The sequence below is a fragment of the Mus caroli genome, unplaced genomic scaffold (genome assembly GCF_978045245.1).
Source record: "Mus caroli unplaced genomic scaffold, Mus_caroli_1 scaffold_4, whole genome shotgun sequence".
NCBI lineage: Eukaryota > Metazoa > Chordata > Mammalia > Rodentia > Muridae > Mus > Mus caroli.
This window is the reverse complement of record NW_028227259.1, coordinates 123,463,270-123,535,358: the sequence shown is the minus strand read 5'-3', so window position 1 is coordinate 123,535,358 and position 72,089 is coordinate 123,463,270. Positions and strand designations below refer to the sequence as shown.

General features: G+C 46.6%; 2 long non-coding RNA genes across 2 annotated transcripts; both read left to right on the top strand.

The window, feature by feature from the left end:
• The first annotated feature begins 11,464 nt into the window (after positions 1–11,464).
• On the top strand, positions 11,465–26,880 carry LOC147005346 (uncharacterized). Its single transcript, XR_015046856.1, has 5 exons — positions 11,465–11,925; positions 12,383–12,554; positions 17,201–17,274; positions 20,562–20,602; positions 26,520–26,880. It is a non-coding gene; the product is annotated as an uncharacterized LOC147005346 (long non-coding RNA).
• Positions 26,881–45,016: 18,136 nt separating this feature from the next.
• LOC115031083 (uncharacterized) lies at positions 45,017–68,644 on the top strand. Its single transcript, XR_003836651.1, has 3 exons — positions 45,017–45,193; positions 67,961–68,044; positions 68,391–68,644. It is a non-coding gene; the product is annotated as an uncharacterized LOC115031083 (long non-coding RNA).
• The last annotated feature ends 3,445 nt before the right edge of the window (positions 68,645–72,089 follow it).

Below are 72,089 nucleotides of genomic sequence, written 5' to 3'. Positions count from 1 at the left end.
CATACACAGAACTGGCATTTTTCCCCCTCTAAGAGAAAAAAAAAAAAAAAAAAAACCAATCCTCAAATTCTTAACTAGCCCGTGAATATTTTTAAGAGAATGGTTTCAATGTTTGTACAAAAGCAAAAGAACCTTGTCTGAAATAATGTAAATTAAAAAACAAAAACAAAAACAAAATGAGCAGAACCTTTGCCCTCAACACAACTGTCCACTTCAGCTGACAACTTGAACCATCGTGAACTCCTTTGATGTAAAACGCATCAGGTTCCCACACATCAGACCGGAACTTCCATGGTTCTTGATTGACATGTGGTAGCAGACATTCAGGTTATGCCCCGAGCCCCAAGAAGTGCAGATGCCCGCCAGGGAGGGGCTTCACATACAAACTGAACACTGTAAGAGTTGAAATCAGTTCATCCATGGAAAGCCTGGGAGGGAATAAAGGGTGGAGAGAGGGAGAGGGAAGAACATGTGTTTCCTGGACAGGTAGGACCTCATCTGGAGCCGGGTCCTCCTAACTATATACTCTGAGTCAAAGCAAAGTCTCCTTCAAAACCTTCGCTCCTCTATTTAAAGTGAAACTGAAAGTACAAGTCTAGAAGGGCTTGTGTGAGCTACAGAACAGCAATGAGGTGGCCAGCTTACAGTAGGTCCTCACCAATGTTTCCGTCTTCATTGGTCAACTTTTAAAGATGTACTTATTTTTTAATAATGTGTGTTGGGTGGTGGCAGTGTATGCACACACAAGCCCAGGTAGCTAAAGAGGCCAGAAGAAGGTGTTAGATCCCCTGTAGCTGAGTTACATTAGTGTCCGGAGAACTCTGCTAGCTGGCTGATTCTATGTCAACTTGACACAAGCTGAAGTTGCTGGAGAAGAGGGAGCCTCAACTGAGAAAATGCCTCCATAAGGTCAGGCTGTAGGCAAGATTGTAGAGCATTTTCTTAATTAGTGATTGATATGGGAGGGCCCATTGTGGGTGGTGCAATCCCTGGGCTGGTGGTCCTGGGAAAGCAGGCTGAGCAAGCCATGGGAAGCAAGCCAATAAGCAGCACCCCTCCATGGCTTCTGCATCAGCTCCTGCATCAGCTCCTGCCCTGCTGGAGCTCCTGTCCTGACTTCCTTCAGTCATAAACAGTGATGTGGAAGTGGAAGTCGCCCTTTCCTCCCAAGTCGCTTTGGCTATGGTGGTTTCACCACAGCAGGAGTAACCCTAAGACAGGAACCATACTCAAGGTCTCCAAAAGAGCAGAAGGAACCTCTGAGCCATCTCTCCAACTTCTATTATTTTTTTTTGTTAAATATTAACCTCAGTTAATTTAAAGAGAAAGACACGTGACACTGGTTTCTCTGCACATACACGTAATGAGATCCAGTATACAGTTGCCCTTGTTCAAAAACAAAGGAGAAAGCAAAACCAAGAAAATCAAAATAGAAAGGGAACAACTGCAACAAAATGAATACACACATACATACATATACACATATATACAGACCTATACACATATACACACACATAACACATATACACACACAAACACACAAATATAAATATACACATATACATACATACACACATATATACACATATACATACACAAACACACATATATACATATACATACAAACATATACACATACATATATACACATATACATACTCATGCACACACACATACACACATATACAAACACATAAAAACAGATACATACACATACAAACATATACACACATACATATACATACATGCATACATACACATACACACATACATATATATGCACACACATACACATATATACATATTCACACATACACACATATATACATATGCACACACACATACACATATACATACACATAGAACCCAACAAAATCAGCTGCAATCCTGCATGCAAGTGCCCAAACCAGAACTGGTGATAGACAGGCAATTCACACACATTCCACCTGCTTACTCCCGGCTGTCATTGCTTGCAGAACGCCACCATAAAGTCACTAAGAATTTGAAGATGACAGTACTAGATTTTCACTTGGAGGAAGAAGCCCTCTGGGTACAGGCACTGTTCTTACAACACAGCTAAGGCTGAGCTGAGCTGAGGCAGGAGGGTTCCTTTGACCGTCTGTAGCTTTATTGCTGTCTCAGAAACCCACCTCTGGTTTCTAAGATACAAATAAAGTTGTCTTTGATTTCCAAGCCCCTCCAGGCTGCCTGCCAGCCTCCTATATTCCTTTAACCCTCCTATTCTCCTTAAAAATGTAGTCATCACCCACAACATAAAGAAAGGGAGACAGGCAGAAAGAACAAATGACAGACAGACTCTGTCTCAAATCCAGCAGAATGTAACATTCATGCTGACCCCAAGGATCGAGGACAACCTGTACATTCTGGTGCACATGCAAACACACACCCAGTGTCTACATCTCCAACTTCATATGAACCATAGGGACCCACATATGGTACCCAGCCCTCTCCTGCCACGTAAATCCACACTCAGTACCTACACCTCTAACCCACCTCTTCTGACCTTTTCAGATAGAAGCCTCGAGAGCCACACATTCACGACTCCCGAAATATAACAGGTGTTTGTGGACTGTTGTGTGATTGACAGAGCGTATCGGCTGGTTCCGTTTTAAGTGATGCAGAGAGGAATCGTTAACTCTGATCAAATTCATTTCAAATATGTTTGCCTCTTTCCTGATCCCTGTGGAGAGGGCTGTATGGATGGGTGGGGACGGGGTGGGGGAGGGAGGCAGACAGCACGATTTAATTTTTCAAGTAACACCGTTCAAATAAAAATACGTTTGTTCCAATGAGATTGTCCTGAAACAGCGTTTGCATTGATGGCTCCAGGGGTAATTATATTAGCTGGAGCCTATTTTTCATCGGGAGTCGGGGGTGGTGGTGGGAGGACAGGGTGAGAGAGTGGAGCGGACAGAAAGCTGGATGCAACCTTCTATAGCAACATGCACCAGACACTTTAACCCATTTCATCTCGGTTTTTGTTCCTATAGTTGTTAAGTAATCTCCTGCCTGCCACTGGGCTGAGGGGGAACTGCATGGGCTCCAGGGCCCAGTGAGGCAGGAAGACCACATGTCCACTGGTGCCGGGAAGGCTGGAAATCATACAGGGCCTAAGGCATGGATTCCTGCTGTGTTCCCCAAGAGCAACTGCTGAGTGAAGAACAAATGTGTACATGCTCGTGCAAACACAGAACACACACACACATATACCAGGGTGCCTGGAACATCCCAACATGGCTGCTTGTGCAATCACAGAACACAAACACATACACACACATGCCTGGCACATCCCAACATAGCTGCTCATTCAGTCATAGAACACACACACACACACACACACACACACACACACACACACACACAGGTGCCTGGCACATCCCAAGATGGATGCTTGTGCAACCTCAGAATACACACACACACACACACACACACACACACACACACACACACACACCATGGGTGCCTGGCACATTCCAACATGGCAGAATGTGTGTGGCACACAGTGGCGAGTTCTGAGAAATACACTGTTGGGCAGTTTTGTCACGGGCGTTAGTGAGGGATCTTGTGTTGACATCGAAAGTACAGCCTGCTGAAAAGAGGAGGCAGACTCCCAGAGCCCCGCTCCTAACCGAGAATCAACATGCAGTTTGGAAATGGAAAGTCATTTTATGCCAACAGGGCAAAAACAGAGCAAGCCCTGCTCTCAGGAGTCACTGGTCAACACAAAACGGACTGCAGGGTTTGTTTTGTGGTAGAATTTTTGATGTTTTATTTTACTTTGGCATTTTTGGCATGTTTTTTATTTGGCATTTTTGTCTTAATTGGTATTTTGTTTGTTTTGTTTTTTGCTTTTAGTTTGGGGGAATTTTGAGAGGGGAGGGAGAGGATCTGGAAGGAGCTGGGGAATGAGCAAAGACATAATTAAATTATTCTGTATGAAAATATATTTTTATATTACAAGGAAAGATTGGCCTGCTACATGCCAAGGTCCTGTGGGACCACCCTGGCATAGATAGTCCATTCTTTAAATATCAGTATAGAATTGGTACCATGGCTGCCCTGTTGGACATGGTAGTTCCCAGCACTTGGTAGACTGATGCAGGAAGATTGCCACATGCCACAAGTTCAAGGCCAGCCAATGTTTTAAATTTTTTCTTCATGAGCTAATATATGTGTGAACAACAACTCCCACTCATATACATATAAACAAGCACGCATATATGATAGACATACTGTATACATACCTGTCTCAACTCACATAATTTGATCACCATGTATATAAGCACTTGTATTCAACATATACATGAATACATAGAATGCATATTTCAGCTTTAGACAACTTTCAAATGACCAAACCCTTGGAGCTTGAGATAGAACGATCACTGTGAGTTTAAGGTTAGCCAAAGTTACCTAGTGAGCTCTAGTCAACCCTGGGCCGTAGCATGCAATTCTATCTCAAACATGCAAATACATCAAAGACATTCAAACAGCCACTGTGTCCTGTTACACATGAGCTGCCTACAGCCCCACACTTGACCCTGGCTCCATTTCACAGACAAGGAAGTAGAGACAGCTCAGGTTAGTAATTGCCAAGTGCTGACTGGCCTGGTTGGAATCTAAGATGTGGTTCTTATAGGTTTTGGATCTCATAAGGTCCTCAGAGAGGCGACAACCTCCTGTGTTCTCTGTCCCCTTCTGTTGTGTGAATTGGAAGCTGGCCAGTCCTCCCTGGAGTTGGGCTGGGGACAGGGACACTTTCTCTGCCCAGGGTAGTCTTGTTCCCTCCATTTATAGCTGGCAGTTCCCTGATGTCACTTTTCCCTGAAGCCCTCACAGCTCCTAACGCATCTTGGATACTTCAGCCCAGCCTGAATCTGGGGTCCCACTTGAGCAGAGTTGGGAAGAATGGTCCAAGGTTTAGCAGGAAGCATGGGAGACTCAGAAAACCCTCAATGGAGATTCCTTCACCTCTCCCCCTTGCCCTAGCTCTGTGCAGTGTCGGGGTTGTTTTGTTAAATAGACACGAGCCTGGAGGTTAACCACGAGTGAGTCTGCAGGAGTGCAGCTACTCTTGTGTTAGCCATGCTGGGGTAGGACTCTGGTGACAGAGATGCCCTAGAATCACCCACAGCCCTGTCTGTATCCCCAGTAAACTTGCTGGTCCACCATCTTGACTCAGACAAAATTTTTTCTTAGTCTGCTGGGTGGAGACTTTTATTAGTGTGTGAGACTGCATGTGGGTGATTTTGGGTGAATATTCGTGTGGAGACCAGAAGACAACATTGGGTGCCGTTTCTCAGACACTGCCCCCATCATTTTTGAGACGGGGTGTTCCACTGGAACCTGAGGTTCACTGATTAGTCTAGGCTGGCTGACCAGAGAACCAGGGGAAGCTCCCTATTTCTACCTCTTCCGTCCTGGGATGACACATTTGGGCCACCAACATGTTCGGAGCTTTTATATGGAAGCTAAAAATCTAAAATCAGGTCCTCATGCTTGCAAGAAAAGCACTGTATATACTGAGCCGTCTTCCTAGTCACACCATGACTAACATTTTTATCTCCAGCCCAATAAAACAGGAAACTGACCTCCATCTCCTGGGCAGGCTGTCTGGCGTGCTCTTGACTTGTTTGCAATTGTCACAGTCCCGTTTTTACATCTGGTCCCACAAGGGATTTTCTCCAGTTGTCTCCCAAGTGAAGCTTGAGTGACTCAGGCTCTCGTGGTAGAACAGCAATGAGCCCAAGACATCTGGACCAGAAGCCAGAGCCTCTAGGTGACATGAGATACACCCGGAGGTAGTAATAGCTTTTTTGAGATGTGTCTAGAGAAGGGACCACCAGGAATGACAGAAGTGAGCCAGGTGAATGAGTTTTCATGGAAGGCTTTTTGTCCAGGAATCATTAGAAGCTCTGCAGGCCAGGCTATGTTGAAACTCCTCCATCCAGGAGTGTTTTGTGTTGGCATCTCCCTGTTGAACTGTGAACCAAGTACTATAGAAGCATTGGTACCAGAAGGTTCTGAGGGAGGGAGCGAGCTGTCTTTCTGAAGTCCTACTATGTGCCTGCTGAAGAGTTCCTAAATCTACGGAGTCAAAGCCCTGTGGACATGTGGAAGCCATCAGAGATTAGATCAAGATGTGTGATGCCCGAGCCACTCCACTAGCCTGGGGAGTCTGGACAGAAACATGTTCCGGAACCTTCCAGATTGGTTTTTCCAAGGTCAATGTTATTTTCAACCCATCCATTAGAGATGATGCAACGCAGGCTCAGAGTGGCCAAGAAGCCTGGCCAAGGCCACACAGCTAGTACGTGGCAGAGCCAGGCTGCATGCCTGGGACATCTCAATCCAAATTGGTTTCTTTCTGCTGCCAAGGTAGCCAGGACAAGCTGGCCACATCCCAGTGTCTCTCAGTCACGTACACCTGGTAACGATCAAGGCCACCAGAGTCCAGGTGGCCTCCATCCAGAGATTTGTCCCGGAGGGATGGACTCTGAGGGTCCTGCACTGCACGCTCATGGAAGACTGCTAAACGTAGAAATGGGTCTGGCGATGCAGCTCAGCCAACAGAGCACCTGTCTAGCACACATGGAGCCCTGAGTTCTGGTCCCAGCAACCTCTAAATTCTAGTCCCTTCTGTGATAGAGAGAGGAGGATAGGGCATTCAAAGTCATCTCAGCTACATCGCAAGTTGAAGGCCAACTTGCACTGAAACCTCTGTGTTGATGATAAAATAAAACAAAACAAGAGAATCTTGAACTAGAGATGTAGGTACGGTTAGGTCACAATGCCACATGCACCCATTATCTGGTATTGACCCTGTCTTCTTTTTGCTTCCATAGCTTAGTAGGACTTTCCCCCCAAGATCTTATGGAGATTTGTTTCCAGGAGACAGGAAGTGTGTGGGTTACTTGAGGAGTTTGGGCTTCCAGTGGGGGAAAGGGACCCCTTGAACTGCCTGACTCTTATGGCTTTACTTGGCTGTTGACAGGTGACCTGCAGACATACTTCCGACCTTGGCCAGCAAACATAGCCTGTTGAACAAGGGTCAACCAGATGGCCAGTGTTGCTTGCTATCCATCAGGCTGACCCAGGCTCACTTTCAACCTGTGATGACTGAGACATCTGCCCCCTCCCCCTGGGTAAAGTGTTGATGTTGTGTGGAGCATGGCAGGTGGCTGGGGCTGAGGTGACAGTGTCGAGGTCATTGGGCGGCCAACTTCAAACCAGAAGCCTGGGGTGGCAAACAACTGGGGGGTTGGTTGTGGTGTCCACCGTCCAAGTTAAACAAACTTCAGAGAAACGCGAGGTAGGTGGACAGGTGACAGGTCAGGATGGGAGAAGGCCTTGGGACAGCCTGTGGGTGTGAGGTGAGGGTTAACCCTGTCTACACTGTTGGCTCCTGGGTGCAGAGAAATTTCCCAAGTGATCACACATGGAAAAACAAGAACAAAGCTGTATGTTTGGCGGCAATCAAAACACCAGAATACACTAGTCACAGGCCCACCAAAGTGACCTCTGGACATATTAACAATGGTAATCTGGCCCAGACAAAGGAGACAACATTGATTCTCCAGAGTTTTGACTGGCAATTAATCATGTGTCATCTTTTGTTCCAGTTTCAGGGGATGGGGTACTATTGTTAAAAAATAAAACAAATATATTCTTAAAAATCGCCATGTTCTCACTGAGTTTTCAAAGTAATAGAAACTGATTTCATGGAAATAATGGGGAGAATGCATAGTGGTACACAAACGTATGATGAAGAAAATGGAAAACGAGATTTAGAACTGAGTGTTTTGTTGTGTGTGTGCACATGTGTGTACATGTGTGTATGTGTGTGTATGTGTGCAGATATGTATATGTGCACATGTGCATAAATGTGTGCATGTGTGTGCATATGTATGTATATGTGTGTCTCTGTGTGTAAATGCAATTTCTTCTCTGTGCACATGCTGCATGCACATATGGAAGCCAACAGGTCAACATTCATGTCTTCCTCAATCACTTTCCACCTTCTGTCTTAAGACAGGCTTTCTCAGGGAACCTGGGACTTAGTTTCAGCTAGACTGACTGTATGTCTCCTGTCCCCAGAACTGGGGTTACAGCTGTCATCTCTACTGCTCCCGTTTCATATATGGGTCCTGGGGTTCTAACTTGTGAGGTAAGCCCTTCACCCACTGAACCATCTTCTCAGCCCCAGTGATTTAGGATTTAAGTGTTATCAGAAAAAAAGTCTTTGAGAAAATGATGGTTTAGCAAAGTCTAGAAGTGGGTGAGATGGGATGTGATGGCAGAGAGGGAAAGAGGAGGCAGAGAGACAGACAGACACAGACAGAGACAGAGACACAGAGAAAGTCACAGGGAGAGACAGTAGGAGACACACACAGAGAGACAGAGACAGACAGAGAAAGTCAGAGAGGGAGAGAGCAGAAGAAACACACAGAGACAGAGAGACAGTAAAAGAGGCACACAGAGAGAGGTAGACACACACGGAGAGACAGAGAAACAGAGAGAGATAGAAAGACAGTTAGAGACAGAGACAGACAGACAGAGAGATAGAGATAAGGACCCAATCTCTCTGTCTCTGTGAGGGAGGGAGGATGAGTGTGAGAGACAGACATAGACACAGAGACACAGGCACAGAGACAGACCTACATGATGTTTAATTTACTATGAGACCACACACACACACACACACACACACACACACACACACACACCTACTGCATGGTGCTTGGTTGATTGATACAAGAAGGAGAGAAAGAAAAAAAGAAAGAGGAAATTAAGGTACCAAGCAAGGAAGGAAGGAAGGAAGAAAGGAAGGAAGGAAGAAAGGAAGAAAGGAAGGAATTGTAACTCATATACTGGAAAGCAAAAAGTCTGTGTGTAGCCATCTTGCAGAATAGGAGCAGAGACTGGGCTGGGAGCAGCCACAGATAGTACAGGAAGTGTTTGTGGCTGATCTCTGGGTATACGGGAGCCACAGGAGGTGTTCCAATGAGAGGATTACCACTCAGCTGATATCAGAGTAATTCCTCTGGCTGCACAGCAGAGGAAACACTATGGCACAGGGCTGTTTTGGTTAATGGCCAGGACTTATCTATGGGTGACAGTGGGGTAGGGCTGTTCCCAGCATCAAGCCAGACTGTGAAGAGGAGGGATGTGTGACAGCAACGGTATTCTGAGAGGGCATCTAAAGCAAGGTGTGACACAGCTGTCCGGCTGACCCTACCGCCTGATTCCACCTGGCCCTCCACGTTGGCCACATGGGCTGCACTTAGCCATAGCTCACAACTTTACTCCAGCACCTAGGGCTAAATCCAAATGTGTATTTCAGTCTGGAAGAATGAATTTGGACAAATGGATGGATGGGGAGGGGAGCAGACGCTGTTCTTGCCAGCAGGATAAACCATCCACGCACAAACCAAGTGACAAGCCAAGGCTGATTCAAGCCAAGCATCCACTGGCCTTCTGGTCCGAGATATCTCCAATCTCTGAGATAAAGGGTTGATAAGGTTTCCCTTCAAGGACCAGAGAGTGAGTGGTGGAGCCTTGCTGGCTGACAGTTCTCCACAGTAACTACTCACTTGTGTGGGTGTTAGTGAAAGTAGTCGCAGAATGTTTCAATCGACTCCGGTGACAAAAGAGAGCAGCAGGACAGTTTTCTGCCTGGTGTCGATTTCTGCCTCCCCTGGTTGTGTTCCCTTCAGTTGTTTCTTTCTAAGGACTGCTGTTTATGACCAGTCTATGATGATGCTGGTGGTGGTGGTGGTGAGGATGGTGATGCTGGTGATTTAATGATTAGGCTAAACAGGTGCTGCGTGTTTATTGTGTTTCAAGCTCAAACATGGCCCTTCTTTTACAAAGTTTCTCTGTTAATCCTCACAAGATCCTGACAACATCTCACTGCTGTCTGTCCCAGGCACTATTAAGGAGCTGAGGAACAGAAGTCAAGAAAGCTCAAGATCATAAACTTGAGTGGATATTGATCTCAAGGGCACAGATGGAGTATTTATTTCACTGTTAGAGTTTTGATCAGCCCAGCAGCCGTTCTGATGATTGAGTTTGGGGATTAGAGACTCTTCTCTGAGTGTCATTGTAGCAATGGTAGTGGTAAGAACAAAAGGAGACATTGCTTTTATGCAGAACATATGGTGTGCATCTGGGATTCATACTCAGCAGATAAACACATACATACCTACATGTGCACACATACATGTACACATACACACATGCATACATATATCATATACACATGCACACACAACCATACATACACATGCACATACACACATGCATAATACATCATACACACATGCATCACACACACAAATCTATGCATGCATCACACACACAACCATGTGTACACATGCACATACACATGTGCACACATAAAAGCATACATCCATAATGTACATACACGCACACACAAACACACATATACACACTTAGACATATGAGTACATATGAGTAAATTACTTATATGACTGTTAGTTGTGAATATGAAGGTTCACACAAACACACACACACACGCACGCACACACGCACATGCTTGTGCAGAGGACAGAGCAGAATGGCAGGTCTTTCTGTACCATTTCTCACCTTATTGCCTTCAGACAGGGTCTCTCATTGGAACAGAACTCACCATTTTGATTAGACTGAGCAGTGAGCTTTCCAGTGAGCTCTTGGATCCACCTGTCTCTGCCATGACTGACTTTCTACGTGGGTGCTGGGAATTTGATCTCAGACCCTGGTGCTTGCTGAGGAGGTGTCATTACCCAAGTTACCTCCCAGCCCACACATTATCTTGGCATTTGGCTGGGCTACCCACAACATATGTAATCCAGATCTTGGCAGGAGGATCACAAGTTCAAGGACATTCTGGGCTACCCATTGAGTACCCATGTGACCCCTCCAATCAGAAAGATCAACTGCACAGGAGGGCTCAGCATGATTTTGGGGTTCCCTTTACTCAGAGAACCCCCTTTGTCTCTAGAACCGTCAGCTACACGGTGAGATCATTAGAAGCCAGGGTGACTCAGCTGCAGAGCTGGTAGCTTTTCCTTGTTCCAGATGCAAGGAACTTTTTCGAAAAGAGAGCCTTGCTCCCCTGAGACTGCAGTCAGCCCAGCTACCTCTCCCTAGCACTGGCTGGGTGCCGGAGCCTTTATCTGGGCCTCTCCCCACACTTTGTAAGCTGTCACGTTTGTCATTCTTGGATAAACTTTCGGCCCAGGCAACATGTACCTTGGGGTCAATGCCCTGTGTTACCCCAGGGATTGTTCAAATATTTGTGACCTTGTCAACCTGCTTCTCACTGGATGGTGTTGTAGCAGGATATGGATTGGTGTGGTGTGAGTGTGTGTGTGTGTGGGGGGGGGGGTCATTTAATGTCTGTCTGTGGACATGAACCAGTGACAGCCAGAGGTTGTATACAGGAGGTCGTGGGAGGCAGGGGTCAGCATGGCCAGCTCTTGTCTTCCTTCACTGTGTAAGAATGAAGGAGGGTAGTCGTAATGGGTTACATCCACCAGGGTGTGTGGGGATTTTTACAGGGTGCTGAAAGGGTTCTTACGCCCATCGGATTGACAGGAACACTGAGTCTGAGAGTTTGTTGGTTGCTGCAGTGGTTTTTCTAATGTGTGACACAGAGGTGTGTTTCAGAGGTAATTTCTCCTCCTCCTCCTCCTCTTCCTCCTCTGCCTCCTCCTCTTCCTCCTCTCCTTCCTCCTGTACTAGCAGCACTAGACAAGTGCTCTACCCTAGAGCCATACCCCCAGCACTTCATCCAGTTTCTGCTTGGAAACACAGCTGTACTAAGTTCCTCAGGATGCTGTTGAACTGTCAGACCCTCCTGCTTCAGTTTCCTGCGTTAGCTGGGTGGACAGACCTGCACCCTTAGTAAGTCTTAACAGCTGACCTAAGGAGGATGGCGATGGTGAGGCAGTGTGAGTGTGAGCGTGCGTGTGAGTGTGATGGGTCATGAAGGAGTGTGACTTTGAGGGAATGTGAGAGAGGACGAGGGAGCAGAAGGTGCCTCTGGATGTCTGTAAAGGCAGGTGCCTGTGCCTATGGCTTCCATCAGGGAGCAGGTGGCTGGAGCAGCCCCGCCTGTGTGGAAAGACAGCATGTTAGTCCCATATCAGTGACAACCAAGATCTTGTTTGTGCTTCTCTCTGCCCTGCTGCTTTGAAATCTGCCCTCAGAAGGCCTGAGATTTGGGGACCCTGGAGGCAGGAACCCCCAGTGAATGCACTGCAATGGATTTGGGGATGACGCACTGGACTCCAAGGATATACTTCTGGTTCCCATGAGGGGCCGGCCTGGCACCAACCCAGACCCCACCCCCTTCCCCTAGGCTGTGGCTTTGTCCTGGGTGAACTGTCTGGCCATGACCCACAGGAGCAGGAGGGACAGGGCGGTACCTTTGAAGCCAGCCATGTACTTTGATGTGAGGATTTCATCAAGGTCCTTCCTCAACTTGGGCAAACCCCTGTGTCCTTCCTCTAGCACCCGGTTAACATCACAAGGTAACCCAAAGCTGCCTCAAACTGTTTACCATTCCCCCTTCTCTCTCCCTTTCCTCTCCCCCTCCCACCCTCCCCTCCCCCTCTCTCTTCCTCCCTCTCTCTCTTGTCTGTCTCTATCTGTATCTCTCTCTCCCTCTTCTCTCTTGTCTGTTTCTCTCTGTATATGTCTCTTTCTCCCTCTCTCTTTCCCTCCCTCCCTCCCTCCCTCCCTCCCTCCCTCTTTTCCTTACTTCAATATAAGTCTGTTTATTATGGAAGAATGTTGTAACCTGGGCTGGATGTAGACTTCCAGGCAGACATTTAAAATTTGAGGAGAATATTTCTAGAGATCCCTTGTTCCACGTGAGGCAGACGATAAGCAGTCTCGCTTATGGAAGACACGGATATCATCCCGACATGACACATGGAGATCGGGTGATGGGCCTCTGGAGCGGATGCCAGTTTGATACAACAGTTCCTACTGGATTGATCTTGGAGGTGACAGGAAGATTTTCTGAGCTCAGAGCACTTAAATAGCTCCTTCACAACTACACAACTGATGAAGGGATGGGGACTGGTTGAGTGTGGTGGTATCTCCACATGACCACCCTTGCCACCTCCAGCAGCAGTGACCATAATAACAGGCAGAGCAAAGGCTACAGAGAGTCCACAACAGGAAGTAGGGGCATATACCCACAGTCTTTCCCTAATCTTCTCCACAGCCCTACAAGGTTTGGATGATTCTCCTGTGTGTGTGTGTGTGTGTGTGTGTGTGTGTGTGTGTACAAAGTGATCAGGAGTGTCCCTTATGCAAAGCCATTTAATCTTAGCTTTTGAGACAGAGGTTGTTACCAGCTTACAAACCACCATTTTGGCTACTCAGCGTTAGCCAGTCCTGGGGTAGCAAGCATGCTGCTGCTGCTGCTGTTCTTTGTTTTGTTTTTATGTCTGTTTTTAAACATGGGTTTGGGGTCTTGAACTCAGGTCCTCCTGCAGGCATGGCAAAGGCTTTATTAGCATCTTCCAGGTGCTGATGGGATGGTCCACTTTGAACCATTAAGAAGCACGACATCAGAGAGATGATATGATTTTTGCAAAGTCGCACAGCTGTGGGTGGCCCAGCCCAGGTAAGGGCCAGCCTCAACTGTGTTGTTTCTAGACTCAAAGTCTTAAGGTGGTCCCGTGGAGACAAAAAATGACTGTTCCCAAAGAAAATGTCACACAGTCCTACTCTGAGCAGGTGGATGGGGATGTCTGGCCTTCTCCATAGAGAAATGCTGAGCTTTGCAGATGATAATAGGGTTCTGGACTTTGGAATAGGCTGGGAAGAACAAGAGAGAACATCTAGAGACTGTGTGGTATGCTAGCAGGCTCTCCAGGGTTGGTGAGAGCTGTTGAGATGACACAAGGGTGTGTGGCTCATTGTCAAGATGACATAGGGACAGCAAACAAAGTTAGCCATCACCTGAGACAGCCCCTAACACACAGTTACCAGCAGCATGTAGAAGTACCCCAGTTATGGGACCTGGGCTTGAGACTTGGAATCCCACGTAAAAAGACAGTATCCATTTTTCTGGCCTCTCTTGCAAGCCACGAATCTTGTCTGCCATCAGTTTGGCATGGATTGGAACACAAGTTCACAGGGACAGGAAGTCTCTTACAGAGTATTTTGGGTCTGGCCTAAACTATAGAACCCCCCCCCCCCGCAGGATCAGGGGATGAGCCCCAGCCAGAAGACTGCTGCTACTCAAGGAAGCTTCTGGCCTTGACTTCAGCACTGACTCATCTCTCCTTGGGCCGGTCTCTGCTGGCCTTCATTGCAGGCCTTTGATGGACCGATGAGATAGCAGACAGGCTTTGAACGAGATCAAAAGATGATTCAAAGGCCGTGCCAGTTGCAGCAATGGGTGCCGGCGATTGGGTACACACTGGTTTCCTTCCTATCCGAGGTCAAGATCGGATCTGGGTCTGCATGTTTCAATTACCTGGCCTGTCTCATCACACACACACACACACACACACACACCCCTCCCAGGGCGATGAAACTCACCAACCATGTGTGACAGGCACAGTTGTAAACTGGGTCCATCTACCAACCTATAGAATTGATGCTGTTACCAGGCAGGGTCTGAATGGCTTGCTGTATAGACACTGAATATTTTTAAGGCCTCACAGCTACAGGGTTCAGACTTGGGATCTAAACTGCCATGCTTTTATTCTAAACCCCAGAGAACCCCAAGGGAGTTGGTTAAGATGTCCTCGGCTGAAATAAAATAGATAAGAGACATGAGGTTCTCGGAAAGTGTCCCTGATTGTATTGCCAAGCCTGTATGAAAGATAGCTTCGCCTCCCTCCCAGCTGTAGCTGCTTGCTGTTCTTGATGTGATTTGTATGGAGTGGAAGTTGCACGGTGGGGAAAGTAGAGATTATAGGGCTGGTCCAGGTATGTGTGGTGAGTTGGAATCACATCTCTGCACAGTAGGAGAGCCAAGAAGCTGAGCTACCTGTGCTTGAACACTTGAAAAGGCAAGGACATTCTTATTGCAAGCTGGTCCCATCTAGTTCCAGGTGGCTGTCTACATCCCTGGCTTCCTCTGGGTAAGCTGGCAGGATCGATTATGGTAAAAACTATGCCCAGGCTCATTGCCCAGGGAGGTATTCTCACAGTGTGGGACATGGAGACATGGTCATCCATCGGTGTCTACAGCCACACTTGATGGAGCAAAACTAGTTAGTCCTGATGTCATATGCCTGTCACCCTAGCTCTTCAGGAGGCTGTGACTGAGCATGACATGTTTAAGGCCTGCCTGGGCTACAGTGTGAGGTCAAAAACATCTTGGGAAAATCAGGAGATGCTGTGTCAAAAGAAAATGTAAACTGAGAGATAAGGAGCTGAGGAGGTGGCTTGGCGGGTCAAGCATGCAAGTGAGAAAACCTGAGTTCAGAGCCCAGAACCCATGTGATGCTGGGCAGGCGTGGCACTCACCTGTAAGCCCAGTGCTTAGGGGCTCCTTGGGGGCAAGCTGAATAGCCAGACTAAGCAACTCAGTGAGCTCTGGGCTCAGCTGGGAGAGATTTCCCGGAAGACATAAGCTGGCAAGACAGAGGAAGGCAACAGACATCAGCTTCCAGCCTCTAACTGCACATGGGAGCGTGTGCATAAACATGGGAGCTCTCCACATGAAGCACACATCCATAGATGCATGCCACATGCAAAAAACTCAAAAAGAGGGCTGGAGGGGTAGCTTAGTTCACCTCTCTCTCTCTCTCTCTCTCTCTCTCTCTCTCTCTCTCTCTCTCTCACAGACACACACACACACACACACACACACACACACACTCACATGTACAGACACACTCACATACACCACACACACGTACATATACTCACATATCACACAAACACCTCTCGCACACAAACGCACATACTCATAACCCTCCCACACACCTCCCACACACATGCAAACATTCTTAAACACTCACACAACACACAAACCTCTCACACGCATGTACACACACATGCACACCACACACTCACACACATGTGCACTCATGCACACTCATCCCTGTGCTAACACATTGAGTCCTGCCTATAACTGGAAACAGCAACACATGAGTACTTAGGTCCCTATTTTCCAGCCTATTCAGAGACAGTAGTTGACTTTCCTTAGGTAGCCCAGCTGGAAAGTGATAGCCTGAGGGTTTGAACTCAAGTGGTTTGACTGGAGAGTCTACAGTAAAGGAGATGGCCCTCTTTGTTTTACTGGAATTCTCTTTAGCCCCATAGCTAAAAGGACCAGGCTCCTTCCCACCTCTGTGCTTCCTTGGGCACTAAGGAGATGGAAGGGAGTAACTGCTTGATACCAAAAGTCAATGTGCAGAAGAGATGAGGGACATGCCAATCACAAAGGTGAGTTATAAGGCTTTGCGAGGTGTATGTGGTATGCAGTGCATGTGTGTGTGTGTGTGTGTGTGTGTGTGTGTGTGTGTATGGTGTGTGTGTGTGGTGTGTGGGTGTGGGTGTATGAGTATGTGTGGTATGTATGGGTATAGTATATGTGTGTGAGAGGTGTTTATGTGGTGTGAGTGTGCATATGTGTGCGTGGTGAATATGAGTGTACTGATACCAGGGCTAGGGTTTAGATCAGTGGGAAGCAGAGAACTTGCCCAGTATATGTTAGACCCTGGGGTTCATCTCCAGCTCCAGAATAAAGTGGGGGAGGGGAGGAAAAAGAAGGAGGAGGAGAAGGTGGAGGGAAGTAAGGGAGGGGAGGAAGAAAATACTTCCCATCATTTCCTTGAGAACGAGGAGGATATCAGCCTGTCCCATTTGACAGTCCCAAACTGTCCCCAGGACCAAGATGGCCAGATATGAACTGACTCATGATTTTGAACCACAGACACATTATCTAGAAGCCTCTGTCCCTGAGTCCGAGATCTTTCCAGTTGGATGGAGAGGTGGGGGTGAGGAACCCGTGCTCCATCTTGGGTCTGCTCCTATGGTCCCCATCTTCCTGGGCAGAGAGAGATGCTGGGCAATCCCATCAGCAGAGCCTGGAGGGTGTTGGGGGGAATGTGTCTTGGCTGCCTTCTCTGGTCTCCCACTTCTGGTCTCCCACAGTGGGGTTCAAAATCGACATTAACCAAGGCCCACGGCTTTTCCTAAGGATGTGTGCAGCATGCTGGTCACGTCATCTTGCAACCTTCTGACGCATCTTCCAACTCATCCTTGGTCTCCATGGTGAGTTAACGGAGGCCTGGAGAGGCAAGGTCACGTGCCCAGGGCCCAGTTTATCAGCTGTAGATTCAGGCTTGTACCCTCTTTCTAACACACTGAACCACTTATGGGTTAATGAACTGGGTGCGACAGTCTGTTGGAGCCTGTTATGAAATGTGTGTGTGTGTGTGTGTTTGTGGGAGTGCAGATAATGCCTGTTAGGACAGTCAAAAGGGTCAAAATAAATGTATGCTTGTCCAGGGCTCATGGCTTTATCTGGCTAGCACTAGCTGCGTAGCCGTGAGCTCTTTACATTTTGATCATATATATGTATGCGTATGCATGCATATATACACATACACATAGTATACATATTATATACATATTTTTGGGATACATATTGGTCATTTATGTCCCTCCTTTTGCAACTGGCCTTTCTTTGTTAGACCTGGGCCTGATAAGCAGTCTTCTTAATGTCCTTCTGGTGGGAAAAGGGAGCTTGTCTTCATCGATTGCCCCTGACTCCCATGTGCAGGAGGCAGGAAGGGACACTACTTGCTCTGCTAGAGTGCTCCTTCACTTCCTGCAGTGCTCAAAGGCAAGGCTGAGCAGCCACCCTGGGGTGCCCTTCAGGGACAGTCAGTGTGGGTCCCCTGAGCTGGGAGAATCACTGACAGACATGAGGGAATGCACAGAGGCATTAACCCAGGGTCCTTCCCAGTAGACCACCCGCCAACTCCACAGCTTCCCTTAGGATTCTTCCGACACAAAACCCATGACCCTTCTGGGACGGGCGAGCCCAAACACCCACAGATGCCTTCCCTCCTGGCCTCGGACCTCTCCAAACCCTTCTCGCCTTCAATCCGGAGGGCCTCACGTTCCCTTTCCAACATCCGTTCCTTCTGTGCCCTTTGCCCTTGGCCCTGCCCCAGATCCTGGCAACATCCTGTCCTTCCCTGAGCTGCACCCCTTGCTACAGCTTCCCAGCGTGATGGGAATCTTAAATAAATGCTTCCTGTCTCAGGACCACCTTATCTCCAGTTCCTCCCCAATGGCTGGCATTCAAGAGCCTTCTGCTCCCTTCTAATTTTAAACCAACTCTCTCTCTCTCTTCCATCTCAAGGTCCCGGGAAAGGCCAGGGGGATGGTCAGAGGTCCTGCTGACCGGCTGATTCAGCAGACATAGCAGAAGCTCTTTCAGGGCATCTTGTCCCTCAGGGAGCTGGGCTATTTGTGGGGAGGTGGGTGGGATATTATCTGGAATTCACGACAGAATGGAACACTAATCTTATGGAAATAGAACCAAATATGTCTATGAAATAACTTTATACACCACCACCACCATCAAAAAGTATACAAGCTCAACATGGAGCCATTGGCTCCCTCTAAGAAGCCACACAATATTGGATTCCAGGAGTGTCATGTGATCTAATCGATTGGGACCTATGTACTCAGTGTCACTGGCCAGTGAGGGGGTTCTGAAGGAGTGTGTGACTCAGACCTCACCAATGGTGGTTAGACACTGAGACTTTATTTCAGCTTCCCAAGGGAGCATACTCTCCCAGATAACTGTGACAGAGATGCCAGGAAGGTCACTGACCTGATGGTGGTGAGGGTTCCACGGGTGCAATGTCCCCTGCAGGCTCTGGTTTGGTCCCCAATCGGTAGAACTGTTGAGAGAGACTCTGATACCTTTGCGGGGTGGTAACTGGGCTGGGGTACACAAGTCACCATGGGCTAGTCATTGAAGGTTATAGCCTCCAAGCTGCGATAAATACACTCGCCCTTCAGTTGCTTGTCAAGTCCTGGCGGAGTGATGAACAACTGAAGAACTGAAGCTACCCCAAAGTCACCAAGAGGGGAGATGAAGTTGCACATTGTTTTACCGTGTCAGTTAGTCATTGATAAAAATGTCAGCCATGGGATGGCAGCGGCCATGTCTGTGATGTGCTCGGGTTGGAGCCTTTGTGAGGAGAAGCTGAGACTCCCAGTCACATCTTGAACGTGGATCTGTCTGAAACACATTCTTCTCTCAGTCTAGTCAATGGCACCCCTGGAGTCCCTCTGGGTCCCTCATTTGTGACCACACTGACCACCTGACACACACAATGGGTGTGGAGATAAAGGTGGGTGTACATGGAGAACATGTTTCAGGCCAGGGGATCCCCTCAGACAATGCACTAAGCTGAGGGCTTTGCATTCTATTTCAACACTGAAGTTCAGAGAGGCTGAGGTGTCTACCTAGGATTATCCAGCCTGAAAGCTGGGCAGTTGATGTGTAAATCCAGGGATGTGTCAACTGTGACCTTTGCAAAACCTGGCTCCCTCTGTGTTTCTTTTGTATTTTCATTTTGCGTTGTTCTGAGACGGCCCTTAGTGTGTCGTAGAAGTCAGCCTGAAACTCACTGTGTAGCCCAGGCCCATCTTGAACTGGAGCCCGTCCCACTTTACCTTCCAAATGTCCAACATATGCCCAGCAGACATTCTCTGCTTTCTCTAGAAGAAGCCCAGGGGCATTTCCAGGCCAGGCTGTGGAGTATGAGCTTGGCTTCCGTGGTGAATTGCAAACGTTCCTGATGTGTTCTGCGAGACACACCCCATCAGAGCCTCCACTTCCTCCTCCCCACGACCTCAGCTCTCTCCTTTCATCTACCCACAACCCTCTCCCATTATGTCCAGTCTCAGCCAGGATTCCCTTCTCCTCTTAATCACTGTGTCCTCCCTTGAAAACGTCCAGCCTACCATGCCTCTCTGCTTGGACCTCTGCACCCTCTCCTCTTTGATTCGCTTGCCCTCATGGGTGGGTCCTGGGCTCGGTTTTCAAACATCTCTTGCCTTGAGCCTCAGAGGTGCAATCACTCCATGTCTTCACATCTGCTCCTGGCTGTCCTCCAGGTACTGAGAAGTAGATCATATCAGCTTCCCGGCCCTTGATCTTTGTGTGTGTGTGTGTGTGTCTATGTGTGTGTGTGTGGTGTATACACATGTGTATGTCCACATGTGTGCACATGCATGTCGAGGCCAGAGGCTGATGTTGGTTGCCTTTCTCAATGGTTCTCCATTTGATTTCTTTGAGACAGGGTCCCTCAACAAACCAGATCTACCACCCAATTCAGCAAGCCTACCTAGTTATTGAGTCCCGGGGGTCCGTCCGTCTTCACCTCCCTGCTGCACCAGGACTCCAGGCTGGCCCCACTGTGCCAAGCTTTTTAACATAGGTGCTGGGGATCCAAGTGCAGGTCCTCATACTTGCTGGGCAAGCATGTTACCCACTGACCTATTGACCTTTGTTCTTGTTCTCTGCTCACCAGGTCATCCACTCCATCAAAGCAGAAGAGTCCTGGAGTTCCAGGCAAGTTCATTGCTTTCCATATGCGTCCCCCCCCCAATCAGTCATTCATTACGTTGCATTGTGTTTATACTTTGTTAAGAATAACCAAGTCCTCACCACACCACAGTGTGTGTGTTGGTGCACGTGTGTGTATGTGTGTGTGTGGGGGGGTGTATTTGTGTGTAGAGTTATGTATATATGTGTGGGGTGTGTGTGTGTGTTGGTGCACATGGATGTATGCGTACATGTGTGTATATGTGTGTTGTGTGTTGGTGCATGTAGGTGTATGTGTGTTGGTGCATATGGCATGTTTGTCATGTGTGTATGTGTGCATGTGTGTGTATGTGTGCATGTGTGTATGTGTGCATATGTGTATGTGTGCATATGTGTGTATATGTGTTGGTGCATGTGTGTGTATGCATGTGTTTGTGTATGTGTGCATGTGTGTATGTGTGCATGTATGGGTGTGTGTATGTATGTTGGTACATGTGTGTGTATGTGTGCTGTAGGGGTGTGTGTAGGGGTGCATGTGTGTGTGTGTGCATCTGTAGCTTTCACAGCTCCCCTTAGTCCCATCATGCTTACCCCAACTCCACAAGATGTGTAAACTCTACATTTCCTTTCCAAATGCCAAACTTCCATCTTTAATTGGATCATGTACCCAGTGCCATCTTCACAGACAATGTCTCCTGGGCTGGAAGACTCAATACTTTGTCCCACCATTGAACATAACCTAAGAGTCTACCAAGGGAAGATGAAATTAGAGTGTGACCACAGAACACTTAACTTATAGCAGGCACATGGAAGATTCCAATACAGTCTAGCATTGTCACTCCAGAGAGGAGATTTTTTTTGGCTTTGTTCTTTCCTGGGCAACATCATGAAAATTTCACTTTTTGATAGATTGTTCCAGACAGCTGAGACCGAGCAGTTGCTTGTCATCCTTAAATGAGCAGCTCTGCCTTAATGAGCAGCCACTGGGGAAAACGGGGCGCCTGCCCTCACGCTGTTTAGATTAGCAGCCTTCCTTAATCGCACATCGGATAATAGGCATCACCCGACGTGCGAAAGAATATTCAAGCTAATCGTATCTGAGTAGATGCCCGTTGCCTCAGAGAAAAGGATCACAGTCCAAACTATTTGTACATCTATTTCTGGCTGTGTCCATCAAGTTGAGCAGTGGGTGGCTTGCTGAAAAACAGGGAGACAGGAGCTAACTTGGATCATGTTTGGAGGGGCATAGTGAGCTCTCACCAGGCAGAGCAGTGGGCTCAGCAGGAAGTGCTGGCCCCCCCCCGCAAAGAGGTGGTTCAGGGTCACCATAGTCCTTTTGCAAACTTCTTGACCCTTTGACATGCCTTTTATAATCTAGATGCCTCCGAATTCTTATTTACACAGCAGGATGGCAGGGGTTTGTTAACAACCTTTGCATGGCTGTTGCCAGAATACCTAAGAGAAACCTTCCAATAGAAAGATCTATTTAGTGCGTGGTTTTGAGGGTTCAGGGTTACATCTTTGGTCCTGTTGATTCTAAGCCGGTGGCGTGGCTGAGCATCATGCAGGCATACCTAGAGAAGGGAGTTGCTCACACCATAGTGGGTAGGAAGCAGAGGAGAGGTACAGTCCTGGAGACAGTGCAACCTCCAAAGCCCTAACCACACCCAACTGCTGCCCTACTTCCTCTACCCAGACCTCATTTCCTGTTTTCATAATTTGGGGGCCAAGATAACATGACCAGCTGGAGGCGGAGCATTCAATTAAGGAGGCTCAAGGGACACTTCAAATTCAAACTGTAACACATGATGAGCCGAAATAATGAAACAAGAGAGTGTGCTATGCTTATCCAATGCCAGATGTGTGGCAAGCACGCAGTAAACTGGAGCTACCACCTTGGAGCCTTCGAACCCATTCTCCCTCCTTCTTCCTGGAATCCTGTTCCCAATGAGAGATGATGAGACCCCTTTTACTCACAAGGAGTTTAGCTTTGCTCTGTCCCTCCATTGAAGGTTTGGACAAACCCTTACACAGCATCAGCCAGGCTTTGTTCCCCTTGGGCCATCAGTTCTGCCATAAGACATTCACACCGGTTTCCTGTTGCCTTGTCTAGTGTGTTTACCCAGCCTTAGCATCTGTCCCATTGCACGCTGAACAGGTGCTAAGTGCTAGGCACACAGTAGATGCTCAATAAATACTCATCTGAAGAAGGATGGATGGGAGATCCAGGGCATAAGCAGATGTCTGCTGGACTCCAAGTCCTGCCTGAAGCTACTTTTGAAGTCTGTTTGCCTCCAAGAACAGCAAACATATGACTGAAGGGACACTTGGGGGTCACTCACCCCCCCAGATTAACAGGGATGGCGATAACAGACCCATCAGGCCTCAGAGAGAGGAGGACTGCTCCAACTGTCATGAGCATTTGCTTCTTGAAACTAGAATAATTAGAGATGCTCATCTTGTATCAGTCAAGGTAGGTGAAGTTGAATTGTAGCAACAAAAAGCCCTTGGATTGTGTGTGTATGTGTGTGTACATGCATGTGTGTATCTATGTGCATGCATGTGTATATGTATGTGAGGATGCATGTGTATGTGTGAGTGCATGTATGTGTCTGTGTATGCGTGCATGTGTGTGTCTGTGTGGGCATGCATGTGTATATGCATGTGTGTATATGTGTACACACATGTGTGCGCATGTGTGTGCATGTGTGTACATGCATGTGTGTATCTATGTGTGTGTGTGTGTGTGTATGTGTGGATGCATGTGTGTGAGTGAGTGTATGCATGTGTCTGTGTGTTCATGCATGTGTGTGTCTGTGTGGGCATGCAGGAGTACATGCATGTGCTATATGTGTACATGCATGTGTGTACATGTGTGTGTACATTCATGTGTATATCTATGTGCATGCATGTGTGGATGCATGTGCATGTGTGAGTGCATGCATGTGTGAGTGCATGCATGTGTCTGTGTGTGAATGCATGTGTGTATGTGTGTGTGCATGCAAGAGTGTATGTGTGTACATGCATGTGTGCGCATGTGTGTGCATGTGTGTACATGCATGTGTGTATCTATGTGTGTGTGTGTATGTGTGGATGCATGTGTGTGAGTGAGTGTATGCATGTGTCTGTGTGTTCATGCATGTGTGTGTCTGTGTGGGCATGCAGGAGTACATGCATGTGCTATATGTGTACATGCATGTGTGTACATGTGTGTGTACATTCATGTGTATATCTATGTGCATGCATGTGTGGATGCATGTGCATGTGTGAGTGCATGCATGTGTGAGTGCATGCATGTGTCTGTGTGTGAATGCATGTGTGTATGTGTGTGTGCATGCAAGAGTGTATGTGTGTACATGCATGTGTGTATGTGTGTGTGCACACAAGAGTGTATGTGTGTGTACATGCATGTATGCATGTCTGTGAGTGCATATGTGAATGTGTGTGTGGAAACCAGAGGTTGACATTGGGATATCTCCTCTGTCACTTTTTACCTTGTATTTTTTTTCTCACCTTGTTGCTTTTAGAGATTAAATTATTTTACTATTTGTGTGTATGTGTGTGTGTGTGTGTGCGCGCGCACGCACTAGGTGTCCTCTAAGGCTAGAGACATTGGATCCCCTGGAGATGGATTTACAGATAGTAGTTGTAAGCTGCCCCTCATGGGTGCTGGGAACCACTTTGTGTCCTCTGCAAGAGCACTAATTGCTCTTAACCTCTCAGCTATCTCTCCAGCACCTACTGCACTTGAGACAGGGTCTCTTCCTTGGTCAGGTCAACTGGACAGCCAGCTTTGGGGGTCTCCCTGTCTCTGACTCCCCAATCCTGGGCTATGAACATGGACTGCCATACCTAGATTTTTTTTTAAAGAACTGAGGATTTGGTGGGTTGAACTTATATCTTCATGCTTTCATAGTGAATGACCAACATGTCCCTACTCTCAAACCTCCCCCAAACTCTCAATAAGACAACCAGAGAGCAGCCAAGGGTCACCAGCGTCTTTATCTGGCCCCAGACCCATAGGTCCATCACAAGCATCAGGCAAAGAGAGTTTCATAAATCCCATTGTACTCAAAGCCTCTATTCAGGAGTGAAATGTGTCTCTTTTGCTCCTACATATCTGAATTATTTCCATCAAAACTCTATGCAATGATGAAAAAGAGTTTTCCTACCTGCAGGCCAGGTGCTGCCCCTAGTGACAGAGGTGGCAAAGCTGGAAGAATATTGTGACAAGCACAGGGTTGCAAATGTGTGTCAGCCTTCAAAGTCTTTGGAGATTCACAAAGCTGTGGCATCCCAGGCCCCCAAATACTACACTTGTAAAGTATACTGTGAGTAATTTCTAGGGTTGATAGCCTCCCTTGAAGCACCACCCCCAATGGACTCCTTAGGACTTGGGGTGAGAGATCTTTGTATAAAGGAACAGACTGACTCTCAAAGAATCAAATAATATAAAGTATCATATAGGATATGTTTGGGGTACATACAAACCTTAGTGTCTATACGGGGAAGGAGATAATTGGGAATTTCTCTTTAGGAGATCTTGGAGTTGGGAAAATCAAAGAAGAGGTCTCATGAAGACTGGGTCTTGAAGTATGTGTAGGAGTATGCTAGGTGGTGCTTAGTAGGTGGAGCTAGGGTAGACAATTCCAGGAAAGGAAATACCAGTCAGAGCACGGGAAGCTTTGAGAAGATCCCCATCAGAGGCCCGGAAATCTGCACTGTTTCTGGCTTCCCAACTAACTGGATAATGAGAGCAAGCAAGCCTTTTTGGCTTAGTGTTTCCTCTGGCTCTCCAGCCCTCCTCCTCCGTCGCATCAAACGCAGGGCAGAGCGGCTCCCTGCCTTTTCCATACTGTCTCAAAGAGAGCAATGAGAGGCTTCATGTTAATCAAATATTGTCACAAATGCTGGGGGGATTTAATGGCTCCGGTTTTGCATTTCAAGGCTGAATTCTTTCACCCCGCAGTCTGGCTGGCTTGAGCGGCTGATGCGATTTATGTGTCTTTTTTTTTTCCTTCTTTCTTTTCTGGCTTTTGAGAAATAGAAATCATATTAAGAGAATGGATGAGAAAGGCTTTTTTGGGATATGTGTCTGCATCTCTGTCTCTCAGTCTCTCTCTCTCTCTCTCTCTCTCTCTCTCTCTCTCTCTCTCTCTCTCTCACACACACACACACACACACACACACACACACACACACATCTCCTCTCTCTCCCTCTCTCCCCCCTCTCTCATCTTCCCTCCTTCCCTCTGTCTGTCACACTCTCTCATGTGTCCTCTCTCTCCCCCTCTCTCTCATCCTCCCTCTGTCTCTCTCTGTCTCCCTGTCTTTCCCTCCCCCTCCCCCTCTCCCACCCTTTGTAAATGAGTGTAGTTTGGAATGTTGAATGTAGAAATGATGAGATCGAGGTGACCGCCCTAGGAAGCACAGAGCTGGTTTTGAATATGTGGTTACCGTTAGTAGAACAAGTTTGGGTTGGCGTATGTGTTCAAATCCCACCTCACTGACATCCTGGTTTCCTGGGCCACCTTAGGAAAACACCACAAATGGAATGGATTAGAATAATGGGTGGCTCTCATAGTCATGGAGACAGGAAGGGACAGCAGCGTGGGCTTATAGATACGGTGCTCCACTGTTTGTTTCTGTCTTCATGTGGATGTCTTCTCATGTGCCTATGTTGTCAATTCCCTTGGCATTTCTCTTTATAAGGACAAATATTATAGGACCCAGGACTCCCCTAAACTCAGGAATACCCCATCTCAAATCCCTTAATTTAACAACTCACAGAGACCCCATTTCCCCTGTTTCCATATCAAATCACTTTCAGTTTCTGGGCAGATATGTCTCTTTGGGGTGGGTGGGTGGAGGCTGTCCACTATTTGATGTGCTTCCATCATACCCCAGTGTAAGTGATGATACTTCTCTCTCACCGCTTATCCAGGCGCTCGCTTGCAAAGCCTTGAGCTCACAGCTGAGAGGACAGTGCTGTTCCCCTTAGTAGCATGGAGGATGTCTGTGCTGTTGACTCCCGGACTCCCATCCAAGGGCTCTGACACGAGGAGGGCGGGAACAGCATCGCCTCAAACATCTGGTAAACAAGGCTGTGGTGCTTTCCAACTCGGGTTGCTTGGAATTCCGTAGACCCCAGAAGCAGATGCCTGAGGAGTAAGATGATGGATGACCTACTTTTGTAAAGCATGATTCTCTGAGACGAACGGAGTCTTTTTTTTTTTCTTTTTCTTTTTAATGAGATGAGCTGTGTCTACTTCTGAGAGACTATCATCACTGTCCAGACCCTTGGGTCCTCACAGAAGGTGAGTGGAGGGTCACTGAACTCTCCCTGGCTGTTCCAGTCATTCCTCCCAGACATGTGTGTGTGTGTGTATGTGTGTGTGTATATGTGTGTGTGTATGTGTGTGGGTGTATGTGTGTGTGTGTGTGTGTTACTTTGCATATGTAACTTAGCCCTAATCTCTCTTGGTCTCAAGGGCTAGCTCCAGTGCTAGCATAGGTTAGGGGAGGTTATCAGACTAGGATTCCATTTGCAGAGCTGTGTGGAAGCCATCATTCATGTTGGATGAAGACTTTCTTATTGAGGTTGTTTTCAGGGGTCACCCACTCTCAGATCAGGAATCCCTCACCAGTGCTCTGCAAGTGAGCCCAATAAACTCACTGGTTCTCCAAAACAAACTAACAAAGTTAAATGTTGGTTCTATATTTGGGTCTCAGGAAGAGAAGGCAGACATTGTGCAAGCCCTTTTCCCACAAGGAGAATTTTATCAATGAAATACCCTCTTCCTTTTCCCCAGACACTGCCAACAAAGGTTGACCAAATCTGGGTCTCATGGATATCTGACTCAGAGTTGCTTATACTCTTATGTCACAGAGTTTTATGCCAATGATGTCCATGGCCCCAGAGATTGGTATCAAAATTATACATAGTCTAGAAGCTTGCTGTCATGGATGATGTTAATCTTTAACTTGACAAAATCTAGACTCACTGGGGAGATGAGCCTGTGAGCCTAGCTGTGTGAAATTCTCTTGGTTAGATTAAGTGATGTAGGAAGACTGACATAGTTACTCTTCTATTGCTGTGTTGTGGCACCCTGACTAGGGTAACTTATAAAAAAAAGAAAGCATTTAATTTGTGGTTTGCAGTATTAGAGGGTTGAGTCCATGAGTACAGAGTAAAGGAGCAGAGGCAAGAACAGCTGAGAGCTCACATCTTGATCTGCAAGTTGGAAACAGAGAGAAGGGGAGGAGGGAGGGAGGAGTGTGCATCTTTTGACACACTTCCTCCATCAAGGTCTCACATCCCAATCCTTCCCAGGCAGGTCCACCAAATAGGGACCAGGTATTCACACATAGGACCCTATGGGGGCTGTTTTCATTCAAACCACTGCAGAGACTCATCTTTAGTGTGCCTGGAGCCATTCCCTGGACAGATGAGCTTGCCTGTAAGAGCCTGGGAGGTATGCTGTGCCGAGCAGTAGCTTGCCTGAATGCATTGCTCTCTTCTGACCACTGGTACAATGTGACCAGCTGCATCCAGCCCCTGTCGCCTTGACCTCCCAGTTGCCCACACTTTGAAGTGTGTGCCAAAACCAACCTTTCTCTCTTACATTGCTTTCTTCACAGAAATGGAAGGTAATCAAGGGTATATTTTATATAACACAAATGAGAACCCCTTATCAGAAACACAAGCTGCAAATATTTTCTCCCGGTTCCCTAGATTTTGGTTTCTTGATAACCGTGTCACAAACACTTTAATTTTGATGAAGCCCAACTTCCTTCTTTATGTCTTTGCCAGCATTTCTGGTGTGGTACCTCAGGGTCTCTTGTCAAATCCAAGGCCAGTGATTTATCACTCCAAGAGTTAAATGGTGAGGCTGGAGAGATGACTCAGTGGTTAGGAGCACTGGACTGCTCTTCCGGAGAGAGGTCCTGAGTTCAATTCCCAGCAACCACATGGTGGATCACAACCATCTGCAAGGGGATCCGATGCCCTCTTCTGGTGTGTCTGGAGACATAAATTGGCATACATTAGAAAGAAAGAAAGAAAGAAAGAAAGAAAGAAAGAAAGAAAGAAAGAAGGAAGGAAGGAAGGAAGGAAGGAAGGAAGGAAGGAAGGAAGGAAGGAAGGAAGGAAAGAAGGAAGGGTTAAATGGTTTCAGCTTTTCTATTAGGGTCCTGATCCATTTCCCAGATACCCCACACAGAGGGATAGGATCTGAGTGCAAGGGCATCTTTCAGTTTTCATCCATCGCTCGACTCTCATCTCTGATTGCCCTCTCAGGGCTCCACAATGCACCTGAAGCAGGTACAGTCAGGGAGCAGAAGAGAAGAGGGTAATTGGGAGACTACAACCTACAGTTAGAGGTGATAGGTTCATATGGTTGACAGACTTACATTTGAACATACTTCCTGGCTCTTGTAAAACAGTGTAGAGTCCCTTACACTGTGTCTTGTAATCTTCCCCATTATGGGGAATGCGTGGGTGGTGAGGGATGGAAGAGAAGTCAATAGTGATGTCCCCGTGTGTCTGCAGAGTCTGAGGGATGTGCTTGGCAGCTGCCCTTTCTGCTCCATCCCTAAGGCCTGGGGTGGCAGAGAAATAAGCCAAGTGGCAAAGGCTACAGTGACTCAGAGGCGCCAGGACAGCGGCCAGCCGAGGACAGACATCCCAGTCCCTGGGAATCTATTATTTAAACTCTGATCACTCTCTTGAAGTCACATCCATTCAGAAAGCTCTCCATTTATAAAAGTCACCTTTTAATGGCACATTAAAGCCTCCCACCATTTCACTGAGCCCAAAGTCTTTTCGAGGGCCAAGAAAGATTGAGTTCAGCCTCCCAAGGCATCATGGGAAAGGATCTGGTCAGGGCAAGGCTGAGCCTCACCTTTGCCATCTGCTGAATGGGTTTGGTCTGACTGGAGTCACTTTATGTATCTGTTTTCTAGGAAGATAGAGGACTGTCAGTGATGCCATTTACCCAGACCAGAATAAAATTATAAATAAAATTTTATAATGTTTATGAAGTCTCAGTTACACGATGATTAATAAACAGTAGGTCGTATTATTTGAATAGTTATTGCCCGTTGTTTTATACACATAGTCTCTCTACATGATGAGGCCTTCAAGTTAAAAAGTTATGTAAGTTTAAACATATTTAATTTTTTTTATAACACTGGAGATTGAAAACAGGGTCTCACATGTGGTGTGCTTTGAAATTGAAAGACCGAGGGACGGGGGAGAGAGCCAAATTACCAAATGGCACAAAGCAAACTGCATGCCAGAGTGGGGAGGAAGCTGCCGCTTCCACAGCCACGAACACCCTTCCTTTGGGTCATAAAATCTAATCTGTGTGACTGTGTTAAAGCCAGTCACCTGATGTACACAGTACCACCTGTCTCGTGCTCACTACATACAACCCCAGAAGTGCCTAGATACCCAACTGTACCATTCAAAACCAGCACAACGTAACCCACCTGTCAGACCGGCCCCCTTCTGTCCCTCTATACTTCCCAGCACTTGTATCACATCTATGTCTGCAATGTCCAATCTAATCAATGAGTAGATTGATCCAACCTTTTTTTTGAAAAACAAAACAAAACAAAACAAAACTAGGTGCTTTGCGTATCCGTTTAGCATCTCCAGTTCAGGTATTCTGATCATCAGCATCAGGCTGGGGAGATGGCTCAGCTGGGAAGTCTGAGGGTCCATGTTTCATCTCCTTGACTCAGGTAAAAGGCTGGGCTCAGCATTGTAATCACAGTACTGGGGAGGTGGAGACAAGAGTATCCCAAGGGCTCTCTAGCCATACAGCCTAGAGGAATCAGGATAAAGTAAGAGAGACCCCCCCACCCCCATCTTGACAAATAACCTGGAGAGCAACAGAGGAGGTCAGAGTTTGGCTTCCACGTGCAGGTGCATACACACACACACACACAAACACACACACACTCTCACTAGGATTATCATAATTTACATCTTACCTCACCCCTCTGCTCCACTCTTGGCAAAGGACTTCGTCTTGAGGAGCAGCCAACACCTAACACAAACACACTCACGATGAGGGCTAAAGAAAAGACCTCTGAGATACTGAAGTATTTGGTGTGGATATTTCCCAGGAAAATGGGGTTTCTGGAGACCCCGAGGGACTTTTATTCTGTTCTGTAGATTCACCTTTTGATGTGAAGTCAGGACCCAAAGGTCCCCTGCCCATAGGCTGATTTCCCACGTTCTTCATTTGTAACAAGTTCCCTTCCCTCTCATTGAACACCACCCCTCCAGTTACACAGGACCTCTGTGCTATTGCTACATTGGTCTGGCCTCTCTGGAGGAGTTCCTTTGGGGTCTCCTTCCTTGGAACAGTCTTCTTCTCACCCATTGAAGCCCCCAGGAGCCAATTATTCTCATTGGACCATCAACCCCAGTCTGCAGAACAGGCACTCCATGCCTCTTCGTGGCCCTTCCTGATCAGCTCATTAAGGCAAGAGAGAGAGAGCTCTTTGGCTCAAATCAGGGTCATCAGCACAGGGCCTGGGGTCCAGTCTCTGCTCTAAAACACTGCAGATGTGTGAGAGCCCTCATCCAGTGTTATTTCATGAGCCTTAATGGTTACATCTCAGGATGGAGGGAAGTTGGGAAGGGAGGGGATTTAAAAAGACATTAAATGGAATCTAGTACAAACACCAGTCAGCAAATGTTCCTTCACAGCTTCTCATTCCTTCAGTATTTTAGGTCTGAAAATAACATCCTCCCCTGCATCTCTTTCTGGGATAGGTCTTTAACCGATGTTTACCTCACGCAGGCATAACGTCTACGTAGAGCTGAGCTGTCTGCTTGCTCAAACGAGCGGTTTGCTATTGACGTCCTCTCGGTTAAGGTTCCCAAGACTCCCCCCTCCTTGGGCCTCTGTCTCCAGCTGGTCAAAGTCAGAGTGAGCCACAGACACAGTGGAATCCTTCCCCGTGAATTGCTCAATACCATCTGCCTTTGCGGCAGAACCCAGGCAGAGCGAGCAGTGCAGGGACAGGCAGACCATGACTCCATCCGGGCACCATGTGCCATATGCACTCTCTGGGATCTTTCTGGCTTCCTAGACCAAACCGCTTCCCTAGTCCATCCTTATCTTTGCTGGTTTTGTTCTTGCTTGTGTGTGTGTGTGTGTGTGTGTGTGTGTGTGTGTGTGTGTGTGTGTGTACAAGAATATATGGGTTTGTGTGTACAGAGGCATATGTGGGAGGGAGATGCATATGTATGCATGTTTGTGTGGAATCCAGGCTTCACCCTCAAAAAGTCTCTTCACTGGCCTGGGCACACCAATTAGACTGAGCTTGGTTGACCAGTGAAGCCCAGGGATTCTCCTGTTTCAGTCCCTGCAGGTCTAGAAAAGTCTGATGGTATTTTTATACCCTGCAGCCTGGGCACACACAGAGGTGATTTTTGTGGAGCCCAGAGACTCAGGTAGCTGGACAAGCTAGCATCTCCTTAACCATTCTTGTGAGGCCACAGATAACAAACACCCTTTTGTCAAAGGTGCCCAGTAAGAGCGTCTCTGCTCTCTTTTCTTTCTCTGCTGCCCTAGGCCCAGGATCGTCTTCACAGACTCACACAAGAACATGGTGGAAAGTAGAAACGAAGGGAGCCAGAAGGAGGCAGAGGCATTTTATAAAGCCTGCAAAGATGGTACAAGAGCCTCTCATTACAAGGGCCAAGGGCTGACTTGTACACTCTAGAGGAAGAGAACAGCCCAGCCCAGCAGGCTTTGTCTGAGCCAATCAATGCCGGACTACAAGCTGCCCTGACATAGAAGGTCTTAAAAAAACAGGTGTTTTCTCTGAGGTTTTTTCAGCTTGAGCCATTGCTCAACAGGGTGGCTCTGCCCCAGGCTGGGCCATGCCCGGGAGATAGAAAAGCTGTCCTAGCTGGTGCTTTCAGTGGAACAGCTAGGAAAAGCAGAAAGTCATTGGGCTGAGATGTTTTCTCTACATGCCCTTCCTCATGGGTGGGTACCCAAGTCCTCTTGGAGCAACCAGCTGTCTTCAGCAAGGTCAGATTCCCAGAGATTTGCCACCCTATTGAAATCTGGACCCAGAATTTTCTCACATTCTGTTGTTCCTCAAAGCTACCTGCGTGGGGGAGAAGGGTATGAGGGAGGCACAGAATTTTGCAAATAGAGGGAGTGGTGGTGTGCAAGCAGAGGCGGGGCCGAATAGCCTAGGATGCTCTTGTCACCCATGGCTCAGAGGATACCAGGTTGCTAACTATCACATTTTTAAGTCTAAGGTCAGAGTAATGGAATATTCTACAGCCGTGAAAACAAAGGAACTCCATCTACATGCAAGAGTTATGATTCTTTCAAATATCACAAAGACACACAGACACACAGACACACAGACACACAGACACACACTGACAGGCACACAGGTAACAATGTTGCTAAGAACAGTCAAGGTACATTGTCTTGTTGATTGAAGGATGCACAGGTAACAGTGTTGCTAAGAACGGTGGGAAGAATGCAGTCATACCACAGGAGAGATGTCCTAAAAGAAGGCATGTTGTGTGTGAGTGTGTGTGTGTGTGTGTGTGTGTGTGTGTGTGTGTGTGCAGGTGACTGTGATCAGAAAGTGACTTGAAGGGTTACAGGACACCAGCCACGATGTTTTCTTTGACCAGAGTGATGGTTGAATGACTGCTAAATTTTACTATTATATTGTTTGTTTGCACATATTTTCTCCTCCCTCCCTCCCTTCCTCCTTCCCTCCCTCCCTTCCTCCCTCCCTCTCTCCCTCCCCTTTCATTCTTTCCATTTCCCTCTTCCTTTCCTTCTCTTTCTCCCTGCCTCTCTCCCTCCTTTCCTCTTTCTCCCTCTGTCCTTCCCCCCTCCTCCCCCCTCTCTCCCCTTTCACTCTTTCCATTTCTCTCTTTCTTCTCTTACTTTTGTTCTCCTTCCCTCCTTATCTCTCTCCCTCCCTGTCCCCCACTTTCCCCTATCTCAGTGTTAGAGACTGAACCCAGGGCCTTGAAGATGGTAGGAAAGCATTGTATCCCTGAGTTACATTCTCAGGCCCCTGTTCTAGTCACACTTTGGTGTAAGTTGAAATTTGGGTGTGCACACTCAGTATGCGTGCATAACTCCAAGATCTGGGCGGCATGGCGTCGTGTTAGAAAAACATCCTGAAAGCTGGCTGGGTAGCCCTGCCAAGGAGCTCCAGTTCACTCCTGGAAATGGCAGCTTTGGAGTGGTGTGATGCCCGTGCCTCTCACCAGAGGCTTTGACACATCCTGAGTCTGATATGATGTCACACTGGAGAAGGAGAAGCAGGCACTAGGCACATCCCCCAGGGATAAAGGCACAGATGAGAAGCCCAGAAAAACTCCAAGGTCACTCATCACTTGAACCAAGGTTGCTCTTGGCATCCTTCAGGCCTCAGCACAAGGGGCTTAACCAGCAGCACCTCACCTATATCTCAAGCTCTAGCCAGTTAGATCCAGACTGGGCCCGCACTCAGCTGCCTAGCTGCACAAAAGCACTATTGTTCAGTCTTATTTTCATGGAGGAAGTAGCCCATCACAGCTACAGGAGTCTTGGCCAAGCCTCAGGCATGAACAGAGGAAGGTGCTTCTCCCCTCTGTTGGCTGTTGACAGCCGAGTATCTGCCTTGGCCACGCCAGCCCTTAACAAAGTGCCCAGCACCCAGGATCCGCAGCAAGGGCAGCGGAAATAGGAGCCTCTGAATTCCAGGAGTCACATGGTGCCTATTCTTAGGCTAGCCTCCTTCCCCTCCCCCAAAGTGCTATGCCTTGGTCACAGAGCATTCACACCAAGTATAAAACAAGAACGCACCTCTGTTTGGATTTGTCGGACTAAGCCATTTCATCAGAAAAGGATCAGCACCTGCATGGGCACTCACTAGGGTCCACTGAGCCAAGACCTAATTACATCTCCTGGAGGAAGGATCTCTTGTTCAAGAAAGGGAGGTCTGTGCTGTGTCTTTGGAGAAATCGTCCAGCGTGTGGATGGCACTCCTGCCCTTGGGTTGCCCTGGCTAATGTTATGTCAACTTGGCACAAACTAGAGTCAACTAAAAGGAGGAACCCCTGATGGAGAAAATGCCATCCATAAGATCAGGCTCTAACCCAGATTATTGATTGATGGGGGAGGACCCCGCCCATTATGGGTCATGTCATCCTTGGGCTGGCTGTTCTGGCCTCTATAAGAAATTAGGGGGAACAAGCCAGTAAGCAGTAAGCAACACCCCTCCATGGCTTCTACACCAGCTCCTGACTCTAGGTTTGAGTTCCTGACCTGGCTTCTTTCGATGATGGATTAGGATGTGGAAGTGTAAGCCAAATAAACCCTTTCCTCTCTGACTTGCTATTTGGTCATAATGTTTCATCAAAGCCATAGAAGCCTCAACTAGGACATGGCCGCCAGAAAAGCACACGGAATACATGTTGAGGATGGGCTGAGCGCAGAGAATGTTGACATTGCCACGGCGCTGTGAGATTCGTCAGAGAGTAGCTATCGGTTAGGTGCTCTGTGAAGCATGTGGGTCTGTGGCCACAGCTTAATTCCAAAGATAAAGTGAAAAACAGCGAATGAAGCTCTTCCCCAAAAGCATATGTAGAGGGGGAATTGTTTTTTCTCTTTTCTTTGCTTTGAAAAGCTGGGAGGAAACTTTGACAAATGGGAAGGATGCTGATCCTGATGCAAACACTATGGACATCAATGATGCTAATGTTTAAGGATAGAACTATTACTGCAGAGAAGGTGGAGAACAGGAAAGAAGGATGGGAGAGATGGGGGAGGGGAGGAGGAAGGAAAGTAGGAAGACAATAGAAACATCCCTGTGTGTAACCCCTGAGGCAGCGATGTTCGTCTCAGTCGGAGACAAAGCAGAGTGTCACATGGCAGTAACCACCATGGACACTTTCTCCATCACAAGAGGCGTGAAGGGACCTGGCACAGAGTGATGCTGAGCTTCTGCAGGTAGAGATGAATGGTGAGAAACCCTAGTCTGAGGAGGCTCGAACTCGCTTCCCACTCTGAGCCGACCTGAGTGCTTCCGGACTCCTTGCCCTTGCTCTCCCTTCGCTTCTGGTTGAGCGGGAGAGGGATGAACTTTTACAGCCCGTATAATGGCTGTGTCAATGTTCAGATTTTTTTTTTTTTTTTTTTTTTTTACCAACTCAACCAGGTTCAACTGTTCCACAGAAAAGCAAGAGTGACCGGTTGAGTGTTTGTAAAAGAGAGTTTGCTGCTCTTGCAGGAGACCGGACTTCAGTTTCCAGCACCCACAAATGCCTGTTCTTTCCAGTTACCGGGGATCCCACGCCCTCTTCTGGCCTCTGTGGGCACTGCGTGCACATGGTGGCATGCAGGCAAAATGCCCAAACATAAGTAAAACTAAAAATTAAAAAAGAAAAAGAAGAAAAGTGGATTCAAGTAGGTAGGGGAAAATCCCATTTGGCCTTTTTTGTTGCCTTTTTTTTTTCCTAGAATTTTCATTGTGAGGTTGAAGTGAAGCAACCCTCTGGTTTCTGAAGTGAGTGTGCTCATTTTTGTTTTCTTATGTTACAGCAGAGGGGGTCATTGACTCGCCCCTGGCACACAGCTCTTGGGAAACAGAGGCTGGGACACCAAGCCTAGTGGTAGCCTTGTGGCCTGTGTTCCCAACACAGCTTTGACTAATCCAGAGACTGCACTCTGGACGTATTTACGATTTCTTACCACTTCCCAGCAAGAATACCACAGAGCCTGGATCCAGATGTTCCAGACGCAGGAATGAGATGCTATCAGAAGCCCAAGCAGCCTTTCCCACATCCCCATGAGCCAACAGTGAGTGTACGCCATGGGTCGTGATGACCACAGACTCATGCGTGTGATCATGGATCCTGAAAACCCACTCAATGGAACAGGACAGGATTAACACTGAAGCAACTGCTCCGGGGTGGACACAAGGAAGAAAGTCAGTTGTAATATTAGCTGCTGTCTAAAGAACGTCCAAAAATTCATCACTTAAAATAGAAATTAGTATGTGTGTGTGAGTACATCTGCAGGTGCATGCAGGGGCCAGAGGACACATTTTGGTACCATTTGTCAGGTGTGTGTGTGTGTGTGTATGTGTGTGTGTCTTAGGCCAGGTTTCTCATGAGCAATGAGAAGTGACCAAATATGCTAGGCTGTCGGTCTAGACAGACCAAAGGATCCGCCTATCTCTGCTTTTCCAAAGCTGGCATTACAGGCACATCACCATACTTGGCCTTTTAAATGTATGTGCTGGGGATTGAACTCCGGTTCTCATCATCGCAAGGCAGGCACTCTACTGAGTGAACCATCTGCCCAGCCCCACCACTACTTGATTTTATGCAGCTCATCACTGACAACAAGGTCAGGAAAGTGTAGGTCAAATTAGTCTTGTCTCCTTTTAACATTTATTTTTGTAAATAAAGTTTTATCAGCACAGAGAACACTTAGTTTCCTAAGTGGTGTGTGTGTGTGTGTGTCTGTCTGTCTGTCTGTCTGTCTGTGTGGAAACGAACATGCGGTTACAAACAGAGACTTGCAAAATCTGAAGTGTTCTCAGTCTCGTTCCATACAGGGAATAGTGTGTGCCGATCCCTGGCACAGACCATCTTATTTCCATAGCTGGAAGCAGTCTTTGGAGTTTGTTCAATTCAGATGTGTTTAAGTTAGAATCAGTGGCTAAATCTTAGCACCTACATGCTGGGACTTTTCTAAGCTAATGTATTTCACTGTGTTTAAGTGAATTGGTGTTTAGGCATAAGGTCCTGCGAATTTGAGGACTGTCAGCTTCTTCTAGAGCCATGCATATATATGTATGTATATATGACAATCACTGGCAGAGGCTGGGGAGTTGTAGGTCCTCTTTGGATGACTATTCTGAAGTCCCCACCTCTCCCTCTCACCTTTCTCACTGAGGCTGAGGTTCACTCACCATGTATCATGGCACTTGTCTTAGAGTCCACAAGAGCTTACCAGGAGTGCATCCCTTCTGGGAAGAGACCAGATAAGGTTTTGCTTCAGATTTCTGCATGTTAGGTGAGAAGCTGGGATGCAGAGGCCCCTGAGACAGGACCCAGTTTGTAGAATGCTTGCCTGGCATGAAGCACAAAACCCTGTACTGGATCCCCAGAGTCACATGAACTAGACATGGTAGGAGAAACCTGTGAGTTCAGCAGGAAAACACACACACACACACACACACACACACACACACACACACACACACATGAGAATATCTGGGAGAGGTTAATAGGCAAGCTTAGGGCCAGTCATGGTGGTACACATTTACAATTCCAGACCATGGCAGACAGTGGCAGGAAGATCCCAAGTTTGAGCTAGGCTGAACTGATAGTGAGTTCCAGTCCAGCATGGGCTACTGAATGAAACCCTCTAAACACCACACATCCCAGGAATAAAGAAAAGACTATGACCTGTCTACTTACAACACTTGAAGAAACCTAGAGTCAACCATAAATTGAACCAGTGTGCTCTTGGTTGAGATGGGGAAACTGAGGCACTGTGGAGCATGGGTCTTGCTCATGATAGCACAGTAAATGGCAGGGACAACCTAGAGCCCAGGGTGCCCTGTCCCAGTTCTGTGGTCTTTGGCCATTGTCCCATTGGCTCTTACATATGGGAATTCTGTGTATTGCTCAAATATCACTTGTCTGTAGTGACTGTATTGTAGCCTCTTTGCTACATGTGTGATGCTGGAGTGAAAACCATCAACAGTAAAAACCTTTTGCGACACACACACATGCACCCATACATAAATGTACACACACAAATGCATCTACACACACATTCACACGAGCATACACATCCACACATGCATACACATACATCCACACTAGTGCACACCAGCAGAATAAATGACAAACAGCAAAGGGTAACATATAATCATATCAACATAATTTCACCACTATATGAAATTCCATGAACCCAGCAGCTACTGATGTCAGCTGATGCAGCCCAGGTACACAAAACAGCGCCAATACATTCAGCCTCATTCAGTGACAAGCTTTGTGGTCTTGTCCCAAACACAGTCAAATTCGGTTTCCCTTTGGAGCATCCTGCATATCCAGAATATGTAGGCACAGAGAAAAAAATTAAAAAGAGTTGGGCTGAAAGCTGGAACAGGTAGGGGTAATTACTGTTTTAATAGTAGTAATAGTAGTAGCAGTAGTCGTGGTTTTGTTGTTGCTGTTGCCTTCCTTTTTTTTTTAACCTTCATGCAAATTCTTCAAGATTTGGGACAGGAGCCTTGCCTACAAAGTATTACTCCATCGCTGAACACGATTAAAGAGCACCCCACCTACTTCTGGGGTCCTTTAGAAGGAGCATCAGTTGCTGTTGAACCCACCAGCCAAAGCCTTCCCATCTCCATTCTGATTGGATGAATCAGTATAGCTCTAGAAAGACATCCTGGAGGATCATGGGATGTTGTGAAGTGCTAGGAGTTACACTTAATGACCCGGGTTTCTGAGGGTTTCTCCAGTCTAGTGACAGATCCTGGGATGTGGAAGGAGAGTTCCAGCCCACATATGTAATCAACTTCCAGATACAAGGCTGCAGCAAGGGGAGCTGGCTCCAAAGCCTTCCCGCACGAATTGAAAAGCCACTCCAGAGTTCACATCAGGACCCAAGCAAAAGATGACACAGCTCTGACCAGACTCTGACTTTTGCAACCAGAGAGGGGCGGGGAGAAGGTCGGGCTGTTCATTGTTATGCAAATGAAATGTCAAAATCCCGAACTCCAGGCGCCCCCCCCCCCAGTGGCTTAAGGGAATCTCCCAAGATGCTCCTGCCACATGTGCAAGACATTAAAATTAGTCTGAGCTCCTCTGAAGAGCCTTTCTGACATTGCCATATGTCGGGAGTGGGGCTGGCCCTCCTATTCGGCAAACATCTTAAACTATTTTCAAATGATTTAGGTTCCCCAAGACCTAAAACGTATTTTTTCCTCCTTCTGAGTACCTTTTTAAGCCCTAGAGTATTTTGTAGGGAATTCAAGCCACATGCTTATACTTGACTCTGCTACATGTTGTTTTCTGAGCGGCATTTGATGTCCAAGCTGACTTTGAGAAATATATATATTAAGTATATGAATATATATATATATATGTATGTATCTACATGTGTGTGCATGTTTGCACATGTGTACATGTGTGTGCATGTGTATAGATAGTATTAACATTACAAACAGGAAATTGTCTAAAGCATGTAGCATCCTTTTCTTGCTGATAAGTTGCTTTGAAAACTGTCTCTGAAGGAAACATCCTTTACTTATTTTTAAATCCACTTGCTGTTTTCTGATACTTGTTTTTTTTTTAATAATATTGAGTTCCAGAAGTTTCTGTGTCTTGCATTTTAATTCCTTCTGAACTCCACAATAGGTATATATTTTATTCTATTCTACAGATGCCCATTTTTTACTTATTATGTTTGTATATTTGTGTGGGTACCTGTGGGTGGTGGGTGTCTATGGGAGTTGCACATTGTGTGTGTGTGTGGTTTGTACAGCCCAGAGGTCAGCCTTGGCATTCCTCAGACATTGTATATCTTGTATAGCACTGGCTGGTGCAAGATATACCCAGAGGGCTCTGTACCTGCAGATAAAAAAGATCCCAAACAGAGCAAGGGTGAACTCACACCACCACCTCCATCCACACAGATGTGAATGCACACAAGTCCATCCTCAGTAGAAGAACTGCAAATATTTAGTTATCTCGGCTTGTTTATTATTATCATTATCACTATTATTATTTTCTATTTTTTCTTTCTTTATTTAGCGCGTGTTTTGGGGAGAGGCACCTGCCTCGGTGCTCATGGAGCGGTAAGAGAACGGCTTGCAGAAGTCTGCTTTCTCCTTCTCTCCTTTTCCTGCCTCGAGGACTTGGGAATCAAACTCAGGACATAAGGCTTGGCAGCAAGTGTCTTTACACGCTAAACCCTCTTGCTGGTCGGTCCTCCCCTGATATTTTTCAGGGGAAAAGGGATGAAGGGTAGCACAGCCACGGTCCCTAACTACACCCTGTGTCTCCTGCCGGTAGAGCAGTGAGCTTACCTGAAAGCTTACCTGAAATCATCCACAATGTGTGGATGGATTTGGTATGACACAAGGACACCCAGGTGTGAAGACAGAGGGACAGGAAGGCAGGAACATATTACCATATCCTCTCAGGCTCTGTGTGACATGGTATGTGAAGTCTGAATCCCCTTCCTCCATCTGGGATTCAGAGCTTCGCTTTTTACACCAAAAACAAGTGGGGTCTGTGCTGCATGACCCTGCCTGCAGACTCCCTTCTCGACTCTCTTGAGAGGTGAGATAACTCTCCTAACTAAGGCTGTTATTCTGCTCTCCATTTGGTGTGTATGCACGTGCATTGGCGTGTGTGTGTGTGTGTGTGTGTGTGACATGAATGTTGCTATGCATGGGTGATTTCAGGTATGTGTGTGCCATGTACAGATGTGGAGGTCAGAGGACATCCTTTAAGAGTCGTCTCTTCCTGTGGTGGTTATAGGGATGAAACTCAGGTACCGGGTCTTGTTCTGTAAGTACTCCTACCCATTGGCCATCTTGCTGGTATGGTTATTCGTATTAATTACTGCCCTGCTGATTTCATGACTGTGAGCCTTAGCCAGTGAACATTATACACACATTCTCATTTAACTCTCACAGAAATGCCTTCTCCTTCCCCTTAATCCCCCTTCCTCCTCCCCCTCCTCCCTCCTCTTCCTTCCCCCCTCCTTCCTCCTCATCTCCCTCATGCTCCTGTCTCATATTCCCTCCTCATCCTCCTCCTCCCTCCTCTCCTTCCTTCTCTTTACCCTGCTCCTCCCTCCTACCCTTCTTTCTGTTCTCACCTCCTCCTCCCTCCTGTTCTCCCTCCTCTTCTCCCCTCCTCCTCCCTCCTGTCCTCCCTCCTCCTCTTCGCCCCTCCTCCTCCCTCCTGTCCTCCCTCCTCTTCTCCCCTCCTCCTGCATCCAGTCCTCCCTCCTCTTCTCCCCTCCTCCTCCCACCTCTTCTCCCTTCTCCTCCTTCTGTCCTTCTTCCTCCAGTCCTCCCTTCTCTTCCTTCCATCCTCCTCCCTCCTCTGCCCTCATCTTTCTCTCCTTTCCTTTTTTCTTCTTCTCCTTGTCCTCCTTCAAAATCATTGTCCTCACTCTGTTTGCAAAGAGGTTGCAGGCAAGGCTCTAATAATACTACAAGCCAAGCTCATTCCCCAAGTACATCAAAGACTCAGACCCTGAAGCTTCCTTTGTGGACTTGAGCCCCTGGCTGCCATCTTCCCCATGGACTATTCTGCTCTAGCAGCCTCTTGCACGCCTCTCATGAGCTCTGCTTCATGATGGCTGCTGTACCATTCAGCCAACCAGGTATTGCGAATAAGGGTTTTCATAGACCTCAGTTATGTGTTGCTATAAGACCAAGTCTCGTGTAACCTAGGCTGTCCTCAAGTCCACTGTATAGCCAAGGTTGACCTTGAAGGCTATCCAGCCATTACCAATACAAGCAATGCCTAAGTTAGGTGCAACTCAGGGCAGCCTGTGTGGTAGTCCATCCCTCATCCCCACTGCCATTAATGCTAACTTTAAATATATATATGATGTATATGGTGTATGTGGTGTATATGATATATGGTATATATGATATGTATGATGTATATGAGATGTATGAGATGTATATGTATGTGTATGTGTATGTGTATATGTATCGTTTGATATGTCCTTCAGAAAGAGGAAAACCTTGCTATCGAAGCTGCCAGACTGAACCTGAAGGACACAGAACAAAGTGAACCAAGGTTAGATACCTGATTTCATCCCTGTGTGGTGATGAGAAGGACTTCTATTATTGAGGACAAGAGTAGAATGGGCGTCACTAGGAGCTCTCAGTGAGGGGCATTGGAGAGATGTGGGTCAAAGAGCATACTTTGGGGGACACAGTCTCATCATGATGTTCTGTGTTTCTGAAGACTGATTTAGAAGACACTATTCAACAGGAAAGATTGCGGGGGGAAGCAATATAGAAAGGAGGATACTATGGAAACCCCTCCAGTCTGATCCCAGCTGCCCAGACCCCTGGTCTCCCAAGGCAACCGACAATGTTGGTATATTACTTACCTTTCCAAAAATGTTTGATGCTCACATGCACACACACACACACACACACACACACACACACACCACAACACATACATTAATACAGTAAGTGGGCTGTCTTTCTTTTTAAAATATGCATGTTAATATATATTATAAATGTTGTCAAAATACTATTCCTTTATGTTAGCTTTGTGTTTATGGCTCTGGAGATTGAACCCAGAGCCCCATGAGTGCTCAGGATGCTAAGCACCCCCCCATACACCCCTCACTGAGCTGTACCCTCAGCTCTCTTTGGAGACAGTTTTGTTTTGTTTTGTTTTGTTTTGTTTTGTTTTGTTTTGTTTTGTTTTGTTTTGTTTTGTTTTGTTTTGTTTTGTCGTGTCTTGTCATGCCTTGTTTTGTTTTGCAGTACAGCCTCACTAAGTTGCCCCTTGTGACCTTTAGCTCATTATGTAATCCAGGTTGACTTTGAATGTTTTAGGGGCCTTAGACTCATGAACAAACCTGCGACAACGGTGTCCTGCCGCCCAGACCCAGCACCGCTGCTCTGACCTCCGCTCTCTTGTTCCTTTTAACCACCGTTTAGCTTCCCCAAAGGGTGGATACAAGCAACCCTCTTGTTGTTTTTCTGTAGATCCAGTATAAAATCTTTGCTCCGTTCTGACTCATTGAGAAGAAAAGAAACCTTCGATTTCCAGAATGATCTCTGTTCATTAACATTGCCTTTCCATGAGAGACCCGGCTCCTCCGGCATTGGTGGAGTTTGAAGTTTCTTCACAGGGGCTTCAAGGCACCTTGGTTCCTAGGTCTAATCTCCCCTAAGCTTCCTCTGTTTTACCTTGGACAAGACTCTCCTGTTTGTTTTCAGACTCTGGGCAGCTCCGAAGTTTGTCCTGCTGGAGGCTGCCCCTCCCCCATCATGTTCATGGGTGCGGTCCCTTGGCTTCAGCAGCAACTCTCCCCTTCTGTCCCCATGGGGACTTCTTAGGATTTAAAGGGACTGAAAAGGAAGATCGAGGTGGGCGAAGTTAAAGAGGGAGGGTTCCAAAAGCAAGCTGTCTTTATTTATGGAGATAAGCAAGTGTTTCTTCACTGGGCTTCTTGGTCCCTTCAGAAATCCTGCAATCTGCAATTTCTGCTGCAACGTGTGTGTGTGTGTGTGTGTGTGTGTGTGTGTCCTCGCGAGTGCATATAGAAGCTGAAGGTCCAAACCTTTTTTCTCTATCCCTCCTTCTTTGTTTTTGTTTGTTTGTTCTTTGAGACCGAGTCACTGAACCTGGAGTTCACCAAGCAGGTCAGTCTGGCTGACACCAGCAAGCTCCAGGGAATCCCCTTGCCTCTGTCACCCCAGGACTGGAATTGCAGGTGCTCATAACCACAGGTGGAGGTAGTCCTCTCTGAAGTCTCACATTTATACAGCAAGCACTAGGACATCTTCCTAGGCCCCTCTTGCAATTTCCAGAGCTTAAGCCTCTGCCCCACCACCCCAGAGGCTTGGAGGCCTGGTGTGGTCCCTGATGGGTCTGACTCAAACCTCATTTTTTGAACCCTTCTCTGCCTCTGGGGTCTTCCTTGCCCACATTGAAAACCGATTTTCCCACCATCTGCCTACTCCACGGTATATTTTCCGGCACAATTTCCTTCAAATAATCCCTTGCTCCCCCAGGCAATCCTCGAGAGTGGGGTTGACATCTCTTCTCTACCCACACAGCCCCCTGCTACCCCCTGAAATCTCCCTCAACACCTTTCGCTATTTCCTTTCTCCAAAATGGCTCATTTCTTCCAAGGGGGCTTTCCACGCGGTACCTGTTTGGGAGAGCCAGTGTCTATAGGGGACTCACTTTTGGACCTCACAAGTCTCAAGTCTCAGCAATTTTATGTGAATTCAGATGGCTGGAACACACAGCTACCACAGCGGATTCATGTACTGTTGGCATGACTGATCTGCCAACAAAACTTCAAGAAGTTTATGGGTTTGTTAGAATTACATGGCAAACCTTGGAAGGATTCTCAGAGTTATGTAATTACTGGAAGGAAGGAAAAGGCCTGGTGTGGGGTCTGTGTGTGTGTGTGTGCGCATGCGTGCATGTGTGTGTGTGTGTGTGTGCTTCCCGCCTCTTTACTTTTCTTCTTTAAGAAAGAAGTGGGTAGGGATCTTAATACAAAGGAATGTGTGAAAAGCAGAAATGTTAACAGATCTAGGGCTTTTGGACAACTGCTCAGGAGACAAAGGTCAAAGTGTGTTCAGCTCAATTGTCTGTATTCAAGCGCTGACAAGACAGAACAGGCCTCCAGCACGCAGGCTTCTGGCAGAGCATCAGGCTGGGAGCTTCCTTCTCCTAAAGAGTCCATGACACACATCCTTGGGCCAAGTTAATTTCTGGATGGGAAGGAGCGACTAACAGCTGCCTTCTCTGACCAAGTCAAAGCCTCCTTGGGCGTGGCTGAGTCGAGGCTTTCCCATGTTCTGAGACAGGTAAGGCATCCATTTGAGGGTGCTCATGGAAGGAATATTCATGAGTGAGGGAGAATATCTGGGTTTACACTTGGATCTCAGCGTCTGTGGTTACCATGGTTACTAGAGACAAGTCTTGGAGTCCATGAGGGACTTCAGGTGAAAGTAGACATCTGTCTTTGCACAGTGAAAGTACATGAAATGCTCAGAGTCTATCATGAGAGAGTGACAGAGAGAGAAAGAGGAAGGAGGGAGGGAGACAGAGAGAGAGAGAGAGAGAGAGAGAGAGAGAGAGAGAGAGAGAGAGAGAGAGAGAGAGAGAGAGAGAGAGAGAGAGAATAGCCATAGCAGCCAGTACTTGGCTTTGGCATGCAGAGCTGTCTTTCTGTGAGAGGTTGTGTCCCTGCTCCTGGCTCCTGTACCTTGGCCCTCCTAGGTTGCCTTCAGTCTTCCCCCTGTGAATGTGATTCCCAGGTCAGCCAAAGTTTTGGGCAGGGTTTATACATGCCACCTGGGTGCGTTCCCTGTCTGGCTCCTTTCTTTCTCAGAGGGTACAGATCAGTGCTTGCTTTTTAGGCTGGGAGCCATGAAAGTAGGAAATGTTCATTGTAGAGCTATTTCCTCCCAGATGCTCGGCACCTCTGGACCTTGCCCTCTGCCAGCTGCTGTCTTGTGCCTCTAAGCTTTGCTGCTCCTTTTAAAAATGTGTTCAAGGCAAACAGTTGTTGACTGTCAGAGATTATCTGTCTGCCCATCTGTCCATCCATCCACCATTCTGTCATCTGTTCATCTATCAAATCACCTTTCTTCTTTCTCTTTCTACCAGTAATTAACTTACACAATTTAATATCTCTCATTTATCGGTCACTTCAATTGCAGCTAACTGTTAGCCGATACAAGTCTGTATTCTTCAACTTGATTCTGATTTTACACTACAGCAATCTTGAAAGAGATCCCACATCTCACTGGGATCTATAGCCATTGAAAAACTGTTGCAAAATTTGAATTTATTTAATTTTCACAATGCCACTGTGGTCTAGGATTGATTACCACGCCCTTTGCAGAGAGCAGAGACTCACTCTGTCAGAGGTCACAGGGTCCTACGGAAGCCCAAGGCTGCTCTGCCTGGTCTTTCTGCTCTGAGCTTTCTCCTGTCATGGTCTGAAAAGGTGGACTGCCATGCCAGGTCAGTCTGAACATCGAAGAAGGGTAAGAGGCTCAAACTCTACTCTTTTTTTTTTTTGTTTTGTTTTGGTTTTTTGTTTTGTTTTGTTTTTCGAGACAGGGTTTCTCTATAGCCCTGGCTGTCCTGTAACTCACTTTGTAGACCAGGCTGGCCTCAAACTCAGAAATCCGCCTGCCTCTGCCTACCGAGTGCTGGGATTAAAGGCACTCGCCACCACGCCCAGCTCAAACTTTACTCTTTTTGCTGAAGGAATTCACATCCTTTTTGAGTTTTTCCAGTGACAACCCTGGCTTTAATCATAAACAACCCAGGACGATTGTTTGCCCTGCCTGCTGAGTCAGAAACACAAACACACACATACACACACACACACATACACACGAACACACACATATACACACATATACACACATACACACGTACACACACACACACACACACACACACACACACACACACACGGTAGAAGAAGAGAGAGCAGGAGATCACAGGGGACAGTGTTAGTGGCCTGGCACAGAAATGGCTAATGCTGCTCTGTGCACCAGACATGGGCACAGACCTAATGGCATGAGGAGCTAGGAAATGTGAGCTGGCAGCATAACCACTGAGAAGAAATGATGTGGACATGAGGTGCTGAGAAACCCAGGCTTCCTGTGTGCACAGGGAGCAGAAGCGGTGTGGACATGCCCCTTGTGGGCTCCAGGGTGGCGTCTCTGTATCCTTCAGGCACAGGACCATCCTGATGAGGTGTAATATAACTTTTACTCTCTAGCAGCTAAGCAAATCTCAGTGTTCTGGAGAGTTCAGAAATACAAACAAGGAAAGGGAAGAAATGTAAAGCCTGCCCTCCCAAGTCACAGTTATTTTGGCACATTATTAACTTTGTCTATTCCTTTTTGCTTATTTCTATGTGGGTATGGTTTCTATGTGTGATGGTTAACCATCATTTTTCCACACAAGGGTTCCATAGCACGCTGTCTTGCTGTGTTTCTTTACCATCTCTAAGGCTTTCAGAATATCTTTCCATAGGCATGAATGGTTTTTAAAGTGGAATAGAGACACCTTAAAGGTGGGATGGCTCAGAGGGCAAAGGCGCTTACACTCCCAAAGCTTGATGACCTGAGATCAAGCTCCAGGTCCAGCATGATAGAAGGAGAGATTCAAATTCTGCAAGTTGTCCTCTGATCTCCCTGTGAGCACTGTGATGCAGGCTTGTATGTGTGTGAGTGCATGTGCACACGTGCGTGCACACACACACCACATACACACGTACACTGAATGAATGTCATTTAAAATGTAAAAGGGGAATAGTAAGCTCTTTGATAGCTGTCTCCCACGTTGCTGATTTTATTCACTTATTATTATTGTTATTATTATTATTATTGATTATTACTGGCATTCATATGCACAGTAATTTTGAGACAAGGTTTTACTGCCGGCCTGGCCTTGAACTCACAAACCTACTGCTTCGTGCTTCTGAATGTTGGTATTACAAGTGTCTGCCCCACACTGGGCACCTTATTCTTAAGCATCTTATTAGCATGGACGACAGATGGAGTGGTTGGAAGCCAAGTCACTCTGGTCCAATGACAGTTCCAGTGGCATTCTTAGGGCTGGGCACACAGGTCTTGGATGCTGAATCTTCAGTAGACTAAACTATTGGTGAAGTCAGATCTCCCTGACCAGACTGGCAATGGGCACACCTCCCTAGACCCTCCTGGAACTGCACTTCACCAGACTCCTCAACTTCTCTCTTGACACTCAAAATTAACCACCATGGATACTGATGTAGCCCCCTCTGGCCCTCCTGCTGGCACCACCCTTCCTTCTACAAGCTGAGAAGTCTGTGGGGGTGGGTATGCTGTTTTAGTACAACCTGCAGAGCTCTCTTCCAAATTAGTAGTCAGACACACAGACACACAGCCCCTAGACACATTGCACAGTGCAGCCTGAATCTGCTTCTGTGGACACCCTCCTAAGGAGCAGGCATGCTTCCAGGGTGCGTAGCCCTAGTCCTGAGGCATGGCAGGGAACTCTGCGTTGATGGAGGCTTAGAGGGGCCTCAGTGCAGTTCTTCATGTCTACCCATGGTCTCTCATGGTACAATCAGGGTGGCAACAGAAGATCAGAGGATGGAGCGTTGAGTCTCCCGCTGGGTCATCCTGAAAGTATGCTCTTCCAGACAGAGAATAGAAAAGATATTTAACTGCTGATTTATAACTTTTCAAATAGTCTATAGGCCTCCAAGTACTTAGCCAGAGTGTGTGTAACTTTTGGCAAGCTGCTTGGTTGGCTCTAACATGAGCCAAAAGGAAAAAAAAAGTTTCTTCATTAGAAGAAGTTGGTGGGAATCAGATTAATATAGACTAACTATTTACATTTGTGTCTGGTACATGGGAGACATTGGACATTTATTATTAGGGTAATTATGTTTTGTTAAATCTTAGGTTCTTCCCAGTCTCTACAGACCTAAGGCAAACTCATTGACCACATTTTTTTAAATTGAATACTTGTGCACCTTCATAATTATTTCTTTAGGGGGAAAAAAAAACCCAACCCTCTTTTCACTAGACAGGAAATTTTCAGGTCAAAGAGAGCACACTTTTCCAAGTCTTTTGATATGTTTATGAAGGGCTTCCAGAATGAGATTGGCTGATTATATTATTCATCAGGTATAATTCCTTGGCTGTTGAGGCTTTCCACACTAAATTATCGAGGTTGTTAGTGACATTTTCAAACCTAAACTCTTAGCGGGGAGAAAGAAGCCCTGAAATGAAAAGCTGGATTAACTCGAACAAAAACTAATTAGTAGCAGGAAACCCAAAAGATACACAATGGAGTCAAGACAGAACACGGAAGCCCTTGAGTCTGCTGTGGGCTCTTCGGTGTGGTGGGCGCCCCTTGGAGAGCACCATGGCTCGCTCGCACCCTCCCCTAAAGCTCAGCTTTGCAGCCACTGGCTTTACCTTACTTGACTTTCTCTTGAGAAATCCGTCCTCTATGATCAGCTGTCTGCCCCCGCAGCAGGTGGATTTGGCCAGGGGTGGGGAGCAGGTGTGACTTCCTTTTTGGTAATGAGCTCTGGAAAGGCACAGAAACCCGATGGAGTCAGGTTTGGGGTTTAGGATCCCCGGAGGGCAATATAACTCAGGCATTTTCATCTGACTCTCAGCCTGTCCAGTTTCCACTAAGAAGCAGGGACAGGGAAAGGCTCTCTGCTTTCTTCTTCTTTGCTTTGTTTTGTACCCAAGAAATTAGCCTGTGTCAGTTGCTTCAATGAGTGCCTTGCTTGTTGGCTTCCAGAAGGGGTTTAGCCATAAGAAGCATAAGGGGGAGAAGGGGGTGGGAGGAGAGGGAGCACGGAGATCAAAGTCGGTGTGGGTTTCCTTTCCAAGTGGGCATGTCTTTCCCTATAGCGCTCCTGAAGCCTCAGCTTGTACCACTCTTGGAAGACCTCACAGGCCTGAAGGATGCTAGGTAGCATAGTCATGATATTCTTAGCTGCTCTTAACTTTGTCCTTAAGGTTCTGGGAAACTACCTGCTTCCGACTGAGCACATTGTGAATCTGGCCAAATTCCAGGGGCGCAAGCCAGCTTGCTGCTTCTCACACTGTAACAGTGTTCTGGGCGCCCCTGAGCTCTGAGTTTTGGTGGGTGATGTTTCTGCTTCATACACAGAATCTCCAACGGGATGACTTAGGTGATAGATGGCTGGAACAGCCAGGGGACTTAGTAAGCATGTCCCACATCGTGTCTCCAGTAGAGCAGGGTTGGGACCATCAGACTTCTTCCACAGTAGTTGACTGCTCTGACTCAACCATCACATTCCGTCTGCCAGTCACCTCAGAGAGAACAACATCTCCACCATCATTTAGAACATTCAATACGGAGGACAGGACTACTGGTTATGGGCCATAAAGATATGATAAACCTAGAGGATCTGAGTGGAACCCATCTCAAATCTGCCCCCTCCTTTTGCTGTTGTTGTTTGTTTGTTTTAAAAAGACGTTCTTGTGTAGCCCAGGCTGGACCCAAACTGACAGTGGAGGATGACTTTGAATGTCTGTCTCTAACTCCCAAGTGATGGGGTTACAGGTGTGTGCCTCCATGCCTGGTTTGTGTGACACTGCAGATGGAGCCTAGGACTTCAGTGTGCGAGGCCAGTGCTCTGTCCACTGAAACACTGCATCTCCACAAGTTGCTCTGAGTGACAAAGTACCGGTGGCATTCAGTGGGAGCTGTTCCAAATCAGGACTCACTGGTCTTCCTTTTCAGCCCTAGAAAGACTTCCTCACTGTGGCACAAAGACCCACAGGTGACGCACTCCAGCTGAAAGCACTTTAGCTTTCCTGAAGGAAATTCCGGGAGACTCCAGATTATATTGGTCACCAGGGTAGCGGCAGGAAGAGAGGGTTATTAGCCCCAATCAAGTCACATGAGACAAACTGCCAGGAAACAGAGGCTCTAGAAGAAGAGAATGTAGAATCGAAACTGTGGAGGGTGGGTATAGTGTCACAGCAACTCTACCTGTTGTTTGCATTACAGGGGAAGGTAGGCTCTACCACTCTGGGTAGAACAGCCTCCGTGTGTTGAAGACACAATTCCCTCACAAAGTTTCCCTCCCTTCAGAGGTCAGATACAACCGGGGTCCTCAGAGCTTCTATACTTCCACTGCTTGAGACAAAGAGAGCTTCCATCGATTTGATGATTTGTGAGGATGAAACAGAGAGTCCTCTCAATTGGTTACCATGGCAATGGGCTAAAGGAGGCAGGACAGTTGGGAGTGTCCTAGGAGAATTAGGAAGGGAAAGGGGATTCCCTTGAAATTAAAGCTTGACACACCAGAGTTACCACTCCAGCAGAAGGACAGCCTAACCCAGTGTGACCTCAAGCTTTCTGGCTGAATCAATAATTGGGTAAGGACCTACTTTTTTTTTTCTTCAGTAAGATTTCAGTATATTAGACACAAGGGCAATGGGTGCTTCAAAATCCTGGCACCCAGCATAGAAAATGCTCCAGCATCTCAATACATTGCAGCTAGAGACTGGAGAGAGGATTGGGGGTTAAGAACACTAAGAGATCTTGGAAAGGTCCTGAGTTCAAGCCATGTGAGGCAGGTCGTAACCACCTGTCAAGGGCTCTACTGCCCTCTTCTGGCCTTCTAGAATACTGCATAAAATGGTGCATAAATCCTCACACAGATACACATAATAAAAATGAAAAAAAAAAAGATTACTGTTAACCAAGAGTGGATGCATTAATTAATTTTTTGTTAATGAATTAATGGTTTGCTTGTTAAATGCAGTTTATGCAAAGCTAAAAACCATCCAGTCCTTAGAAAGTGCAGGGTTCTGCTCTGACTGATACAATGTATCTCCTACTACTAAACATCCGCAAAATTTCTTCACTAGTGCTCACAGAAACTGGGACACAGAAAAGCTTCCCAAGGTCTAAGCTTGTTGGGAGGCTCCTCTGAGCTGTCTGTTCTTGCCTTGAGATAGGAAGATGTGTGTGTTTGTGTGGGTAGGGGGTCCTTAACCTTTAGCCTATTGCAGTTAAAGCAGAGGAGAATTAGTATTCATGCAAAAGGCATCACGTGATCTGGCCTTTGGCCTCCAGAGCTCACACAAACCTTGGAGATTAGCTCAGCTTTCCCGCATGTTCTTATGCAACTAACCTTGTGGGAAGAAAATTGCTGGGTTGTGTAATCTCATCTCATTTCAAATGAACCGCAGGTACTGGAACCTGCAGGGAAACTAAGGTTCAGAGAGGCTGAACTCACCCGAACTCACCCGGCCTGAGGGCAAAGGGTGATATAAGCGCATGTACGAGGCTCTGTCCAAACAGACTGTGCGGCTTCTCAACCACACAGTCTGGGCCTATACAGGAGTGACCACTGGGGGAGCAAACATGAAAACTGTCTTCAGGGCTCCGGCGCCCCATGACTTTTGAGGATCAATAGCCATGAGAGTTTCCTGGCCAGTTCCAAACATCTCCTGTAGCCAAAGATGTGTTTATGTCAGCTGATAATTCCTTCCCAAGTCTTCACATGCGTAGCAGTCAAATGCACCCACTCCCCCAATCCCGGAGCAAAAGACTTTCACACTAATGGGAGGTGAAGCTGGCTCTTATCTTGAAACTTCAAAGAAAGCCCCCCCTCTTGACTTCTCCCTGCCCTGCTCTATGCTGCTGACATGAGGATCTGATGGAAAGGGCCCTCCCTTTGATCCTAGGGCAAGCTGGGCAATCTCTGGTCTTCCAGACCTCACTGGCTCCGTGTCCTGACTCTATGATATTTATGACTTGAAATCCTGCCCCCTTTGCTTATTTGGTTTTACTCTGTCACACCCCCTCCCAAACCAGGGAGTGAGAAGTGGGGTTTCAGAATCAAAAGGGAGTGTGCAGATGAGACTCTTGGCTAGCTGGGTGGACGGGGTTCTGACGCTGCTCAAATGTTTCCTAACTACACTTCAACACATTGACTCTAGGAGATGCCCAAGCTGTGGTTTTAATCTGGGGGCGGGGGTCCCTAGTCCCTTTTATAAAGAGATAGCTATAGGCCCACACTCTAAGCATGCCCATAAGGGCCGGAGAGATGGCTCTTTCAAGGGACCTGAGTCTGTTTCCCAGTACCACACTGGCCAGGTTGATGTGCTTCTACCTCCAGCTCAAAGAACCTGATGTTCTCTCTCTTCTGGCCTGCATGGATACCTGCATAATTGTGATATGCCCAGACATATATGCATGCATTTTAAAAATGATTTTAAAAGAAAAATTATCTGAAAATAATATTTTCAAAGGTTCACAAGCCCCCATCCCCCCACCCCACCCTGAATTTTTAGGTAGGGGAAACTCCAGTCTTAGGTTAGGAAGGTCTAAGGGCCTGATGATGGATCCTCTACAGAACAGCAGCCATGAGCAGTTCTAGACCTAGGCGAGTCTGACTTGGGGTCCTTGCCACCACCTCTCCTCACGACTCAGGTCATAAATACTTTAGCTCCGTGACCCTCAGTATATCTGTCCATACAATGGACATATTTCTAGACCCGGCCTCATACAGTTCCAGGGAAGATTCCAGATTGTTGTTTGTGAAGGCTTTGCCTCCAATGACTCTTATTAGAGCCTGACCACTTGCCCATTCTGATGCTGCCCCAGTGGTGGGAGCCCTCGAGCTCCCGGGTTTCTGTTTCCTCATCTGACAAATGGGCTGATCTGCTTTGCAAGGCAAGCACTTTACTGACCGAGCCATTTCTCTAGCTCTCGCAACCATTCGTCTCATGGAAAACTTTATGGAACTTAGGTTGGGGGTCTCCGATGTCTGCAGGGGGTTGGTGCTGTCTTGATCTTCCGAGAAGAGTAAGGGTAAAAGGCAAGGGTTGAGTTATGAGCTCCAAATACTTTAGTGGGATAGCTAATATTTGCTAATATTTCACAAAATTCATCAGGTCAGATATTAAAAGCTGCTTTTCATTAAAACAAGATAGAAAAGGATCTTGGATCACAGGGGAGGGAGAGGGGCTCTTGCACTAAACTAATACACTAATCTGAGTCCGTGACCCCCAACTCAACACAGCTAAGCAATACCAGAGCAGGTCACAGGGTGAAGCTGGTGGGGTGAGAAAGATATCCACAAAGGCAGAAACGCTCGTCAGAGCGCACACAGACTAATCCATTCCTCAGAGCAGGGAGTCGTTAGTTTGGCTGGCATTGCTGTAGAGACCGGGGAAAGGAGAATAAACTGGACCCAGGTATGGACCTCAAGAGATGCTGCAACCTTGAGGCTGTTAACTGCCTCAGTCACAGTCAGCATCCTGTCCCCGTGACACCTCCCTCAGCTCAGCCAACCGATGGGGACAGGTACAGAATGCCTTCCGGTATCAGGCGTCAGAATGGAGGCCCTTCTCTCTTCTTGAGTTCTTGAACCCTGATGGATCCCTTTTGTCTCTGTTCTTCACCCGGGAGGGAGGGAAGAGCGAGCCAGATGACACTGGGCAGAGAGGCAGAGAAATGAGCCAGGTGAGGAAAGAGCTGTCAGGGGACAAAATTTAGAGACCCTTGTCCACCGAGTTGCAGAAAGCTATGGTTTCTCCATCCCGTGCCGTCGGCAGACAGTTGCCTGGGGTTGTGGGTTGATTTATGCTTTGCAGATTGCTGCTGGTGGTATAATTCATCCAGAAGAGTAAGGCTTAGGTCAATATATGTTTAAGTAAAAAGGTTCTGTAGGGCCCCAAGGGGACAGGCTGGGAAAGGAGCCTCCTACTGCCAGGAGAGGAGAGGCTAAGAGAAGCAAGGGTTGGGGAGCAGGAAGGGAGGGGAGGGCAACGGAGGGAGACACAGAATCAGAGGTGGAGGGAGCTCGCTCACCAGTCCCCAGGGGGTTCCTGGCATTTGCTTACCCTAGACTTTGTGGGTGCAGTGTGTTCAAGCACAGGTGTAGTTAATGTACTTAACACGTGTATTAGGCAAGCCAAGGGGACAACAGACAGTAACATTTATGTGTGTGCATGTATGCATATATGTATGTGTGTGTGTGTGTGTAGCTATAGTTATCATCTATGGTGAGCTGCCTGTTTCTTTATCTATGTCTGGTTTCCTTTCTGATGCTGTTATAAAACATTCTGGCCAAAAACAACTCGGGGAGGAAATTGTTTCTTTTATTCTACGACTCTCAGGTCATGTTCTTCCCATTGCTGAGGGAAGCCAAGGCAGGAACTCAAGGCAGGAACCCAGAGGCAGGAGCTGATGCAGAAGCCATGGAGGGGTGCTGCTTACTGGGTGGCTCACCATGGCTTGCTTAGCCTGCTTTCTTATAGAAGCCAGGATCACCAACCTAGGGACAGCAACATCCACAATGGGCTGGGTCCTCTCCCATCAATTACTAATTAACAAAATGTCCTACAGGCTTGCCTGCAGGCTAGTAGGATTAAGGCATTTTCTCAATTGAGGTTCTGTCTTTCCAGATGAGTCTTGGTCATGTCAAGTTGATAAAAAAAAATAATTAGTATACTATCTTCTATCTATCTATCTATCTATCTATCTATCTATCTATCTATCTATCTACCTATCTATCTCCTGTCTGTCTATCTATCATTTGTCTGTTTATCTATTTGTCTATCTATCATCTGTCTATTTATTTATTCATCCATCCATCTCTCCTATCTATCTATCTATCTATCTATCTATCTATCTATCTATCTATCTATCATCTGTCCATCATCTATCATTTCTCCATCTATGACCTATCTATCATCTATCAGTCAATCATCTACTATCTGTCTGTCTGCCTCTATGTGCATCTATCTGTGTATCTATCTTGTCTATCTATCACCAATCCATTTGCCTATCTATCTATATACAAACATCCAACACTACTTCGTCTGTTGGACACACTAAAGACACAGTGCACAGAACCGGTTGCAAAACTTCATTGACTCCATCTTGTCCTGAGTTTCGAGGTTAACTACATGTGGAGGGTGCAGCAGGCAGGAATCACCAGAACACTGAGTCCCGGGAGGATTTCTTCAGCCTCGGTCTGCAAAGCAGTCCACCTTCCAGGCCGCTATAGAGCCTCAGACCTGGAACACCTGCTCTTTGCTTCTGTCAGTGTGGATGGAGCTGTCTGGAAATTTCCAGGCAAATTCTGCTGCTTCTTATCTGAGTTCTTCTGCTCCTAGAAGTTTCTAGAACTAACACACACACACACACACACACACACCATCTCCATCATCTTCAATAATTTCTTATGTGACAAATTTCTTTTCCTCCTACTTACAATGCATTATGCTCCTCAGAGCCTGGGAACTGACCCACAGGGCACTGAGCTGTGAGTGTGACTAACCTCATTTCTCCAATGTGAGGAGAGGAAAAAAAGAAACCAGAATCACAGAATCCATCCTTCCTGCGGCAGATAGAACAGTGTTGACAGAACATTCTAGAAGCAGACTGATAGACCCTAGGTCTGGCTTGTATTCTGCCTGTAACAAATACATGATGTCAGGCAAGTGAAGCACGTGGAAAGTTTGGAATAGATTTATAGGAAGTATCACCTGCTTGTCATTTATCTAAAATCGGGCCCTAACTGAATGCTTCACACTGTATCTGGAAATACCAGAATCCAGTTGATAAGGGCTTGGGAACTGCTGGAAGTCTATTGACTCCATGGCTTCTAAGCCAGGCCTGGCTGGTCATCTGAGCAGACAGCACTACAGTCACAAAAATAGACAAGAGGGATGAACAACCCCAGGGACAAAGGCTCTGCAATACACACATTAAATTCATGTGCCGTGTGGATGCTGTGAGATGCTGAGGTTGACCCCATGGGCAACAGGGTTTTTCCAGAAGGAAAATTTGAGTCTCATTGTCCTTGTCATTCAGGGCTGAATTTTCATAAGAAACTGACAGGGACCAGATCAACATTCCTTGCAATGACACAAAGTTAGGAAAGTGTCTTGTCTGGGGGTCCTATTCTAAGCTACCACAGGACCAAGGTTCCACCCCCGGGCTCCCACAAGTCTCTGAGACTCCTCCCGAATCCTCCCCAGGGTCCTGAGACCACCTTGAATTGTATGACGTTAGAGAGGTGGCATTTCATACTTAGTTTCCCCAGATGCACCACCTAAAAGCCAGGAAAACTCAGAGAGAATTAGGCGACCTCCTGGAGCTCTCCAAGATACTTCTGGCTCTTTTCTTCTTCTTCTTCTTCTTCTTCTTCTTCTTCTTCTTCTTCTTCTTCTTCTTCTTCTTCTTCTTCTTCTTCTTCTTCTTCTTCTTCTTCTTCTTCTTCTCCTTCTCCTTCTCCTTCTCCTTCTCCTTCTCCTTCTCCTTCTCCTTCTCCTTCTCCTTCTCCTTCTCCTTCTCCTTCTCCTTCTCCTTCTCCTTCTCCTTCTCCTTCTCCTTCTCCTTCTCCTTCTCCTTCTCCTTCTCCTTCTCCTTCTCCTTCTCCTTCTCCTTCTCCTTCTCCTTCTCCTTCTCCTTCTCCTTCTCCTTCTCCTTCTCCTTCTCCTCCTCCTCCTCCTCCTCCTCCTCCTCCTCCTCCTCCTCCTCCTCCTCCTCCTCCTCCTCCTCCTCCTCCTTCTTCTCCTCCTTCTCCTTCTCCTTTTCTCCTTCTCCTCCTTCTCCTCCTCCTCTTCCTCCCCCTCCCTGATCCTCATCCTTATCTTCCTCTTCCTCTTCATCTTCTTTTTTTTTTCTTTTTTAAATCGGTCAGTGCAAACCCTGCAAGTTGCTGACATCCAGACTCTCCTCATGAGGTCTGGGTAACAAAAGAGACCATACTTAACAGCCGCTACCCCCAACCCCACCCCCAGTCCCTTCTGTGATGACACTCAGTTAAGACACACTGCTCTCTGGCCAGCTCCTGTCTCCTCCTGGACCCTTGCCCTCCACACCAGGCGTCTTAGGCTGATACAATAGTCAGCGGACCACATTACGGGGCCAACTCTGTCAGTCTCCACTTTGCCTCTATATGACCTTAACTCCGCTAATCTCCTGGACCCTGATCTCTTCTATTCTCTGCAGGAGACAAGAATATTTACCTGTAACAAAGCTCTCTGAGCCCCTTAGATAAAAAGCTTTGTGTTAACAAAGCTGAGTTGAAAGTGGATTCTTTTTGTAATGGACCAGCACGACAGCATGGGGTCTTCAGTGTTCTTCAGTGTCTCCTCCTCCTTCCCCTCCTCTGCCCACACTCTGGAAGGTGCCTGGTCAGCCCTCCCCACTCTCTCTGGGTTAATCCACTACTTCTGGGTTTACATAGGTCCTCCTTCCGCATTTGGGGGAGCCCAAACTTTCAAACTTCACAGTGATTTTAGTGCCCGGGTAATTATTTCCAGGAAGCAGCTAATAATTCCATTCACTAGGCTGTTAACACCAGAAAGGTACTTCACTATTTATGATCTACCAAGCTGGCATTGTCTGGGGAGGGGGAATGGGACACACATAGGTGGAAAGAAAGAAAAAAAGAATGGCTGCAGTGCCACCTTTAAGCAGAATCCACATTAAGGAGGTAGGTTTAGCTGGGACACCACGTGACTTCCCAAACTTGGACTCAGGTTTGTGACTGCCACGCTGAGGATTTTCTTGAGACATTGTTTTGTTTTGTTGTTGTTGTGGGGTTTTTTTTTACATGTAGGTATCTCCAGGTGTGGGATTCTCTCGGGGACTGGAGTGGGGCAAAGGGACAGTTTGCTTCGCTGCTCAGTTACTCCTACTAAGCAGCTGGACCCTGTGACTACGCATCTGAAACCACACTGAGAGCAGGGGTGCAGGGTGACAGACGTGAAGCTGCAGTTTCTTATAGATGCTAATTTAGACATTAGTATAGCCCCAGCTCAGAAACAATGTGAATCTACACACACACACACACGCACACACATGCACACACACACACAAATGCACATAAGCACATACACACACATACAGGCAAACACATACACACACATGCACATGCACATACCAGCACATGCACACATGAACACACACACACATGCACATGTGCACACACACTCACAGGAGCACCCACATGCACAGGCACACATATTCTCACGTTCACACGCACACCCACGCATATGCATACACGTACAATGTACATGCATATACTAGCACACACACGTGTGCACATGCACACGCACATGCACACACGCACACGCACATGCACACACGCTCATGCATGCTCCAAGGAAGGGGAACAAAGGGAAAGGAAAGGAAAGGTAACTTCTCAGCTAAAGGCCAGGGAGAGATCAGAAGTCCATGCTACCTGACTCTAGTGCTCAAGTCAAAGAGAACTGTATGAGACTACAATCCTCCTCTTGGAAACAGAGAAGGATGCTAAAGAGACACAAACATAGGGCATCTTTTTCTCCCTGCTCACCAAGTCCTGCTTTGGCCTGGAGCCCTGTTGACCTTCTCTGCCCCATGTCTCTCTCTGCACAACAGAGACCTCCTTAACTGCCCCCAAGTGGCAGCAAACATGGCGGATCCTCCTTGCCCTAATGGAGGATGAAATGAGGCAAGAATTATAGAGAGGAGAGAGCCATCCACAGGGCTTCTTCAACCATCTGCCTGAAGTATGAAAGAAACTAACCAAGTCTGTATGAAGTCCTTGGCATGCTCTCAAACAAACCATGAATGAAATCAGAGTCACAGGGGAGGAAGGTGGGGGAGCAATCTCTGAGAATTAAGCTATAGAAGAACATACCACCCAGGCTTCCTATTGGCCTCTAGGTAGCACACAGGATACTGTGTTGCCAAGGATTTGAAAATTCAATCGCTGTTCAAACCGGAGCGCACAGAAGTCAGCCAGAACCTAAGCAGTTTGGCTACTTGCAAAAAAACAGGAGATTGAAATTAGAACTGCAGATGTACAACTTTCTACTAAAAATGTCTAGAGTGTAGCACAGAATTGCTCCCGATACCCAAAGCAGGAGAATCTCAAGTCAAATAGGAAACGACAACCAACAGATGTCAAGCCCAAGAGGACACAAACCCTGGGAAGTTACTTGATGTGAAGGAAGCAATGGAAGGTTCAGGAAAGAGATAGAAGACCGGGAAATGAGCTGGATGGGAATTGAGTGGTGGTAAAAAAAAAAATACTACCCTGAGCAAAAAGCCCAAGGGACGGGTTCTGTGGGCATAAAGAAGCAGGGGCCTTGAAGGCAAGTCCACAGAGGCAATCTAAACAACAGAGAGATTTTTCCAAGAAGGAATAAAGTGTTGAGAACCTTCTAGATAACAACAACAACAACAACAACAACAGAAATCTAATGTCAGGTTCATTCAAAGTTCCAGAGGAGAGCATGAAATTGAAAATAATTTTTTTGAACAAACTAACAGAGGACAAATCCCATCAGTTTGGAAAATGATGCAAATCTATGTTTTTGAGTGTTGTAAACTCTGCTTTTGAAGAGTTAACAACCAAGGGACATCTTCATCAGAACAGCTATAATTATTTGCAAGAACTCCCCTCCCCCAGGTTGAGCCAGTTGACTGTTGATGTTCCTCACAAAGGGTGTGGATGTGACAGGTAACTGGATCCTAAGATTCTAGCTGTTCCTCCTGCTCAGTTATATTGTAGCTCTAATCCTAATAGCCGTTGGTCTCAGGATCCCCAAAGGTACTGTAGTATATAGACTATTGATATTTAACTGAAGGGAAGACTCTATGAAGCTAGGGGAAGGCTCGATCCATGTTGGGGTGAGGCTTTCTGGGTATGGCTGTTCTGATGTCACCTATACTTCAGAGAGTACTCCCTCATAATGCTCCATAGAGAGGCCTAACAGACTCATTGTCTTCTCAAGTTGGACTTTAGCAGAATAATATTTGGGGGACTTATAAGAGCTGGGTAGTGGCCCAGGAAAGGAATTCCCAAAACCTGAAGAAATACAGTGAGCCTCAAACATAAATAATATAACGATGTACCTACAGACACGTTGTTGTCAATCTTATAATACTTAAATGCACACACAAACAAAGAATTAAAACAGCCAGGTAGAATCTACTTCTTATGCACTGGGGTGGGAGTGGGGATACCCAACTGATGCAGACTTCTAAAAATCAAAAATTGTGGAAGACATAAAGAACTGTCACATTTGTAAAGAAAAGACCTAACAACTATAAATTCTATATACAAAGAAATAATATGTATTCATGCCTGGAGGAAACAATAAATATTTATACAGAGATCCCTCGAAAATAACATAGATATGTGAAGGTGGAATTTAAAAAAAAAAGTTAAATGGTCTACAAGAAGACAGGGAAAGAAAACCAGGAGTAAAAAGCAGAGGCAACAGGTAGAATAGCTGCAACAAAGTGTCAGACTCAAATCTCATGATATGAAAATAATTGCACTAAGTATAAGTGGCCTAAACACACCAATTAAATGGCAGAGACCCACTTTGAACATCATGACGGTGAAGTGAGTTATACAATTCTATCCAAAGAAAGCAGTAATGACTACATACCTATGAGAGAAAGTGAATCCGGAGCAAAACAAATGTGACCTAACTTATTGTTGAAATGGGCACTTCAAAAGATGAGTTTTGCATGGTAGCCCACAAAATTTAAGTATCTCCCGTGTTTCTTCATAAACTCTAAAGTGCCCCTGCCTCTTTGTGAATTCTTCAAGTCCTTGACACCATTAGGGAACTAATTTCTAGAGCCAAATAAACTTCATAGTTCATTAAGTTAGCAGACTCGGTTGGCTTTCATTCTTTCGGGGAACACGAAGAGGCTTTCAGATGAGGATATCACAGACAATGGGCAAATGAGGCTCACCGCCCAACACTGCTGGTAGGCATTTCCCTCAGCGTCTTCCAACCCTGTCTCCTTTTCTTTTTCTCTGTGATGTACTCATCTGTAGGTTCCTGAACTTACGGTTTTCAAATACACTCATCTTATTCTGACAGTCTTTGGGGAGGGGATTAGACAAAAGGTCTTGTGGAGGGAAGCCATCCCTCCATCTCCAAGATGCGTCCCCAGCCCCCTTTGACATTTTGAGATAGACACCATTGCCAAGACAGGCCACAAACCTGCACTCTATTGCTTTAACCTTCCAAGTAGATGAGATTGCAGACACACAAACACCAGGTTTGGCTCCAGCAGTCCTTGAGTTTGTTATTTCAGCTGACCAGCTCTTCCTTTGGATGTTGACTTAAAAGTCACCCATTAATGAATTTTTTTCTGAATTTTCTCATTTAAAATTACCTTCCATCATTCACCCAAGTCCACAATTTATATTTTCCCACAGCTCTTACTACCATGCGACAATACTTATGTGTGCTAATGTGGTATCTCTCTCCCACACATATATAAGACTGACAAATCTAGAGGGGTTATAAAATGGACCCTGTCCAGTACTGTTACCCCAGCAGCTAGCATGTGCTATATAGTACTAGTTCAAGAAACGCTTGTAGAATAAATGTTGAAAGTGGGGAAAGCGCCTCCAAGGAAAGGTCATTAGTTGTTACAATTTTACATATAGGCTGAAAAGTATCCATGCGTAAGAGAACAGGAGATAAAATCAATTATTTCTAATCATGAGTAATAGCAAAAACAAATAGGCACATTCTATGGTTGCTGATGCACTTCCCCTGTTACTTTTTTGCTCATTAATTTGATATTGGTATATTAATAATAAAACCTTGTTTCTCTGTAATGGTTTTCCTTTTTTTGTTGTTGTGATGTTATATACCACATGTGCAAATAGTATAGCCTGATTGTATCTTCATCATCTTCACTTCATCACATTTGCTGTGGTGCATTCTTTGTCTATAGCAACATGCCAGGATGTTCCATATGCATAAATTGAGTCAGTGAAACACTAGACAGCCACAGGTTGTGAGTAATCACCTGTTGGCTCTTGGAAGGAAGGAAGGAGGAAGAAAGGAAGAGGGAGTATGACATAAAGGAAGGGTGAAGGAGGGGTAGAAGAAGGGGCTTTTCTGTGCTGTACCTGTCACCCAGCTCCTTCATTGTCTTCACATCTGAGACATGCCCCTCCCCCCTCCCCGCCCCAGCATTTGCATCTGCATGCATGCACCACTCCAACTGTGCTGTGCTGCTATGACAAAACACCACAAACCAAAATGAAGAGAGAGTTTAATTCACCTTAGGATTCTAGAGGGAGAGTCCACCCTGCTAGGGGAACCATGGCAACAGACAGTGGAGGCAGAAAGATGAGCAATCACATCTTCAACCACAAATAGGAAGCAGGAAGAGTAAAGTAAACATGGTGTAAACAGTTAAAGCCGACCCCAAGTGGTGTGCTTCCCCCAGCAAGGCTCCACTTCCCAATGGACACATAAACTCCCTAAACAGCACCTCTAATTGGAAACTGAATGTTCATCTTTCTCCCTTTGGTGTACTCTGACCTGTGACTTCATCCCCTCGCCTGCCAAATGAAGAATTAATCTCTTTAGTTTAAAGATGAAGCTACAGCTCAGGAAGGTTTGATAACCTGCTCAAGGCCACACAGTTAACCAGAAACACCTTTGGGGGAGCCCTCGTCAGGTCAATTCCTCATGACCAGCATTCCTCCACTCCTTTTCCACTGCTCCATCCCTACTACCTTTGAAATTGAAGTCTTAGTTTCCCCCTTAAATGAGTAAGTATCAGAGACCATGGAATCCCTGGTTTTATATTAACATCTATCTATCTGTCTGTGTGTCTATCCACACACCCACCCACCCAGCGACCCCACCCAAGTATGTATGTATGTATGTATGTATGTATGTATGTATCATCTATCTATCTATGTATTTATCTATGTATCTATGCAATTCTGTATCTATTTATCTTATCCATATATCTATGCATGTCTGAATCTATTATTCTATCTATCTATCTATCTATCTATCTATCTATTATTCTATCTACATATCTATGTATCTATGTATCTATTATTCTATCTCTCTATGTATCTATTTATGTATCTAGCGATAATTCTCTCTCTCTCTCTCTCTCTCTCTCTCTCTCTCTCTCTCTCTCTCTCTCTCTCTCTATCATGTGTGCATGCCCATGAGTGTACCACAGTGCACATGTGGAGGTCAGAGGATGACTTGTGAGAGTCAGTTCTCTTTTTCTATCATGTGCATCCTAGGGGAATTGAATTCAGGTCTTCGTTCTTGACTGCAAAGTGCCTTTACATGCTGAGCCATCTCTTGAGCCCCTTTATTTTTAACACGCAGATACAAATTGCTGAGCACAGTGCTCAGCACGCAGCAAGCACTCAGTCAACATTCTTGATTGTGATTGCCCAGACTGACAGCGAGCATCCATCCAGCGCTGGCCTCCTTTCTCCGGGTCTCTAACTTGCGGGAAACCTCATCAGAAGGGGCATCTTTAACTGAACAACTCTGAGCACTACCTCTAAATATTTAATGAATTCCTGAGGCTCTTGGAGAGTGGAGTGAGAAACGTCCTGTAAAAATCTATTAGTGCTAATAAAATACCAGCCAACAGGCTACCCATTACCAGCAATTAAAGTTTCTAAGAAGGTCAAATAACCCTCTGCAATGATTTGTGTGTATCCCTCTCTTTGTTTTATGTAAGCAGGTATTATTTTTCTGTTTAAGGTCCTGGCCCCTTGGTCCATGCTCTCACCCAGTTCCAACTGATGTTTTCAGACACTGAGGAGGCATCTGTAGTCTCCACTCAGGCCTCACGGTCCCATCAAGAACCCAGTGTAGACATGTGGATCCCAAGCTACAAGCCATGCCTCCGATATTAAGAGGTGCTGCAGACAGCACAGCTGGAGGAGGAGGAGAACCACATCTAAGCATTCTGACGTCAGACACGAAGCTACAGGATTCACAGTTTGCTCTGTTGGGTTTCAGTCTTGTTTGATCTGGAATTTCCTCACTGTTTCCCCCGATTCCTCCACTTTGGGAATTATAATGTATATTCCGTGCCATTGTATGTTGAAAATATATAATTTATTTGTTTATTTATCTACTTATTTATTTATTTACTTTTGATTTTTCAGGGAGTTATAATTAAGAGATGGCCTTGAGTCTCAGGAAATACTTCGGACTTTTAAATAGCAGTGAGACTATGAAGGAGTATGGGGACTTTTGAAGTTGGAATAAATGCATTTTACATTATGAGATGGCTACTAGTCTATGGGGGCCAGGGCATTGAATGTGGTGGTTTAAAGGAAAATGCCCACCCCTTCACCCCCCCTCCCATCCCGCTCATATAGTTGAATGCTTGGTCTATAGCTGTTTGGGAAGGAGTAAGAGGTGTGGCCTTGATGGAGGAGGTATGTGGGGGGCATGGGTTTTGAGGTTTTGAAAGCCCACACTACTCTCAGTTAGCTTTCATCGCCTGGTGATTCTTTCTCAAGATGTGAGGTCTTAGCTGTGACTCAAATGTCAGGCCTGCCTGTCTGCTAACATGCTCCCGGCCATGAAATTGTAAGAAGCCGATAAAATTTTTTTCTATAAGTTGCCTTGGACGTGATGTCTTATCTCAGCAATAGAGAAGCAACTAAGATGTTCACAGAAAAGTTGCAACAGCCGGAGGTTTGGGAGGACTGTGGAGAACAGGACTTTCCTTTGTACACGTAACTCCCAGCGTCTGCAGATGCTTTGTGCACAAAACCTATACAGGATCAAGCCAGCCCAAATCCTAGCACAGAGAGGAAAGGGAGTCATAAAATCCCACTGCTGGGTTGAAATATTGACAACTGGAGGCAACCAGGAAAGGAGGAATGCCAGTTTTCATCAGGGATGAGGACCCTATAGGTTGTCCACACACACACATGCGTAGCGCAGCAGCACCATGCCACTTAGTGGGCTTAGGAAAACAAAACTAAACAAAACAGTGCATGAAGTGATGGAGAGAATATGGAAAGGATCAGAGAGGAGAGGGTGTGTGTGATTTGCTCAATGCACACTATACACATGTGCGGACGTTTCAACCAATAAAACGGACAGTCCCAAAGGATACCTTCTGACTGGGAATCCCTTGCTTGTACTCGAAGAAAAGGATGAAAAGAATCTCTCTCTCTCTCTCTCTCTCTCTCTCTCTCTCTCTCTCTCTCTCTCTCTCTCTCTCTTATTGGTAAGCATTGGGAAGAGAATCCACATTAAGATTCTAGGTTGTCAGCTTGACCCATTTGAAAAAGGGGAACTCAAATGCTGACTCTCGTCCATCAGATTGGCACGTGCTGGAAGCCCGTGGTTTGTGCAGCTGCTGGGTGACAGGCTTTTTCTAGGGAGACAACACACACACACACACACACACACACACACACACACACACACACTTGCTCACCTCAGAAAGGAAGACCACAACAGATCAAAGCTATGATTTTCCAATCACATGTCCAAATTGGTGAACTAATGAGTTTTGTTGAGCTTACTTACATGAGCAGAAGTGACTCAAAGACAGTTACATCACCAGAGCCCACACTAGCATGAATGACAGCTCACCAAAGCTGGGAAGTTGGAGCACAGGGCAGCTCAATCCCTTGTAGAGAGTGCTTTCCAGGAGTGTCAGTTGGCTTGAGCCTCTTCTAGACAGCTCCATTCTCACTTCTGTCCATACTGATTGGTCACAGCCTACATCTTACCCTTCCTCAAATGCAAAAGGGTCTGGATGTGTCTCTTCTTAGCATGGAAAAGAGACCCAGACACTGGTGATGGCAAACGGTGCTGGTCACCACACTCAATCAATATTTACTTAATAAGAGCTTGAAGTGATGGCTCCTCGGGTAAGAGTACCCACTGTTCTTGTGAAGGACCAAAGTTCAAGTCCCCACACACTTTATCAGGTGGTGCACATCTAGTTGTCCCTCCAACTCCAGGGAGAATCTTACAACCTCGTATAATATCCATGAGCAACTACCTTCCCATGCCCACGCCCACGCCCTGTGTGAGAGCCCAGGGTAGACAAAGCAGGTAGGGAGTCGACAAAGTCTGGGGCTGTCTCCTCCATGAGGCAGGGGCATTACTTTGTTTACTGCTGTGCCCCCAGTGCTGGCACAGGATGCTGCTCACCAAATGCTTGCTCACTGAACAAATGCAGAAATGAACCACTGGAGATGCTAGTGACCTTTCTCATCTCTGTCACAAAATACTCAGCAGATGCCCCCTCCCCATTAATCAAGAGGGAAAAAAATCTTTCTTAAAAACTGTGCTCAAGCCGGGCAGTGGTGGCACACGCCTTTAATCCCTGCACTTGGGAGGCAGAGGCAGGCAGATTTCTGAGTTTGAGGCCAGCCTGATCTACAGAATGAATTCCAGGACAGCCAGGGCTATACAGAGAAACCCTGTCTTGAAACAATACAAAACAAAACAAAACAAAACAAAACAAAACAAAACAAAACACAAAACAGAACAACAACAACAACAAAACCAAAAAATGCTCAATACACTATGACTAGAGGCTGATCTATTGGAACCCTTGCTATACCCTAGCTATTGGTCTACGTAGCAGATTGTCCAGATACGTCCCTTAGTGTTCAAAGAGACCCTCTGCAGTACATGCAAGTGTGGTTCCCACTGTGCAGAACAGCAACAAGAGGCCAGAGAAGCTAAGCCACTTATCTGAGTTCACACAAATGCTTCAGATCCACTCATTTAGGCCCTCTAGCATCCACTCCCCAATGCAAGCTGTCTGTACCTAGGTTGGCATATCAGCTCCTGACCAGGTATGCACCAGACGGAACATCCCATGCACAAGAGTCACTGGGGAAGGAATGGCTAAGCAGGACATAACTGTTTTTTTTTTTTTTTCCTGAGGGTCTGTGACAGAATGATTTGGGGTAAACAGATGTAGTCTGAGATGTTCGTTGAGTTCGACCCTGAAGCAGGAAGAGCTCCTTACACCAGCAAATGGAGGGAGCAGACAAAGCCTGAGACTGTCTGCTCCATGAGGCAGGGGCATTGCTTTGTTTATTGCAGTGCTGGTACAGGGTGCTACTCACTAAGTTGGCTTGCTCAGTGAAGAAACAAAGTGAACCACACGAGAGGGTCGATGACCTTTCTCATCTCTGTGGCAAAAGCAGGGCAGGAACAGTGTGCAGTGGTTTGGTTCCTCGCACATGGGAAGAACACTATGGTTGTGGGAGTGTGTTGCAGCAGAGCCTCTTTTTCCTCTGGCAGATGGAAAGCCAGGGGTGAGTTTCAGGAAGCAGAAAAGGAGAAGAGACTCCTAAGGACCCATCTGCAGGATCCTATTTTCTCCAGGTAGGTCCCACCTCCTAAAACGTTCCCCAAACCTCCCTCAAATAGCCCCACCAGCTGGAAAGGGGGGACTCCACCCAGCAGCCTGTGGCAAACACTTCAAAGTCAGACCGCAGAACCAGGATGTGGTGGAGTACAGTCTCAGTGACTCCAGCTGTCATGATCTGACCATATTGGAGAACGTGGGAGGGGAGCCATCTTGGATTAGCTATTAGCAATATACAGAAACTCCCATCTCAGGTTTAAGCTGGCACACAGAGGCATCTAAATTCCCAGGCGGGTATCTTCCTGGGGACCTGTTAAGCTGTAAGAAGGCCAGGCTCCCTCATGGGCTTTTCTTCCTCTTCAGGTGCAGGATCGGGAGGGGCCCCCAGCTGTTTCTGATCACAAATCCTTCGGTTTGGGAGATGGCAACAGATGAATGGGCTGTGGAGGATGGACCTGAGAAGATGCCCCACTTGCAAAGCAATTGCTGGGGCTTCACTGAGACAGAGGAGTGGAATTTTATCTCTGCCAAATCCCCCAAGCTTAGAGAGAAGACTTCATTCTCTTTGCAGAATTTATTTTGCTAAGCCCTGGCCTTCTCCAGCCACGCAACTCTATGAAAACGGTAATGAACATCAGATGGGGGGGCGACCTCTCCTCCCCTTTATTTTAATGGGGGTTGGATTTACAACGTCCTTTTAAAATATAATCTACTTATTTGGTCACTGGTGTTTTGGAGGCCTTCTCGGGGAAGGGAGCTGTTTTCATGTTGGCGTCTTGGTGTATGGGCCTCTCTTGGCAGATCTTTTGTGGATGATGTAAAGGCTAAGACATGTATCTAACACAGACACACACACCATTCTTCAGCTCTGGTTCTCATGTGCATGAACCCATCATACATAAGGCCTTTGAGGATCTGGTCTCAACTGTATCATGCCCAGTAGGGCAACAACCAAACACTGAACTTTTGTTTGAGATGTGACTTTGCCCCAAAGTGCACACGTGTTGCCTTTAAGGGCATCACTGAGCTGTGGGATGTCACTGGGAAGGACAGTACTTGCACAGGGCGGAATGTGGCTAGGTGTACAGATAGGTAGGTGCAGAGAGCTGAATCACGAACTTGAAGTCCTGCGTGGAGACTACAAGTCCATGTCTCAAAGAACAAATGGAGCGAGGCCATGATATCAGGTAACATGCGAATGAATCGATCACGTCAGCTCACATGCAAGATATCATGAATCTAATGTGTCAGCTAACATACATGAGGTCATGAATCCACCCTGTGAGCTAACATACATGATGTCATAAATCTAACATATGTGATGTCATGAATCTACCATGTCAACTAACAGTGTTGTGAACTCATGATACTACTTGTCAGCTAACATGCCATGAGGTCATTTCCAAATTCTGTGACAACATGCCCTAGATTATGCCCTAGGCAGACAGTGATAACTGATTTGGCAGACATTACTAATCACACATGAGCAGCAGAAGGTGCAATACAACCCACTTGGTTTCCTCAATTTTCATCTACTTAAATGAATTATTCTTGAACACTAACTCTGTCAAGTGCTACATCTCCAAATGTAGTGGGAATTGAGGTCCTCAGGGCAGGTAGTCGCTGAGCCCAGATGTCTGCCCACCGGGTCTACTGTGCCTCTGAAAAGAGGCCATGTCCTCTGAAGAAAGGACAGCAGAGCTCTAGGAAATGGCACCCCATCTCCCCCATTTTCTTCTTCTTGCAAAAAGAGCAAAAAGGAACACCAACCAGAACCAGCCAAGAGCTCATTAATACACTTGACCTTCAGAGGAAAATTAATTCCAACTTCACACCTACCGGCTGTGTTGCTCAGCTCTGTCAAAACATTGGCATCATTAGGGTGAGGCTGACAAGGCTTTAGGGGACAAGGAGTCTGCCACCTCTCTTTGCTGTGCTGAGTTAGTAGGAGCTGGCAGGAAACACAGAGCTGCCTGGCCTGTCAGAGCCCTACATGGATCAGGCCTTCCTCTGCTGCCTCTGGGTATTGGTAACCCTGTCACTGGTCTATGAGTCTCACCAGGCTCACCATGCAGGCTGCAGAGGGGCAGCCTTCCAGGCCCTGATGCTGGAGAGTTGACTGACTCTGTGTGTGTGTGTGTGTGTGTGTGTGTGTGTGTGTGTGTGTGTGTGTGTAAACATGTGTACATGTATGTGTGAATTGGTGTTTGTATGTGTGTACACATGTGTATATGTGTGTGTATGGGTATTTGTGTGTATACGTAAGGGGTGTGTATATATATTTTTATATGTATGTGTGTTTGTGTGTATGTGTGTGCACATGTGTATGTGTGTATGTCTGTGTGTACACATGTGTATTTTTATGTGTGTGTGTGCTCTGTGTGAGGAGGGTGGCATGTGTGTGTGTATACATATATATATATATATATATATACACATACATATATGTGCGTATGTGTACAAGTGTGTATATGTGTAGGAAAGGGTGTGTGTGTGTACATGTATATAGATACATGTGTGTTTATGTGTGTAGATATGGGTATTTATGTGTTGTGTGTGTGGAGGGTGGGATGTGTATATGTATATGTTTGTGTGTGTGTAAACATGCTCTGCCCGGTGCTACCATCCAGCCCAGTGGCACATGTATCTCCATTCTTATCAATATTAACTGCTTATAAACAGAAACAAGTCCAGGTAGGCAAACACATCTTTTGAAAATATTTTTACTAACATAGGTTATTAATTATATATAATACTGGGTCTCATTGTGTTTTCACATATGTGTAATGTATTTTGATCATATTTACCCTCCAACACAGACCCAGACACACATGCACACACACAGATGCACAGACACACACACATACACAACCCCATCTTGTCCCCTCCTGCAGATCCATTTCTTCTTCCCAAGTAACCCTCCCTCGGCTTTCCTATGTTTTCCAGACCCAAGTGAGTTTCATTAGGGATGCTCACAGGGACATGGGTAAGGGGTTATTTACAGAATCATGCCTACATTCCTGATGACTGTTGTATTGAGGGAAATGTCTCTTCCACCCTCAGCAATCTTATTAACCACCTACACAGCCTCAGAGAAAGAGGGCTATCAGCCCCCTTCCCCTCCATGATAGAAAGTTTATGAGCTCAGCCACATGCAAGCCTTGGGCACCTAGTCACAGCTGCTCTGGGTCAAAGGATGACTAGCCATGACACACCCAGGAGACAGTGTTACACAGCCTTCTACCCAATCCTTCCCGCTGAGGTCTGCCCAGGCTCTCTTATGCGCCGCTGGGGAGCACTTGATACAGATGTAGCATAGATGACTGAGCTTCCATCCCACAATCCCTTCTCATCATATGGGTCACACGAGTTAAAAAATAAAAAGGAGAGCTCTATCTTCACCAAGTACCATTGTACACACTATAGTGGGGGAGTAGGGAGAAAGCAGAGGAAGGGGAAAGGGGAGTGTTGGAGAAACTTTGTTTCATTTGTCAACTCTAAACATTTGCTATAAGGTACTCATTGGTTCTGTGTGGCGATGGATTCTGGGACTTGCTCCGGCTTAGTGAGAAGAGGTAGTTGATTAGTGATGTCTGCCACAGACACACACAATGCAGAGGGTTGCGTCACTCCTGCCATTTAATTGCCAGAGGCAGCATATCATATCCCACAGGATCCGGTGCTTGATGGACTTGTTCTATAGGTGGGAAAGGAGGGGAAGAAATTGAGGCAGAGGTAAGTAAGACGCACACAAGGGAGCAAAGAGCCTATGAGGGACATACAAGGTTGGGGGGATGGTCGGGCTTGATCTCTGAGCTGCGGGAATGCCACAGGCCCTGGAGCTGTGTATTCAGGTGCTTGGCTCTGGACCAAATTCACCTTTCTGAAAAATCACCTGCTAGGAAGCACCACCACCACCCCCTAGAAAGTTCAGGAACTCTTGGCTAAGACTGGAACTCAGAATCATAGAAAGCAATGGAAATGTGTAGAACACAGGAAGGTGATGGCTCAAGTTTAAGGGCAAGGACAGAGGCAGAGGAGGATGAGTTTGGGTTGGGACCC